The following is a 71,217-nucleotide window of genomic DNA, read 5'->3' on the forward strand; positions in this document are numbered from 1 at the left end:
AATGTACAAAGAATTTTCAAGAATATTGCTGCAACTCACTATCCTTCGACTTTCCTCTGAAATATGTGGTTAAAATGGGCCAAAGGATTCAAAAGCTGCTCAGGAGAGACAACAAAGAGACAAAGATGCACAAAGTCAGGATATGAATTTGTTTTCTGAAGCACTAACAATAAAAAAAGAGAAGGAACGATCTGGGCCAGCAGTTCAAACAATATGACATAAATATCATCTGAAAGTGGTATGCGAATGGCATCTGAACAGGCAAAAGACATTCATGCATGCCACTGAGACTACATTTGTAAAAGCCTTGTGTAGAGTACAGTCAAGCTAAAACAAACCACAAGGACCTAATTCATCATAACTATCACGGCAAGAGCCTCTTCCCCAGCACAGTGTGCTCTGACCACCCTACCTGCACTGGAACGACTTAAGGAGAACTCTACCATACCTTGGCAAGGACCTTCGTGGTATCCAAGTTTCCTTAAGAGTCACACCAAAATTGTGCCGTTGTTACTTCAGCCATGTAAGGAAAAAAGCTCCACACTTCTAGAAAGAAAACATAGCTCAGGAAGGTATCATTGAAAGGAGAAACTCTGCATTTGAATTTTGAAGAAACAATAACAAGCATTACAGCCTGAAAAGTGTGGGAACACAGAGAAGGGAGAGCAGTACACACCTCTGCCTAGGTCAGTCCATAGCTCTCTTCATAGATGTCCAAGAGAACTCAGTGCAGAGAAAGCTATTAGTAAAAAATATTATTACTTAATATTTATGTAGCACTTTCCAGCTGGCAATTTTTAAGCAAACAATACATTAAGTAATTTACCAAGAAAAATAAAAACATACACTGGCATTCTGTGTGATCAGTAGCTTAGGCTTTCAAAGGAAAACAAGTCTATTTTATCTTTATTAGAATTAAACTTTAAGGCCTGAATTTACTATACATTATTTACTGTTACATTTTAAATTGGCAGCGAGGTAATCAGTCAGGTCATTAGCTCCAAAATGCGTTTAACAGTGCATTTTGCTAAGTTCCCATATTAAGAAAACCACAGAAAAACCTGGAGATGTTAACATCTTTTTTATCATTGGTTAAGAACTAACAAGTTAGGGCACTGTAATTGTTGCTTTTTTCTTTTTTTTTTTAAATCCTCCTGAAAAATATCCTACCTGCCAGCTTTGCCACCCTGGACTGTTCTCATGCTGATGATGCCCAGTTAATGATTCTCCCTTATTTCAATTTGTCTTTTGAGATCTTTCTTAAATCATTTCGAGCTCCAACAGGGCTTCCTTTTTGTGGGTAGCAGCACATGTCAGCTTGGCACAGCTTTCCTTTTACACAAGTGCAAGATGTTTCCTTGTGTTAATACAGGAAGCTATCAAAGACATACTGTGGCTGGATATAAAAGCAGATTCCATAGCACTGGCCATCATTAGCATTTCTAGCCACCAACATTATGCTGATCTGCAAATAACTCTATTGGGACTATGATTTCAAAAATACAGTTCACATGCTCACTGTGACAGCAATTCCTGTATTTCAGATACGTGGTCTCTCTCTCTCTCATGGCCTGCAGGATGAGGGGGCAGCACACCAATTTTTCTTGCTGGTGAATTCAAACAAGAATCTGCTCTTTATGAGACACAATGCAAGCACAGGCAAATATGATGGCTGCATCCACTCAGTTCTGGGGGTTTTTTTAACACATAAAGTGGGTACACAAATTTAAGTGACATTCAAACTCCTGGCAAGTACCCAACCCACCGCACTGGTAACACAGATGTTGGGCATTTTTGAGTTGGGACATCATGGCAGTGAATCACTGAAAAAAAATCAGTGATTCATCCTGTCTTCTTTTCTCCCTTAGCAGTAGGGAGATGGATTTTCAGAGAGGGATAAACTTTCTATTCTCTGAGGTACTGAACATTGAGCAAGGTTGGATATAAGAAAAAGGTAGATGGTTAATCCAAGTAACTCTAGCAGCTCTTTAATATGACATCTTGCTTTTGTGACTTCTTTATTAATCTTAACTGTTAGAAATAAAAACAAGTTATATTGTGTGAGAGCATCTCATGATTACTATATGTGCTCCCACAAATACAGTGGATACTTTATTTTTCCTTGAAGTTTCCCTTGCAGTTTCATATTTCCTCTTGCAGTTTCATATTTCCTCTATGTTCCATTTGCATCTGGTGTTCTCAGATAACTTACACAGCCAGGAATTAAATAATATCTCAAAAATCAAAAGCAGAATTATGAGGCTCAATAGATCAGTAGTAAGTACAGTAAACACTTGACAAAAATACGGAGACAACTGGGGTCTGGAACCAGTCCCATTTTTAACACCTCTAAAGCGTCTGTCTAATTAGGTTCATTTTTTGACAAACAAGAGTGGGATTAGATCAGCATTACAGTTATAGCAGCCACATGACAGAACCTAGACAATTTTTGTCAATTTTTAGTCCTATACTGGCCTCTCATTTACAAAGCTCATGGGAGACTACACTACTTCCTCATGAGTATGAATCATCACGTTTACCCACATGTCAGAGTTAACCTACAGGGAAACTGCCATCTTTATAAATACTTCACAACATTTCAAAAATGGCATTCTGTCTGGGAGAAGGAGAGCAAGATCACAGCCCATTTATTCTCCCTCTTTTTTTCCTGGAGGGGAGAAGGGCAAAGTGAAATTCTGTATTTCAGATAACAGAGACACCATTCCTAACATATTGCAATGTCATATACTGAAAACATGGTCGGTAAACAACAACTGTAAGCCCCTACTTGTTCATATGACAAATATTTCACTGAAAAATGGAGCAACATCAAAAAGCTAGAAAACAAACGGTCATTCTCTGTCAACATTGCAGCTGGTATTCACGCAGGTTTAGATGAATCCACGAGACACTTCTTCAGAGCTTATCCCAGGTGTCAGTTCAGCAAGAAATCTGGCTCCCGATAACCAAAGAGTTTAAAATCACCTTCAAATCGTGCATAGAGGCGTCTTATGTCTCTCTTGCTAATTCCTGAAAAATACCGCTCTACTTTTGTTCTGTTGTACACTGTTATGCCTGGTGGAATGGTGGGGTATGATACCAGGTGGTCTATGCCGGCTGCTTTCAAGATATACGGAGCATCGTCCTCCAGGGTTTCATGGTGTCCAATCACGCTGTATGTGATTTCACAGGGAGCGCAGAGTTCCACATATGTTACCCAATGAATGATGTGGTCACCAAACTGAACATCCAACCATCGGTGATTGGGATCACCGAGGTAGCGCACAAAATCCTCAAACTGCAGCCCTTTGGTCTCTGTGCGGTTCTTTCTGTATTTACGAATGATGCCGGGAGCAATTTCATGCCGGTACCAAGGTTCAAAACGAGGATTGTGCACAAACTTGTCTTTAAATGCAGAAATAAGTCTTTCAAATGGATCTCTAACAATAAAAAACTTGAAGTATAAATTCAGTCTAAACAGAGGAAGAAAAAAAAGAAATAATTAAGGAACGTGTTTGGCTAAGTGTTTAAATTCTTTTTAGCATATACATACAAAACATACATAAACTGACCACACACAGGGCAATGTGAATCCTACACTACTGGGATAGTCTAGCAATATTATAATCAATAGGACTAGAAATACAATTTGTGTCTTCTTACTGGCAGTTTTTGTATACGGTACAAAGACGAAATAGTTTATCCTAGTTTTCACATTTTATTCAACTGGAGGAGATTAGCTTATCTCAGAACATAAACAGGAGATAAAAGATGCTGAAAGCTCCAAATCAAAGGTATTTTTAATGCCATGTGATTAAGCTCAAAAAGCAAAATACATAAAGACAAGGGGAAAAGTCCCTTGGTGCAGCTAAATGCATACAGAGGGCTGCATTTTTCACTGGCAGGCAATAAGACAAATTGCTGCTTAAGTAAAAAAAAAAATCTACCATTTTATTTACTGTTTTGTCATGCTTTCAGTAATGGCTGACAACATCACTGAAACATGAGACTACAGTTTTCAACAGAATTTCACATTATTATTGTGATACTGTAATATGTAATATTCTGTAGTCAGAGATTAAAATAAATTGAAAACAAAGTTTACCTCAGTAAATAGCCGAAAAAGGAGATTGAGAGCCCAGCCCTCACTGAAATAAGTGGATGGACTCTTTTCAGCCTCTACAAGCACTTAAATCAGTCTTCAGGTTCTCCTGACTTACTCCTAGCCAGGCAGGGCTAGAGGTTAGCAAACTAGATCAACAAATCCACACCATCTCCTCTCTGTACACTTAAATTCTCTGATAAATTCAGAATTCCCAACCAATCCCATGTTATGCATCTCCAGCACAGCTTCTGTCATAAGCTGAATGCAACAACCCAAATCATAATGGCATTCAACTTTAAATATCCTAACTATGGCTCATCCTGCAGATGAACAGTTACTTTTATGCAGGGCTATTCACAGGGAGGGAGAACACATCCACGTTCTCACGAACTTAGTGTCAATATCTTCTCTTGTACAGTATCAACACAAGCGACTCCAATTCCACAGGTACTGCTGTGATAAATGTATTTGTGCCACTGCATGCAACAAACCTTGCACTGAGCTCTACTGGCAGCTGACACATGTATAAGGGGCTGACTCTTCAAAATGGCTTAATACACACAAACCCCCTGTAAGCACATATTTACAAGTGTCCACTGCCATCTTATGTCCTGTTCTCTCCATGTTGCCACCCCTCACAGGGATTATATATGGCATAGGCTCCAGTAGAGATGAGAGCAGAGAGAGTTAAAAATCTAGCCAAAGTAATGTAGAAGGTTCTACTGCAGAGTATTTTTTCAGCTCTGAAAATAACTAGAAGCATCCAAACAGGAAGACAAAGTGGTTCAGCTGAACAGACAATACTCTCAGGCTAAGAAGCACTAACATTTCAAATCTAATTAGTTCAATCCTGGTAAGTCTGCCTGCAGTGACAATCTTGCCTGTAAGCAGTAATCATCCAAGGCATCATCCATCCTTATCATCCAAGGCATCAGGATGGACCTTCCAACTAAACCTTACCTTCTGAAAGCCAACTATCTAACAATTACGTATGCATTGAACTATGGAAACCCTATATGCAGAGGGAGTTGGTTGGCTCACCTATCTGTATCACAAATTACACTGGTGTTCTCTTTGAAAGCCAGGAGAAAAGTAGACACAGCAACATCTGTGAGGATAATGGAATAGTGCTATAATACAACTGGTGGAGCAGAAATCCTGCTGTCCTCAATTCCAGATGGAGACTTCAGCTGTACCCCTGACTGCTCGTACCACCACTGACTCCAAACTCTGCCCACACCCATTGGAAGCCACCACTTACCGTTTTTTAATTTCAGAGTCACTGAAAGAGGACAAACGTGGAAGGCCGTTCTTCTCATGATCATGTACAATATTTTCTGGGATCTCTTCTATGGAAGAAAATGCCCCTAGACAAACCAAATCAGAGAGCAAGTTATTCTTCCAAGGGAAGAAACAGTGAGTAAAAGCAAGCGCGTGTGCCTTTGGCTGACACATTTATGCCTTTCTCTTTTCTGTATTCTTACCATTTACATGTATGTGTAAAGCTGTTAAATTATGAGAGATTCTGACTGCAAAGCTAGAACCTGTTAGAATTCTTTAGGGTATGTGACATCAAGATCCAAGACCACATCTGCATTTCCCCATCCTGAACCTCCAAATAACTACTTATGTATTTGGATGTAAATTACTCCCCCTCAAGTATCAGTCCTGCCTGCTGAAACCACCCAAAGAGGAGAAAGTTGGGTCAACTGCAGTAGTAGCCTTCATCAGCAGATACTGGTACACTGGCAGCTTAAGGCAGAAGAGACAAGTGTTTATATAGAAACAATTTTCTATCATTATCTGACATGACTGAACTAGGAAGCTCAAGGTGAAAAGTTCCCTGCTGTTAAGACATGAGTTATCCTCCACTTGGTGTAGCCAATACATCCCTGACTGTCCTGAGGCATTCTTCGCATGTTATCTCCGACATGCTGATAAGAATAGGTACTTCTAATGCACTCACATAATTCCATATTTAGTGCTTTCTTTGTGTGTGGCTTTCATAGGTATTATGACATATGCATGCACATAGATATAGGCATATTTCTGCTCAATTTTTACCTCCCATCCATATATCAAAGATGAAACTAATCTTAAAGTTTTTAAACACATACTCCTTGCTACAAAGGTCTTGCTGAGGGACACAGTTCATTTGCCAACTTGTGACTGTTTCCTTCTCTCTGGGTGCACAAACTAGTTCATATAAGGTGCAGAAAACAAAAACTCAAGTGCAGAGCTGGCTGTTTGCAGGGCACTTCTAACAAGAAAGCTGGGTTTACAATGTTCAGGTTTTGCCTAGATCTTGGAAAATTATGCCACCTGCAAAACAACAGGAGGACATCAACTGACACAAATATCTGTAGCAAATTCACTGCCCTGGTCCACAGACAGGCAAGATGGTCTCATGTCAAACAAGGGTGTGTTAAATATGATCATGTTAAGTTTACATATACAGATAGTGGTACAGCACAAAACCCTGAGGAAATGTGTTATTTTTATTGGCATACCAGGCTACTAGAAGAAGATGGTAGGCTACATGTAGACAGGCAGTGTTCACCTTGTAAATAATTTTTCAAACACACTAGTCCCTTTACTCCTTTTCTTACAGTCTTTTATAACATACCTTTGTTGACCAAACTGTTGCCTTAAGCACCTCAGAATCTTCATAATTCTTACAATGGTTCACTGATAGAACATACACAAGATTTCAGCCGTACAGACTAACGGCAGCTGCCAAGTTTTAAGTAGCTTTCCTCATGGCTAAAAAACTCTAATTAAAGTCAGTGGCCTTTAGTAGAAATTTCTTATTATTGTTAATTAGGAATTATGACACCTTGTAATACTTTCAAATTTTATAAATTAGTGCCACCCCTACAAAGATAAGAAACCTGCCTACCACATGCATGTGGGTACTCCATCATGACTCAAATCCCTTTTGAGCCAAGTAATAACAATATTTATTTTCACAGAAAAAACAGGTCTATCTTATTTTAAAGGGATGTTTTGAAAGCACTAGAAGCAACTGTGATGAATGAAAGGCTGAAACTGAGTATCAGTGTACAGAAATGCAGAAAGAATCCATTTTTGTGTTGCTCCAATTAGACCAATTCTATTCTCTCTTCCTCCTCCTCAAAGAAACCCACACACCCACAGCAGAGTAGATACCATTTAAAACAATCAAGACTTTTTTCCACTGAGTGTTGCCCACTTTTGGCGTCTGACAAAACAGGATCTTGTGCTTGTCACACACAAATATTCGGTCCAAGACGAATTTGGAAACTGCAGTGTGAGAAAGATCTCTCAATGCAGTGTCTCTGCAGATGTTCCTGAGAAGCTCAAGTCTTTCCATATGAACCAGGGGCTGGCGGATCAGATTTCCAGAAAAAGCTTTTCCAGTTGGCTTTATGAAATGCAGAGGGGAAAGAAAAAACAAAAGCGAAAGAATTTAGTTTTCAGATCAAATTCTAAAAAGCCCCAAGTAGCACACCCTGATGACCCCCAGATTCACAATTAAAACAGTGCTATGTATTAACTAAAGGAGTAGCCCACAGTTCTTCCTGTCCTTCCTGTGCTGCTGCTGTTGGTTCTCTACTTGTTGGTTCATATCTTAACTCATTAGGTACTAGGATACAGTAGTAAGAGCTTTTCCATACAATAATTTAAGTCTGCTGCAGAGCAGGAGGGTCTTATCTGTGTGCATAAAACATGCTTTGACCAAATACTGGAACTCCAACAAAGCTTCAACAGCCCCAAGGAAAGCTTCTGAGGAGTTGGGGACAGGAATTTCAACATAAATTATGCTTTAAACTCTTGAGGAGTTGGGGCTGACCCATAGTGTGATTCTTGGGGATGTCCTGTGCAGGGCTAAGAGTTGGACTCGGTGAACCTTGTGGGTCCCTTCCAACTCAGAATATTCTGTGATTCTGTGACCCATGTGTATGGAAAAGAATTTAGGATAAAAGTTCTGTGTTGTTTTCTAGCACCTGTAGGCATTCAGTGTTTCCATTTATCCAAGTTGAAATAAAATTAAGTGGACAATGAGCATCAGTGCTTACTGTGGCAAATAAAATAAGTCGGCAGGATACCTCTCCCCAAAGATGAACGAACTGTTTCATATGTCTCATTTTTCTGAGACTAAGACAGGAACCACAACCACCTCTTGCTGCACAATTAATGGGGAGAGAGGAAAAAGAAGATTCTCTGATTAAGAGGTGATGGGAAATTTTAAATTTCTACTGACAAATTTTCACCTTTCCACTAACTGATTTACATAGTTGGCAATCCCCAATATCAATACAGACTAGAGGATGAACTGATTGAGGGCAACCTTGTTGAGAAGGACTTGGGGATACTGATGAATGAAAAATTGGATACGTGCTGGCACTGCATACTTGCAACGTGGAAAGCCAAACGCATCCCAAACCACATAAAAAAGCAGTGTGGCCATCAGGTCAAAGGAGATGATTCTCCTCCTCTGCTCTACTCTACTGCCACCTGGAGTACTGCATCCCGCCCTGGGGCCCCAACACAGGAAAGACATACACCTGTTAGAAGAGGCCCAGAGGAAGGCCATGAAGAAGGTCAGAGGGACAGAGCACCTCTCCTATGAAGACAGGCTGTGAGAACTGGGGTTGTTCAGCCTGGAGAAAAGAAGGCTCCAGGGAAACCTCACTGCAGCCTTTCAATGCTTACAAAGGGTTTATAAGAAAGATAAAGAGATACTTTTTTCCAGACCTTTAGTGACAGGACAAGGGATAATGGTTTACAACTAAAAGAAGATAGGTTTAGATTAGACATTTAGAAATTTTTTCCTACAAGGGGGAAGCATTGGAACAGGTTGCTCAGAGAACCTGTGGATGCCTCATCCGTGGAAGTGTTCAAGGCCAGGTTGGATGGGGCTTTGAGCAGCCTGGTCTAGTGAAAGGTGTCCCTGCCCATGGCAGGGGTGTTGGGACTATATGGTCTTCAAAGGTCCCTTCCAACCCAAACCATTCTGTGATTCTATAATTTTAGGCAGTGTCCAAGCTATAGATGAAAAAGAAATGATTTTGCTTTTTGTCCCAATATTCCTTAAGGAAAAAATAATCTCATTCTACTTTTTTTGTTTGTCACTCTTCTCCAAGAATGTAATCTGAACAGTTTGTCAGATTGTTTATCTTTCAAAACAATTCCTTCTGCATGCAACTAGAATTAATGCTGTTATTCTACATTTCATGCTGCCAGGAATTCAAGAGGGAATAGTTTTAGATCCAGGAACCTTATTATCCTCTTCCATACAAGTAAAGGAAGATATTAAAACTGACTACACAGATCTGCCAGCCTTCCACTGAACAAAGTGTTTTTTCCAAACTTAAATTTCATGGGTTTTACATATGAAAACAAAAAGTGTCACATTTATATAGCTAACCTACCTTCTGTGCTGCATCACAAAAATACTTTAAACATAAGATGACTTATGTCATTAAGGTACCAATGCAAAAAAAGTTGGATTTTGCCCACTGTGCAACTGGTCTCAAATTTACATTTGCATAAGGGATTTTCAGTTAGCAAGTACTACTTTATTGCTGGAGGCACAGAACTATGCATCTAAAGGATCAACTTGTATTGATTACTATTGTGTTCACAATCTACTTTGAAAAAATGCTGAAATGGAAAGCACGAAGAGCATAAAACATGAAAAAGAAATAGAGACTGACAAAAAGAAAACAGAGAGTTTTGGCAGAGGACTAAGAGAATAGACAAGATAAAGGCTTGCCCTCAACAACCACAAATCTGATGGTTATGGCAAGGCAGAATACGAGTAATCCAAAACTGGGCCATTATATTAAAAAAAAAATTACAAAAAATTAACAAAAATTACTCTCCTGACTTGATAAAGGAGTACTGTAACAATTTTCTCCTAGAAATGGAAACACGGTAAGTTGAATCATTCAGATGAAACAAAACAGCAGGTTACCAAAACAAACTAGCTTTGTGAAGTTAAAATGAATTGTCAGTTCTATCTAAATAGAACAGTCTGAAAATAATTCATGTCTAGGAATTCATTTTAACAACAGGAAGTCCTTACTTAATCTCTTATTTTCACCTACTCTTTAATACATGTAACCCTTATCTCAACAGTATGCACCTGGAATTCTTCAGGCCAATGTTTTTCCTCCGGCACATGTACCTCCTCCACTTTTGTCACAGCTGTCAGTATCAATGACTCTTGCCTGACACCGTAGCCTAAAGAAGGAAGACAGATAAGAGCATTAGAGAAGGTGAGGGGAAGGCAACTACTTCTGCTTTACTGCTAACACAAATGAACATTACTTTCTGTATTAAGCTTACAAAACGTTAGGATTTGTTTCTACATGGGAAGGTATTGGACAACACACAAGACAGACTATGAATATTTTAAAGGATGCACACTGTAGGAATTTTGGATGCAATTTCAGCTGAGTTTTACCAAACATGCCCATTATCTTTTACTTGGGATCTTTTTCTTGTTTGTTTTTTTTTTTTTTTAAACAAACTGTGCAGAGACATGGAAATCTTGAATTCAAATGTCGCAGTTGACAGACAATTTGGTACAATTATATGGACTTGTGTGTAGCTTTTTATTTTTCAATAAACTTCCCAGAGCATGTCCAAATAAAAAACTTAATCTATAAGGTTTCTCTCTCCCTTATTATTAGCAGATAGGTTTCTTCTGCTGTAAACTCCTAAACTTATCAGAAGAAAAGTGTCATTAAGGACCACCTTTTATTTCTGTGGTGCTCTAAGTAAATACCTCTAACCAGCAATAAAGATCCCCTCTTCCCTTATTACTGGAATGATGGCCTTCCTTAGACAGTACCCTTAATAACAAACTTAGCTGATACTCTTGTTCTCTTTTAGTGATTTTAGGGCAGCTAATATTTTGAGACCAAATTAAAGCATGTAAGGCAAGAACCCTTTTCATCTTTTGCATATGGTATGTTACAGAAGAACTGAAAAATAAGACAAGGCTGTAGCTTTAGTCTACACAGTGCAGAAAGATCAAAAATAATTTCAAGCAGATTTCTCTTATTACAAAGCAATAAATTATTTCTCCCTGAAAATTTATGTACATCCACATTGGACTACTTTTCCCTTCATACATCTTCTTCAATGAATAATGTTTCTTCGTCTGCATCCACAGGGGCTTACTGTTTTATGGTTGAGAAAATATGTGTACTCCCTGTGTTCTCTACTTAAGGGAGTACTCTACTCTGCCTACACTGGATTTTAACAAAGGGCACGCATGGAGAAACAAGTTAGAATTGAAAGCAATGTAAGCATGCAGCCAATCAGATACTGTAATTACTGTTGTGTGCAGACTTACTTCATGGTATTCTTTTGTAAAATAATTTGATTCAGTGGAAGAGCAGGTCAGGTATTTTTCATTATCATTGTGTAAAAGCATGCCTACAGATGCTACTAGCGATGGACAGAACATTCCTCTTTCTCATTAAGAAGTTCCTATTGCTCATGCTACCCAAGACATCGGTAAAAGGCTTAAGCAAAAGAACACTGATTCCTTGATCATCTGCCAGTTTTATTCTATCTACTAAAAAGATACATCCAAACAAGGAAAATTTCTGACAAGCCATAGTTTATTTAGTCTGGAAGAGTTTCTCCAGGATTTGCCATCCTGTTTGGACTTCCTCCAAAATTCTGTTGGTATATTCAGAGTACATCCCTTTATTAGTTCTATTACAAGCACTGGTATCTCCAATACATACACTTAACCACACTCATGCCTTTGCAGGGCAAGCTTGAGAGTTTATACATTTTCTGCTCAGAGAACTATTCAAAAAGAGAGGAAGATTCAGTATAGAGGAAAAAAAAAAGAAAAATGGGCAAGCCAAGGTAATAAAAAGCAAGTAAATGCAGAGGGTATAATCTAAAAATTTATTTTTTAAAAAATACATTTTAATCTTCTTGACAAATTCTGGAGGAAAGGACCACTCAACGAATAAGTGAACTGTGAAACAAGACTTGGTATAGAATGAAATACTGGAAGATACAACTACATAACATAAGGTCAGCTGATTTGCAGATGCGCTAGGGCTCAAAAACAGCTGGGTCCAAGGAAAGCTAAGTTAGCCTACAGTTCTCCTCTGTAAGACTTTCTGAACACATCTCCAAATAGAGGCATGCTGTTTATAAAGGTACACCTGATATATTTATCCAGTTACATAATATGTTATCAAGTTACTGAAACATGGCACCAGTGATGTCAGCGCTTCAAAAATTACACATTTTTTCACATATCTTAGGAAGATGCAGAAACACAAATCTCTTAAGGCTGTCATATCATCACCTTCACCCAAAACTCTCTGTAGAATGACTTTGTAACAGCAGCTGCTTAGCAGACTGAAAACTGTGCTGTGTGGTGTCATCAAATGGCTTAAATTCCTCATCAGCTTAATAACATCTGGGCTACTTAAGCTAAGCAAAAGCCCATAAGCTGTTTGCAAGTCAAACAGCAGAGGATAACACTGAATGCAAGAAGCAGGGCAGAGGTGGCTACACAGACTGCACTGCAAAGGAAATAAAACTTTCCACAAGTTTTACATAATACCTCAGTCACAAGACAAGCAGCCACGAAAGGACAGAAACTAATATCACGTGAAATGAACTCTTCAATACCTTGTGAGTCTCCTTTGAGTTTAAGCAGGTAATTGTGCTCTCTTGTTTTGCACAACATCTACCCCAGTAGATCGTGCTACTGAAACTAAAAGTACTTGAAAAAGCTGACCTAAAAGACAGTACTTGCAAACATGATCCCTTCTGTTCTTAAACACCAAAGAAAAGACATGATGTTAGTTTTCCAGAATTATACCAAGAAAAGCAGGAATTGAATATCAGCCCTGTCACTTCTAGAAACTTAGTTGTTCTGTTCTCAGTCCTACTGAAAAGTGGTAAACATGCTAAGAGCTACTTTTCACAGAAAAGAGTATTTGTGTGAAACACTACTCAGTTTTCTGTTTCACATTAACGTTGAACTTACCATCTGGGTCTTTAAAAGTCAACGTGATAAACTTGCTAGCAACCATGAACATGAATATCACCCAAAAGCATGCAGCTAGCAGCAGCCACTGGTGGTGCATGTTGTCAGGCATGAGCCATATAAAGTTGATGCTTCCTGTTTGAAAGAGGAAAGATTGACACATTAATTATTCTTGTCCCAGTTTAGAAAAATACTTCCCATAACCAAAATGCAAAAACTCCAATGTGCATGTGTGTCATAAAACATAGCAGTAGATTTCACTTTTTACTTTTTGCCTATTCAGCTGGGTTTTCAACTAGTGTTAAGGCTGAGGCAATGTAACCACCAGCTGCTATCAAAGGGAGGCTTCGCTCCTCCTTCACCCCTACATACACATTCCCAGCTCCCTCCTTGTGCTGGCAATAGCACTGTCTATCTCTCTGGGATGACAGATCAGCAAAACCCCTGATTTTTTTACAGCATAGTTTATTTTTCAATTTAAGTAAGCAAGACAGGTCATTGTAGGAAAGGCAGGGAGAATGAAGAAAGCTGCGCTCTCAGTGCTAGATGTAACATTAACACTGTACTTGGTTATCCCAAGTCACCTCAGGACATATAACACTAAGAACCATCCACGCAAATAATAAAAAGGGTTTCCTTGCAGCAGTGCCTCCTACCTGTAGCTGCATCCCTGCAGGTAAGCCTCACAGATAAGACTTCCCCAGGACAGCAGGAAGAGTTACCCAAACAATTGAGACTGCAGATTTAATGTGCAAAGAAACCACCCACAGGAACTGACAGAATCCAAGCAGAGTGAAGATGAGGATACTGCACAGTATTATGAATGCAGTGTCTACCCTGCCTCGCAGCTTTAAAATCTGCTGTACTGCTCTAAGCACTTCTATCCTGATTTTTCAAACTGTAACCCTAATAAATTATTTTTTTATTATTAGAAGTTAAGATTAAATATAAGGAAACCCATGACAAAAAAAGTCCCCAGCCATTAAGAGAAATGTATAATTTTAAGCTACATCTTTCACTGAATTTCCAGCTTCTGATGGGCAATACACACAGGGGCTGCCACTGAGTATCTGTGAAAGCTCCACTGCAAAAAAACTCCAACAACCCACCAAAAAAACCTAAGAGCAAACATCATCACTTACATACCAAAATCTGAGACTTCTCAGGTTTGAATATTTATCCTGCAAAAATACAGCACCATTGTCTCTATTGTTGCTGGAGAGACAGACACCTGAGGGCCTGAACTCAGGTGCTGGAAAGTTAAAATGTAAGTGAATGCTTCCTTTTGAGGACACATGCAACACAACATCAAAACACTTAACCAAAGGGGATCTAATACAAAAAATCTCATACAATGACATCCTCACAACAATCCTGTGAGATTTGTGTTTGTAGCCTCAGGAAGAACAAAAACCCAAAATCACGCATGCAACTATCAATAGGATCAAACTCACTCCTAAAGTAGCCACATGCAATTTCAAAGAGAGCCACTTCTGCATGGTTTGTGATCACAATTTCTATACAGCCATTTGAGTGAATTACCAGGGAATAAGCCATATGCCCTCATTCCCATTTAAGATGCTGAAAATGTGCTGATTAATACTTCTAAGGAAATTTATATTGAGTTTTTCAGTCATATACCAGTATTCCACCTTCTTTGTTCCCACAAAGCTTCAATAACAGAAGTAAGCCTGGTTTTGACGTTGTTTCAGCATGTCCATCTGCAACATCAGTACTACTGCTACAGGTGTCAATCACTTTTCCAACTAGCTTTTGCCTTCCAGCAATGCAAATGTTTCCAGGAAGGGTTCTCACTGTAGCAGACAGAAGTGAAATGTCTTCAGGGTATGTTGAAAGCCTGTGCAGGCAGACAAGCAGATCAAAACAGATTTAGGACCAGAAGGATGTATGCAAAATGGGTAAGAAGAAGAAAAGAACAGAATATCACAAATAAAAAAAAAAATCATAATTTTTAGCAAGGATGGCAGTGTTCAGGCCTAATTTTATTTTCTCAGCTTGGTTTTTGAAAGATCCTTTTTTTCCTCTTCTTTTATGGTTTCATTCTCCTATAAGCACCACATTTAGGTAAAAAGATGCATCAACTGTCTTAAAAAGATGCATCAATTGTCTTTTGGACAATTACAGGTGCTGTGACTTCCATGAAGACAACGTTTGTAATTGCCTGTTTTCTGATGCAATTCCCCAACTGCCAGTTGAGCGTGCATGAATTCCAGAGGACTGACCTGTTTCCAGCTAAGTAGTTCAAAAGTTATTCTCTATCTACCATTGCGCTTGTACAAAACTTGCCCTAAGATTCATGCTGACAACCACTAGGTCTCAAAGGTCCTCATTTTTCAGTCTGCCATGACATCCACCATCTCCCACTTTAAGCACTGATGTTTATCTTTCAGACGTAATGATCATTTGAAAAATTTTCTAACTCTCACAGATGAGGGAAATTTAGATCAGATATCAAGACACAAAAATGTAGTAATGACATTTTTGCTTTTTAGGTAGCTCTGCTAAGCCATGAGAACCATTCAACTCTCAAAAAACAACGGAACCTCAGTTCAGGGCAGCAGACTGACAGAAGCTTTAAGAGGACACTCTGCGGGAGGAAATTTCTTTCTAACCATCAGCTATGGGCTTTTCAGACATATAATGAAAGGTCTGGGCCAGACCTTTCTGTCCAACTCAGTATATTTGTTCTGCATTAAGAAGGGTAGAAACAGCCTCCAACATTCATAGCATCCCTGCTAGTCTGCCCACTTTTATAATGGTGATGGATGCATACCATTCAGTAAGGCCTATTGATCTATATCCCCTTATGTAATTTACGTATTGGATTTCTAAGAAATTGTGTTAAATGACATGGGAAAAGCAATTAGCATACACAGGACTGTGCTGCCAGGTCCTGTGCTGTAGGGATAGAACATTTCAGCCAAAATCACCCAGAAGCATCTCTGGACTCAGAGAGCAGAAAGGGAGTAGAATTGGAGTCACATCCATAACCACCACCACTATTACCCTTCAATATGTTCATGCTGAGAGGAAAATGTAAAGCAGCTTTGTCTACTTTTTTTTTATGCACACAGCAACTCTGCAACCATACTTATCAAAGTAATAGTCTTGTCAGAGGATCTCTCATAATGTAACTACAATGCCTGGCACTGTTACTCACTTCCAGCATCCTACACTACATCTGTATCAGCAGCTTACCACCGATCTCAAGAAGCAGGACTATTCAAAATTATATATAGGAGTACCTCAACCATTACACTCACTTAAATGCAATGATCAGTATTTTTTTTTTAAAATAATGTGTTTACGTCTCCCTTTCTCTACCTTCTTTAATATTTTTATTGTTTTCACATACGGTAATTGCACTTCCTGCTTTATTCTGATATTACTGTATTTCTGTCGCCTCTCCTGTTACTTATTTTCTAGTGAATACATGTACAAGCTACTGTTTTTTCTCTATAATAGTTTCCTTCTGCTTCCAAAAGTGTCTGTTACTTCTTGTTGTCTAAAACATTTTTTTCTTTACAAGTAGAAGAAGCAAAAAATATGTTGAAGGTGTAGTCCATTTGCTCACAATGAAATACACAGTGAGTTTTCCAGTTACTCCTTCTCCCGCTTATTACAATTCTACACTTTTTAGGAGCACAAGATCCCCAAAACTCCTCTCTCCATCCATTCCTCTGTCCTTCCCTCTCAGGGAAGGTAGCACAAACTGTCACATAACCCTCAGGTTAGCCAGATGCCAGGTTTTCCATTGAAAAAAATGGGACTGCAAACACAAACAAGAACCACAGATCAAGACACAGAGTTGCAGGCTTGACCCATGGCTCACGAGTAACCTGCTACCTCAAATAAACACTCATACTTTGCCAAAGACTGCTGTCTTCATGGGAATGATGGGATAAAGTGCAGAACATTTAACATTAAAACTCGGTGCACGGTCTCTGCTCTGCAGCTTGTGCTGCTTGGACTGGGGCTCCTTGGCAGGACAGTGCCTGGGGGAATCATGACTGGCAGCAGCATGCCAGTAGTCCCAAACTCCCAACTCATTGCCCATCTGCATGTGATTAATGATGTTATTTCAAATGGAACTGGTAATAAAGGCCAAACAACAGCTAGCTGGGATAACTAATCCATTTTCATCAATGTCTCCTATGTGTTATCTTAGAGGTGAGAGATCTGGCCAATTTATTACACTTTAAAAAAATATTGGATCAAAATCTGTCACACAGGCTCCTTTGGCAAGTTGTGTGGTGCAACTAAACAATGTTACATTATACCAGGCCCTTCTGGAAACTGGTAATTTCCTAAGGTTTTTCTCCTCCCAACGGCACGAACAGGCCCGTGGCTCTGCTCTTCCAGCTCCTGCTGGAGAGGGGAGCTCTCCCTGCGCACGCACAGGTCACCTGTCAGCGGGATGGGAACCAACTATGGGAGCAGCAGCGCCTGCACCGCTGCGTGACCCAGGGGTCGGGGCAGGCTCGGGAACGGGACCCTCCTCCACCCCAGCACGCCGTGCCCTGTCTGACAGACACCGGCTCCCACTCCAGTGGGCACCCCACGCTCTTCACAGCCGGGAACGGCAGCAGCTCCTCTTTCCCCAGCGTCGGGGCTTCCTGGGGGCTCCATTCATTCCGTAAACACAAGGGGTTCCCCCCCAGGAAGCCGGGACACGGCCGTGATCTTACAGGCAGGGGACGAAACGAGGCAATGCCCACCCCCAGCCCCGGCTCCGGGCGCAAGGACCTGGGCTGAAGAGGCGTGAACTTTTCCCGTTCCGGAGGAGGAAGCAAGGCGGGCTTCTTCTCACCCCCGGTAGGGATGGATAAGCCATGCCCGCAGCGCCCGCCGCCTTCCTCGCCGGATCCGGGGTGCCAGAGGAGCATCTCCCAGGGACTGCCGGCCGCCAGGCCTCCCCCGCCCGGGCCCCTGCCCGGCCCTCCCCGGCTTACCGGCCCTCCAGCGCCGCTCCCCGCAGCGCCGGGGTCCCGCCTCACTCGGCGGCACGGCCGGCCCGCTCGGGCGGCCCCGGCTGCCGACACATCCCCCCCGCCCGGCTGCGGGCGGCGGCGGCGCCTCCCCGGGCCCGCTCAGCCCCTGCTGCCGCCGCCCGGCCCTGCCACCACCGCCTTCATTTCCTCCCGAGGCCGCGGGCAGGCCCCAGCCCCGCCGCCGGGAAGGGGAGGAAGATGAAGGCCGCCACAGGAACGGCGCGGCTCGGCTCGGCTGCGAGAAGACGCAGCGCCGCACCCGGCCGCCCAGAGGCGGGAGGGGGAGGGATGGAGGACGGGCTGGGCGGCTCTGCCCTTCCCTCCCTTGCCCTCTCGTCCCCGCCTCGTCTCGGCCTGGCGGGAGTGGGGCGTGCGAGCCCGACTCGCGTAAATACACGTGTATACGTGTGCTTGGTTTGGTTTGGTTTTTTATTTACTGTTCAAAAAACCTTTAATAGGTCCCTAACCCTCGTGTTTAAAACAAAACAAAACAAAACAAAACATCCCCCCCCAACAACAACAACAACAACAAACCTGAAAATGACAGAATCACAGAATCATTTTTATTGGAAAAGACCTTTAATACCCCTCGTCCTGGCATGGCAGACGCAAGGCGGGTTTAGGCTCCAGGAGGAGAGGAAAGGTGCCGTAAAACATGGGAAGAACAGCAGTAGTGTGAAGGCAGGTGTCTGAGCCCTGCTGTACAGCCCAAAGCCCTGCCTGGGCTCCTTTCCCCCCAAAGACACGATGTAGTAGTGCACACACAGTTGCTGCACACAGCACTCTGATCACTGGACCGGAGAGATGCTCACCTGCAGGACTCTGATACCCGCAAATCCCATCAAAACCGAGTCCTGGTGATGAGTCTCTTTTTAACAACTATTTAAACAAGTCCTCTTGGGCACATTTTGCAGTCTTACAGTGCACTCTTCCCTTTTAGAGGAGGATTTAGAGCCTCTGATCCATGCATTTTCAGACTTGACTACCATGCTGCACTATGCTAAACCCCAACCAAGTCCAAGGATGATGTCGTTGGTATGGATGCCATGGCCAACCTATGGAGCAGAACTAATGCAGGCTAATGCAAATGTCTTAGCGGCCATGTGTTCAGTGCTATGTTGACGGCTGCTAGCCCTCAGTGAGGCAGCAAAAGCATAGCTTTCACTGGGAACCAATGGCCAAAAGCCAGTAATCAGAAAACCATTTCTCTACCTGACTCTATGTTTGTTTGTAACAGCATCTTGGGACACCACATTCTTGTGCCTCCCTTCCTCTACCTGTGAAGTAGAAATTGTGATAAGTGACAGTTACTTTGTTGGCAAAGCATATTGGAAATCTGTGGCTGTCACCAGTTTGAGTCTTGAACAGGCTAGAAAGTTGCTCCTTTCTTCAGGCTTCAAAGCGATGACTACAACCGTAGCCATGCAGATTTATTAATAAGCTGTCTCCAGCTGTGGAACTAATTCCTGCCAGATTATCAGGCTCAGCTCAAGAATTTTAACCTTTCAAGTATGTTGTTACTGACATGTGTAATAATTAATCCAGTACAAAAGAAACCAATTTTCCAAACTAAGCACAGTTAATAAGCTTTGTTGTCAGTAATTGGGCCTGAAAGTGTCTGATGAAGTTGAAGAATGTGTTGCATAGGCAACTGTACTGTTGGATTATGCAGTTGCTAGTTCAGGCCAACAGGATTCTTGCTACTAATAATGTTAAACTTTTAGGTTTAGTACTTTAAATAGGCAGCAAAATCAACAGTTGAGTGTGAGTTCTTTTTAATACTAGAGAACTTTTACATTGTCAGAGCAATCCAAAGGATAGTTGAGTTGGTGAAAAGTCACCCTTCCCCTCTCTGGGACATTCTAGAGTGACTTCTTGAGAGGTATGCCTCTGTAGCCAATGGAAGTGATCCATCCATTTTTTCTTTAAGAACATGGGCCTAAACCTAAAAAATTCATCTTAAAAACATGTTCAGTGTTTATGCCATTAGAAAAAGATTTGTATGTCCTAATAAAATATGTCTTGTATATCTTCATTCCAGGTTTGATGTTTCTTCTGGAAGAGTCTTACTTGCAAGAGATTAACATTTGCAACTTGGCCAGTCAGGGAGGACTGAGGTAGTACTGGACATCTGAGCTGCAGGAACACATTCAAGCATTATAAGAAGTTATCTGTCAGTGGCAGGCTGTCTTGACTGCTCTTGGTATGAGTTAATTCCAAATAGCATTTAAGCATAGCAAAAATGTTTAAATGAGCCCCTGTCGTGGACAAGATAAGTAATCATACTGCAGTTTGCATTTGAACACTCCAGCCTAATCACACTGAAAGAATCCTCATTTTCCTTGACCTTCCAAGCTTATCCTATTCAGCAGAAGCCTAGGCTTGCCAATACTGTTCAACTTACACTATGTTTATTTTTCACTCTTTGGTGTTATTTCAGGTTTTAATCCCATGCCAATTACTAGGATTAGTCTTGGTAGCCCTTTTAGTCATGCTTTGTTTCCTTAAGAGCTGACCTTAAGACAAGTCACTTGGTTCTGCATCAAGTACTCAGGAAGAACAAATCTTATTTAAATCAGCAGGAAGACACGCTTTTCCTAGTGCAGTGCCATTATTAGTGAATTCATCAATCTGCTTCATGACTGTATTTCTGAGGCATAACTGATCACTAAAGGAGATCTCTTGTGTACAAGTGTCTTGCTTTGCAGCTGGTCAGACATGGCACCTTTGGTATGTAATACATTTATTAAGATGTGATAGTCACCAGCAGATTCTTTTTCTGGAACATAAGGGAGCTTATTTAAATGTGGTTCTGGTTGATACAAATTAGAACATATAGAATACCTTGTGGCCTCTGTAGTCACTAAGAAACACATCAGAAATAAAAAAAAAATCAGGCCAAGGAATACAAGAATATACAGCCTCATACAGATGTAGGATTTCCTAGTATGGCCTAAATATAATACATAAAGTAGTATGTATTTCCTGGATTATTTTTTATATAAAGCAATTTCAACTAGCAATGACCTATAAAGTGCATGTCAAACAGAGCTGGTGCATAGAAATGACTGAGGTGTGTGGAGAGAGTGGGGGGCCTTAGGGCTGATATCTGTAGTAAAATCATACTGGCTGCAGTAGGGGCAAGATTAGATCCGTAAGCAGCAAATTAGTTGTGTTCATTTGAAGACTAAGTTCACTTCTTATTTCAGGGTAGAAACAAACTTTACCCCATGATAAGTGCCTTGGAATTGTTAAATCTTTTCATATCATTACACCATTTGTTGCCCTTTGAGAAGGACACAAAAAGTATTGACTGAGGTAAGTAGGTCATTAGCTGAACCATCTAATTTATCTTGCATTCTTCAGACACTATCTCTGAGCTGATAGTTTGAAAAGCAAAAACAGCTTTGCGGGGTTTGTTAATAGCAATGAACCAAACGTGCTGCTAGGACTGGGCTAGAGGAGCTAAGAACTACATTTAATTATCAAATCAATGTCAATTAAAATTGAACTCAATGATTCAAAATTAATTATATAGGTCACAAAATGAGTGCAGCCAAAAAGCAAATTATCATGTCAATGTATCGAGGTAAGTCAATTCTTTAAATAAAAATCAGAAATAACAATAGAGTTTTAAGTCCCAGTTATGGGTGTTTTCCAAAGTAGAGAAATTAAGAAAATTGACTTAAGCAATTAGTGTTCAAAACAAGTTACTATACTTCAAAGTAACCTGCTACCCTCTTTTAACCCTCTCCTTTCCCATGGCCTGAATCAGACAGCTGGATTTACCAATTTTCATTTCTCTCTATAGCTGGCAGAGTCAAACTGGCAAGCAGCTGAGTCTTAAGTTCACCTGCTGCATTCACCAAGGTACAATTTCCAGGTGACAAAGTTGCTGTGATACTGCAGGTGCAGTGCTCACTGTTGCATCTGTGACTTAGACTCCAATGAGGGCAAGCTGCATGTACTCATGCACTGTTCTGTGCCTCAACAGGAGTTGCAAGATTGGCATTGCACAGACAGAGAGTGCCAGAACTGCTCTGGGCACAGATAAAGAAGCAAACCAGGTTTTTAAGGGTTTTTTTTTTTGTCACTGTTTCTCAAAAGAGAGTATTGGGTGGAGACAGCAGTGCTACTCTAAGCCAATACTTTTCTTTGCCGGTGTTTGAGATCACATTCTCAAATGTTGAAAAAACACATGAGGATAACATGGTAAGACGCAACTCCTGACTGACCTGATACCAGTGGTGCTACATTATCAAGAGTTGGGAGAGCTATTGTCTTCTATTTGATTATCACCACCTTAGAAAACTGACCAGTTTTGGGGTAAGCAGAAATACCTGAAGGAAGCTGAGGGGTGACTTGGGTCAGGGGAGTGTAAGGATAAAAAAAAGAGGTGGAGGCAGGTACAGAACCCAGGTCCCATTTGCTAATGAATGCATGTAGGATCAGAGTATTTCACATTAAGTGGAACAGCTTTCACAGAGATATTGAGTGCTTAAAATAATTTATAACTTGCTGGTTGGAGCTGGCTCTTAGGAGATGGCAGTTGTGGTATCTATCAGGAGAATTTTGAACATTTGTTTCCCATATACCAGTAGCTCTATAATTAACTAGGAACAGCACCACTCTCGTGAAGGCAAGAAAAAAATGTTTGTGCTACAGCTACTAGGAGATGCAAGTCTAGAAGGGTTATCCTAAAATGACAGGCATTGCTCTACAATCCAAACTGAGGAAGGCAAGTCAGAGAGGGCTGGGACTTCATGTCCTCCTGGCCAAGGCAGTGCAAAGGCAGACTGTGCTCTGGCATCAGGGAGTCACTCCCCAGGGAGGGCACATGTCCTCCTCCATGGTGCAGCCTCTGTGCCATGCTCCAGACTATGATCCTCTGGGAGCATGCTCCTCAACCAAGAATAATTTTGGAGCTATTTACGTCTGACTGTTTTCAGTGGAAATTAAGGGTCTGTCATTTTACAGAATCTGGAGCTTAGTCCATAGTTTCCTTGATTCTTTATTTAAAAATAAAAAGAGAAACACAACGTGAAAATACCTTGTGGTTTTAGGGGGTTATTTTGCTGCCTTCCTGAATGAGAGTTAATGATGTTACCATGTGTCCTGTAATTCACCATACATGTTTGCATGACACAATACTAAAAAAAAGAAAAGAGAGAAGGAAGTTCCCCAGTCAACATGTAGACAAAAATAGGGATAGGAGGAAGAATTAAGTGAGAGAAGTTGGATTGTTTAGAAGAACACGGCCTTTGGAGTTGCAATACTGAGGTCAACAGAATTCTTCAGTCACTGAAACTTATGTTGAAGTTTCTTGCCCTTGAAAAAAAGACATCAGGCCCACAAGACCTAGCCTTGCCTTGATTATCTCTGGTAAATTTTATTTCCTTCAGCTTAATGTTTCCCAAGATATTAGTCCACAGTCAGTCTGGGGCTGCAACAATAAAATCTTGTTCTCACTAAGATGAGAACACATGGGGGATTGTCTATTTGAAAATTCCTATTTCTAAAATTAGTGTATTTTAACCAGCTTTGGCAACCACCACCAAGAAGAGCCCTGAAAATATGAGGGGCTGGGTAAATAGAAAGTTTTATTGACACAGCTTTCAGCCTTACTACAAGGAAAAGGCTTGAGAGTATAAGATTATTTCAACATGTAATGTGAAGCTTTGACATCCCCCAAAGTATAACTGATGGTTAGCAACCAGCTTCTCCATTTATTCAGCTCACTGGAAGAGCAGTTGATGTTTTGGAACTGTGTGACCATCAGCCATTCATCAAACCTTATGTCAGCACTGGCCATGATAGCTCAACCATGAGAAGCATTATGGCTTATCTCCAGGAGTTTCTTCATCTAAAAAGAGGGAGAATGATTTTACATCTTCTTGCTATGTATTCAACTTAAATGAAAGATTAACAAGATGAAATCTGTGTTCATAGACAATCTCTGGAGAGTATTATAATATACTCAGCTACAAAGTACACAGTTAAATGAATAAGTCACTGTTGCTATTGCAATAGGTATTTGATAAATGGCAATACTGAAGGTGCCAGCTTTATACTTCAAACAAAGTAATTGTTGTTTAATGTTTAATGCTCTATATCCATCACTGTAGCATTCAAGAAAGTATCATGATGTGTTTTTTTCAGGTGATGTTGCTCTAAATTGCAAAATCTACAACTGAGCTCAAAATGATGAAATGAAATAAAAAATGAGCAAGCCAAGGCAAAATGTGTTTTTCAAATGTGAACTAAATATGATCTCAAAAAGCAGATTTTTTTGGTGGTTCAGGATACCATCTCGTACCAGAGATCCTACTGACAGGACTCTTTTCTCAGTTCCTTTATAAATATTGTGGGTATTCCAGATCAACTGTATTAAGCATTCCTCCCCTTGCCACCTAACATCATAAATTCTTATTGCATACAATCTTTTTTGACCATTCAGAGCCAAACCTTTCCTTTTCTTAGGCTGTCAGTTCTTGTTACAGAGCACTAGGTCCTCTGTTCATCTTCAGGCTCAGCTCACAAGAGTCTCTGAGAATCACTATTTCTTTTTTTAGCAAAAGGGACACCCCAACCCTGCATTTGGAAGCATTGCACCATTTAGGCATGTTTCCACAGCAACACTGTCTATTTTAAGTTGTATCACCAGAAAAGAAGGAGGCTGCCATCCATCCACCCACTTACCATCTCCCTCTAGACATTCTGTCCTTTTGTATTTTACATCATTTAACTAGTGGGCTTTCCCTGGTTTGGAAAAAAAAAACAAACAAACCCAACACCAGAGCAGTTAGCATGTACTTTGTTGTGACGTCATTCTGAACAAATCCTTCATGAACACTCAACCACAGGTATTGACTGAGTTATCTCATGGGTTGCCTAAGCAGAAGAACATACTGCTTCCTTGTCCAGCTGGAGCAACACTGAATAAAATTAAGCCAAGTCAGAGTTCTAGGTTGAAGATCTTTTCAAATGTCTTGACATGTACTAATTATACTGAACTTTCAGCTCAATGTAGCCCAATACAGCCCATTGCCACAGTACTACTTCCACACAGCACAACCTGGTAGGGGCAAATTGCTTCATTTCAAAGGATTTTACACTTCTCTGTCTCAATGCTGCAGACATAAAATCATGTTTCTCCAAGAAATTAGCCAAGAAACTATCCAAAAGAGTACAAATGTTGAGATTCCTTCTGTAGTTTCCTAACTTCCCCATTAGCATCCATTCTCCATTTTGATGCCCTTGGTTAACTTCTTGTCTTTGAACTCCTACTCTATGAGACACGCTTTTACTGATCCCCTTCAAATATCTACTTGTTGGCGTACTCAACTTTAAGACTGTGGCTTTATATCTGTAAAGTACAACACACTAAACTCGGCCTTGTATTCAGCATAGGTAGGCACTGTCATGTTTAACAGAAGATGAGTAGTGGGAGATCTCTGCAGGCTTTGTGGCAGGTTTGCCTAATAAACACCCTCTGGTTTCTTCAGCTTTCCTCATCTTTCGAAACAGGTCATGGGTGAGGTATAAAAAGCCCTCAGAGCAGGATAAGGCTTTGTACCAAGCACTGCTGAGCTGCAGAGGGGGAGATGCACGAGAAAGCAGAAGGAGCCAGCTGGAATGCCATTTTACAGGCGCTGTCCTTGCTGTCTGTGATAACTGCTGATTTCATTGCAGAGATCATTTACAAAAAGGAAGAGAGCCCTTCACCCTTTTTGTCCACTGATGCCAAATTTTCTTGTTATTAATTTATCAATCACAGCATGTTTTATACTAAAATTATGGGTGTCATAATATTGCTGCTGCTAAATATACGCCAAGCCTCCTTACCATAAAAAACCCTCACTGACCCCCCACTAAAGCTTAATTTTTAAGTCATTTGTGAATCACTGTGGGCACTGAAACTCACCCTATTTCTCTCTCTTTACGTGGGGAGCCCAGGACCTTAAAGCAGAAATTTTATTTGTGCAGTAAAAGTATGGCTCATTAATGTGGCTTGGTGTTGATATATCCATTGGGAGAGCTGCACCTTAGCTAACACCTTTGAAATGAAATGTACAGCAGCAGAGAAAATTCTGATTTAAGGAGGCTGAATGTGTTCATAATACGACATGCTCATCTATTTGAAATTTTGTTTTTAAACACTTTTCCCATTCTTCTCTCATACCACACAGACTGTGATAAAATACTACTTTCAGTTTGGTGATAGGTTGTACTGTTTTTTTTTAATGGAACTTGACTGAGTTAATTTTTATCTCAGCATAAACCTCATGTGATGCAAATCCACAGGCTTCACTGCACCAACATATAGGCAAAATTTGCTGAAGGAAGACACAGAGTACACATAGGGTACTCCCTGGGAAGGGGTGAATTAAAGCAGCAGATTGTTTATTGTGCATGAGAACGAAGAAGGAAAGGTTCAGGTAGCATCCAGTATTTTATGTCAGGGAGAGGTAGATTTTACCCATCTGACATGATCACATGCCTCTTTCCCTATGCTATTACAAAAAAATCCCACTACTGAACTCAGATATGTTTAAATACTTTGAAAGGGGCTACTATATAAGTGGCTGTGTGGGAAAGAAGTGGGAATTTAAGCAGGTAATGAGTTGCCTGAGAAAGAAAGCAACAGACTGTGCCTTTCTTACCAGACAGGGAAACCAGAGAACCACATCCCATTACAGTGAATAATCAGTGGCAATCTTAATCTGGTAATAATTTCATAGTATTCTCTAGAAAAAGGTAGGAAATATTTAGAATTTAAAAGTATTGGTATCTCATATGCTAATAGTAAAAAAATAGTAGCAAACAGTGAATCTATAATGACTTTAAGATCCTGCATTTCTGCCTCATGGGAGTGAATTGGATGCAAAATCCGTGATAAGCACGGCAAGAGAAACACTGTTGGTGAACAATAATTTTCAGTTTGGTTAAAGTGTCAAAAGACAGAAAGAAGACAGTTAATATGAAAATGTACAGTCCTTCAGAGTATATTCTCTCACTGTCTACCTCTGATGTGTTCAGCTCACACTCAGCTCTGCTTTCACATTTCGGTGACTACATTGGCTTAAATGAAATTACACCAAACACGAACCTGCTTCTTGCTGCCATGAAAAATAAATTGCCATCCTCCTTTCACTCTAGGATTTCATGGGCTCGGACAGAAAGCAGGGTCATTGCAGAATGGACCTATGGGCTTCTTGGAACCCTGAATCTCCTTGTTACTGAAAGCCTGGGAGGATTTGCTGTGAGAAACAATCATCACAAAACTCGCTGCAATCTGCTTAGCTCCCACAGAGGATAAAAATTATACAGTCAGAGGGAATAGTCTTTTCTAATACTATCCTGTCTTGAAACTCCCATTTCCAGTTAAAACAGTGAAAAGCTGACAGCTGAGTGTCTGCTATAGGAATATCTGATCTCTCCAGAGGGCTGTGATGAGGCGAAGACCTCTGTCTCTCCCAGGAGAAGGAACAAAGGGTGAACTAATGATGCTGGGGTCACTCAGCTCCTCCTACACCTCTTTATGTGCTCAGGACACACAGCTGTGCAGCTGACGAAGTCACATGAAGTCTGGCTCCCCTTTTCTTTGTGAGAAAGCAGGTGCATCTCCTCTCTGACTGCTCTGAAATGTTTCCACCCGGAACAGTCCTGCCGTCATCCTTTTAGTGTGCAGCACAGCCATTGAGGGGCATTATGAGATGAGGTGGGCTGCTGTGACAATAATACCTTCTGCAGCTTTTTATGTCTTACATCCCACATTGGAGCCATTGCCTCCCAAGCATCTCTAGCACAGAGAATCATAGAATGATTAGGGTCTTGGAAGGGACCTTAAAGATCATCAAATTTCAGTATGTTAGAAGCTGGAAAACTGACTATGTATTTGCTTTAGCACATCCAAAGTCTATGAAAATAGTGTCTGGGAGGACTCCACCTTCTCAGACTGTGACCTGTTTAGAAAGCATTACCCTGAGAACTCTCCCAGAGAAAACCAGGAAGTTTTCCATAGTCAAACCCAAGGATTAAATCGGGAAGAACAGAGAATCACTTTCTGTTGTGAGCAGATCTATGTCTTGTCTACAACCACATCCACTATGAAATTAATTAAGAGGTGGATGGCTTTCCTTATTTCACGCGAAGGTAAACATAGTAAGATGAAAGTTCACATCCCTTCTAATTAGAGTGAAAACGTTATTTTCCAAACTGTCACGAGGAGAAATACTTTTTAAACACTCAGCAAGCCCTACTACAAACCCGAATTTTTTGCTTAAAATGAAAATCCCAGCAGCTCCGTCGCTTGACCACGCATAGCGTCTTCTTTTCTTCCCTCCCTCCTTCCTCTGTGTCACCTCTTCCAGAAAAGCAGCTCTGACGGAGAGTTCCAGAGGGCAGAGGACGGGATGTCTAATGCTGGACCTTTCGCGGGCGGGCCGGTCCAGAGGGGCGGCAGGGGGTGACAGCGCCGTGTCCGGCAGAGGGAGCGACAGTGGCAGCGGTGCTTGGGACCGCCCCGGCGCCCATTGGCTCGGCGGCTCCATATGGGGCTCGGCGCGGCTCCATAAAGGCAGCCCGTCCGCCCGTCCGTCCGTCTGTCCCCGCCCGGCCATGCCCTCGCCACCGCCCGCCCTGCCCTTGCTCCTGGCTGCCTGCTGCCTCTGCGCCCTCCCGCGGGGCTCAGGTATGTCCAGGCACCGGGAGGCGGGGGCGGAGAGGGGGAACACGGCAGAACCCCGAAACATTGAAAGGGTCGTCTCCCCTTCAGGGGCGCCGTCGGGGCTGGGCTCCGCGGCATCCTAACGCTGCCGTGTCCCTGCAGGGTTCCCGCAGCCTTTCTCGCGCTACTGGGACGGTGTGGAGCTGCCCCAAAAACAGGTACGTCTGTCGCTGCCGTCTGACAGCGATGCGCGGTGGACAGGTAGGGCAGAGACGGTCCAACCTGGGACGGGCTGACCGGGAGAGGTGGGAAACGAGACTCGCCCGTGGCAGGGAAATGAGGAAGGAAATGGGCAACGGACTGGGAATACCTTATGAAATCCCTGAGGGAGGAGGGAGGCTGGCGCCCTTTGCTGCCCGCAGGGGTAGGTGGGACAGGTGTGGGCAGGGGTGTGATGTGCATCAGGGTGCAGAATAGGATACCTGGGTAACCAAAAGCCGGGAAGGCTAATAACCAGCCAGTCCCGACTCCCCCAGTGAAAACACAGATCCTAAGGTATGATAGACACACTGCTAATGTCTAATCTTTACTTTTTAAAGCAACTGGCACTGTGTTTCAGTCAGTGGATGGAAATGTCCAATGAACCCCAGGTAAATTGACTCTGGTAATGTGTTTGATCTCTCTTCCAGACATAGTAATTGTCCTTTATAACCCAGAGCACTGATGTCTGCTGGTGGCAGAGCCTCTGCCAGAGAGCCAGTGGCTCTGGAGAGCAGGGAGAGTTTGCTGGTGTATGTGCTCTCCTCCCTGTGGAGCTAACACAGACCTAGAGAAAGAAAAAAAAAAGTGCTTTTCTTGCCATCCCAGTAGTACCTAACACTGAAGCAAGAAGCGCCAGACAGTGCTGCAGGAGTTATAGGTCCTGTCTGGTCCCCTGGGTGCTTGGTGGGTTGATGGGTTTTCTCTGGGGTTCTCAGAGGAGAGGGGAGTGAGAAGAAATTTTCACAGCTCATTTCTGCTCTAGTGTCTCTGGCTCAGAACTTGCAAACACTTCGGAAAAAAAAAAAATCAGTATCTGAAAGCTCAGCCCCACTGCATTTGATATCGAGCCCAAGGGTCATTTTCAAAGAGGAGAGAAAAATATTTGCAGGAACAGGAAGTATCTGGAAATTTTAAACATTTTGTGCTGGTTTTTTCTTTCTGAAATCTTTCAGTTTTTTAAACCAAAACCTGAGGAAAACAGTTCCCAGAGTCCATTGTTCAGGTGTCTTACACTTCACTTCCTTTGGAGCTGTAGTTATTTCTCATCTAATGTGATTGCATGCATAAGCAAACCACTCTCCTGTGGCAATGAGTATGGGACAGTGTATTTCAGTATACAGTTAAAGATTATAGAATTGATCTGCTGAAATGCTTGTAGATGAAAATGAGCATAGATTAAAAATGCCAAACCCCAAAACTATTCCTAGAACAATTAGCATAAAAAATGTATTTTAAATATAAGAGATTGATTTAGGTCTCTTTATAGCACAAAACTGTATTGACAATAGTAGTATTGTGTGTATTCTCCTCATACAAAATACTAGTTTTTCAGGTCATAATAGCATCAGTAGATCTTTCCCTGCTCTGAATGGTTTTAGTGAATCTAAATTGTGCTGGGATCAGAATCAAGCCTGGAGGAGACTGAGGGGAGACCTCGTTGCAGTCTACAGTTTCCTCGTGAGGGGAAGAAGGAGGGTAGACAGTGATCTCTTCTCTGTGGTGACCAGTGACAGAGCCCGAGGGAATAGCCTGAAGTTGTGTCAGGGGAGGTTTAGGTTGGGTATTAGAAAAAGGTTCTTCACCCAGAGGGTAGTTGGGTACTGAAACAGGCTTCCCAGAGAAGTGGTCACAGCACCAAGCCTGACAGAGTTCAAGAAGCATTTGGACAATTCTCTCAGGCACGTGATGTGATTCTTGAGGTGTCCTGTGCGGGGCCAGGAGTTGGACTTGATGATCCTTGTGGGTCCCTTCCAACTTGGCAGATTCTGTGATTCTGTGAAAACTTGTACACCACATCCTTCCAGTAAATGTATTAAAGTACTCTTTGGTTTTTTTTCAGATCTCCAGCTCTGTTTTGGATCTCTGTTATTCCATATTCAACAGCATGCATAAAAATGAGGTAGGCTGTAATTGCTTTTGTTTCAAAGCACCCGCTCCTTAAAATTAAAAAGCAAGCCCTCCAAACCCAACTTTTTGATGTTTCTCTCCAAATAAATGTTTTAAGAGATGTAGGAGAGTATATAAAAGATTATTTCTTCTTGTTAGTAGTTTGTATGTAATTCTGAACTACATTAAACTATATATGAAATTGCTGGTTTTCACCAATTCAGAGCTCAAGAACCACAACATTCTCTTACAGCCAGTCAGTATTTAAACCTGACTTTCACTTTTTAATAATACAGGGTTAACTATGCTACAAATATACATAAAATTTGATCAATAGAATAACTTAAATCATGCTGAACATGGAGGTGTATGATTTGCTTTACCAATTTTAATAGTGTATTTGAGCTTGAGGTTTTTTTTGTGTTTCTGACTCAGATTAAAAAGATTAAATTGAGGAGTTATTGAGTATAGCTTTTTTGCTGGTGCAGTCATATTAGGTCCCAGCTCAATGTCATCTCTGCTTTATATCACTTTTTTATTATCACCACTCTATTAAGAACTTTTTCCATAAAATTCACTCAGCCCTGGATATGTTAAAAAGGCAAATTTACTTGTGGAGTTTGAGTTCTCTGTTGTCTCAAAATGGGAGTAGATTGTCCAAGACAAAAATAGAAAGTATTTTGACATGTGTTTCAGTATCTCTTCTTGCCAGTGTCTTTAGCTTATTGTAATTCCAAGCATACTTTCCTAAAGCAACCATAAAACTCTATCATATTGAACTTGATTGTATAAAAAATTCTAATATTTCAGTCATAAATGTCTAATAAATGTTTTTGAGTTTGATATTGACTCCTATGCTTCCACAGCTTAGCTAATGAGGGAACATACAGAATCATCTAGTAACTTTGAACAGAGTCCTTTTTACCTTTCAAAAAATTCACCCTCTGTTATGTGCCCTCAAGATTGGGAGCTGAATCTCATAAAATATCCTTTCAAAAATATGTCTAATATCAGCTATATATCTGCAATATGATTTTTAGGTATGGTCTAATTAAAGTGGAAGATTGAATATAAATGTGAAATATGGAAAAAGAACTATGTAAAGTTTTACCCAGCTGATCAAATCTATTACATGAAGTTGTACTTTCTTAGCCCACAAGGAATCTTGTGTCTATGTAAGACTCAAATATGAGTCTATATGTAGTGCACCCAATGAAACAGTTATGAAATCCTACTGATTTCAGCTGAACTTCAACTTTCACCATCACACTGTATTTATGTGAATTAAAAAAAAAATTAGTCAGAGTTATAGATTATGTACAGAATGTAGGTGGTGTTTCAAGAGAAGGAATGAGGCCTAAGCACTATGAAAGGCAAAGTCAATGGCAATTTGGGACTTGAACTCCACCTGGGGAACTTAAAATATTTTGTGAGACTAAGACTATTTAACATCAATGTCTAATGACACTTAGAAAGAAAGCAAAAAGAGCTATCTAAACCTAGCTACATCACAATCACCTCACTGAACATTTGCCTAAAGTCAAACCAAGACACTGTTTAGAAGCTCAGTTTTTACCATGTTTCTTCCACATAGTAACCTCTCACTGTTATAAATTAGCTAGGATAGTTGACACTGCAGGTTAAGTCATGAGTCAGTCTCTATCTTTGCTTGGTTTGTAATAATCATATCAGAACAACGGTAGCATTCACACTGTCTCTTTGATGTACTCTCCTTCTTTGTATCCTTAAAGCACCTTGATTGAGCAAACATTTTTTTCTTCCGTAGTGTTTTATAGCCCTGTAAGTTGATGTCAGTTGCTCTATAAATTGTCTTGAGGCTTGAACCAAAGAAATCTTCTTCTCGTACCGTGACTCAATGATCCTTGTGGGTCCCTTCCAACTCAGCATATTCTGTGATTCTGTGAAATGTGATTCCCTCCTTCTTGCTCGTACATTTTGTCTTTTAAAATTCTTCCTCTCCAGTTTCCCATCTGCATGTTTTCCTGTTTTCACCCCCTGTCTTCACGTCCTTGCTCATTTTATGTGCTTGTTTTTCAAGCCCACCCCAAGTAACTAAACCCAACTGTTCCTATGGCACACAAAGCCATCCCATTCCTGGCTGGCTGTGAGCATGCAGCCTGGCAGCCATGTCGTGGGCAGGATGGCTCCCAAACCAGGCTGCAAGTTCAGGGCTGTGTTAGATGAGGAGCTTAGTCTGCTCACATAAAGTCATGGGCAAAGTTTCTATTCCTTGATGTAAGGCTGAGTAGAAAAATGAGCAATTTTCTGAAGAATAAAGATTTTAGAGGAAGGCTTAAAACCAGCAATCATTCTTGGGTTAAAACCAAGGGCAGTCTGAAAGGTGAGGAGCAGCCACATTTTAACAAGGTAAGAGCTATCAGTACAATTCAAGCCTGAGGAGTAGAGCTGCTGCATTTGCTCCAGGGTGAGCTCTGCTTCCCCTACCAGAGCATGGCTGTGCTTTGCTGTACAGTGAGGGAAGCATATTGAATGATGGTAATGAATGCAGTAACATTGATTAAGGCAAGGCTTGAAATCAATCTTTAGAAAGATCCATTTGCTGCTGTTCCAATATCTGTGATAAGTGTAAAGTTATCTCTCTTCTCATGTGGAGTTCACCAGCCTCATCAGTAATAGAGGATCTGTACCAAACCAAAGAAAAGCTGGCATGTTGATTAACTTACACTATCTGCTTGCAGGAATCACAGATCGCTTCTGCAAAGTTTACAAAGAAGGTATGTAAATGTGAAGACAAGCAAGTAGCAGTGGGCAGGGAAGTATGTCCTTTTCCTTGTTTCTTTTGCTGCTTTTTTAAAGTCAGCTTGGGGTTTTTTTCAGTGGTTGGGAAGTGATCTGTGCAGACCCTGCTTATACCTACCCTATGTGTAAAGATTTCTTTTATACCTTTTCTAAACCCTGTGAATCTTTAATTTTGGTAATTTAGTATATTTACACTAGACAGAATGGATAAGATCTTGACAATGCCCTTTGGGCATTAATTTTGAATCAGCATTCCAGATGAATGGGCATTGGGGACTATCAACATCTTGTTTGCATGCTGCTGAAAAAGGCATGAATTATCAATATTCTGATAGAATGGTACCAAAATTTGTCCACAGATCTATTGAACCGAGTTAAAGTACTTTGTTATTATGTTTTATTTTACAGGACAGTCATGGGACTCTGGGACGGCCTTTTTTCCTTTTCAGGGTATCTGAATCTCTTACCTTCTAAAGATTCTGAATCACAGACGATATATGTCCATATAACAGGAAAGCTGTTTCTCTTCACCAATTCTTGCTGCAGTTGTTTTGAGTAGAGGCCAAATATCCCTTGCTTGAAAGCTGAGGGAGCCATTTGCTTAAAAAGCTCTGATTTGACTAAAAAAAAACCAAGATAATGAGAACTTGGGTAGTAATGGATTACACACATTTTTTTTGTTTGAAGATATGCTGCTGCAAGTGTTTTATCTTGAGCCAGATCATCCATGTGGCTTGTATCTCCAAGACTGTCAAGGTGCACTGATGGTAAATGCATTAGATAAAATGTGCCTGAGCTGACTGTCCACTTGGCCTGAAAGGTCCGGCCAGTAAGTGATGTGACACTGCATAACAGAATGAAAAGCCAAAGCAAAATTATCATAATTTCTCTCATGTCTTTCACCCATTGGCTTGCTGAGCTATGACATGGTCTAATGCCAAATGAGCTGGTTTGCACACACTCTGATTAACAAAAAACTAACTTCTAGGAATATTTTCAACATATTTAAAAAAATTAAAAATATTATCAGGTAGGTCATATCAGGTAACCAGAGTCCCAATTAACTGTCATTTGCATTTTAGCTTACTTCAAGTGTGTCCAGCCAGGTTCTCTCTGTGCTGGTATTTGTATATTCTTTCTTAGGCATGTGCAATTCCCCAAGGGATTGAGACCAAAACCCTGAATGAGAATGATTAAAGCCAGAATTTTAGCTGTTTGGACAGAGGCTGAATGAATATTTCTGAAATTCAAACATACAACCCACCCTGCACTGATCCCCTGATATTTGATATAGGAAATCTTACTGCAGTCTTCTTATACAGTACGCTGTCTGCATGATGGTGATTTATTTTGGTGTGCTTATAAATCTGGTATCTAGTACTTCTGCACAGTTATCTAATTAATATATTTTTCAGCCTCGAAATGGAAGAACGATCAAAGGCAGTGGTAAGTGGACATCCAAAATTGACAAGAATTTGTTCTGATTTTTTCAATAATGACGATCCTCGTGACAGAGGGAGTTACTGAGAAGCATTACAAACCTAGTACAAACCTAGATACACATGTGAATGTTTCATATGGTCACTAGGAGATGTCTTGACAGAAATGTGATTCTAAGGCTCAGAGCCTTAGAGTGTATGCTCTTGACAAAGGGATTGTTTTCTTGTCTCTTTAAGGTTGAGTAAGAAGGAATTTTCATCCTCTGCAAAATGATAGAAATGGTACAGAAACTGTAAAGTTTAAAGACAGAGGGTGTAGATGGTACTTGAAACACAAAAGCTAGACTTTTTTTGTTCAAAGCCACCTTCAGTCACCGAATCCTACATGAGATCTCCCTAACACTGAATCTGTACATGCAGGTGGTAGTCCTCACATCATAATTAGGACCTTTTTGAGGGTAAACATTCTCTATGAAGAGCAGGGCTGGGGATGTAAGGGAGGAAGAAAATGAGATCTAATAATATCACCTAGCACTTACATATCCATCTTTGAAAGTGTCTACTTAAGGTCTAAGTGAGCTTTACTGGGAAATGGACAATATAGTCAATATACCCATGTACCCTTCTTCAGTCTATTTTCTTCCAATACTTTATCTCACAATAAAAGATCGCCATTTTTGTTTGCAATCTAAGAATTATTTCCAGCTGTTGACTGAAAGGGGTTTGATTGTTTTTTCCTTTTTTTTTTTTTTTTTTTTTTGTTTTGGTTTGGTTTGGTTTTTTTTGGGGGGGGAGTTGTTGTTTTTTGGGGGGATGTGTTTGGGTTTTTTTTTAATGATAAAACCTGCAAAAACCCCCCACAAGTAAAGAATACCCTTGCTGTATATTCAGGATGAAACTATTTTGGAAAGAAAGGAACCAAAGATTTAAGAGAGTGTTGTAGAGCAACATTGCTACTTGCTTGCTCTGGTCTTAGGCACTTCCCTGGGCAATCTGTTGCTTCTCATAGATGAAAGGAACATGAGGAACTCCATGGATCTCTGGTTTGAGCTGATGCAGCTGTTCTTGTTGTTAGGTCCATATGTGTGTGGGAAATGTTTCATAGCTCAGTAGCATGTTGGTGTAGAAGCCACTACTCTATACTCATGCCCTAGCCTAACATACAGCAGTAAATTTTATCCATAGTTCAGCCCCCTGAGCCAACCTGGTTGCAAGATGCATTCCATGCTTCCATACTCTAAAAGGTCAGCAGAGTTAGGACATGGAAAAGAGAAGAACTGTGTGAGGAGGGAGGATTAATGTTTGAGTACAAATAACAGATTTGGGCACTTAACTAGATGTACAGAAGTGAAACTAAGTCATATTCATCTCAACATAAAACATGACATTGTTTTAATTTGTTTCAGAATACCATGGAATATGAAGTTCATGAGTTGATTTACCAGCTTGATGACTTGGTTTACGTAAAGAAAGGAGACTTCCCATTGCACTGGTTGTCTATTATGTGACTCAGTTGAATTTGCTGTTCCATGTAATAAATTTGCAATCATTAATTCTTGTTGTCCCTTTCTTACTGAAGCCTGTCCTAGACTTCATTGGGCTATAGTGTAGCATTGCCTGGTGCCAGCTGTAATCAAAGGAAAGCAGTCATCTCAATATCGACAATTTTCAAAACCAACAGTGCATTTTATAACATCTTCTTTAATAGGGTCATAAACTATAAGCTTGTCCTTTTGACTAGATAATGTATTTCCCCAGAATTTCAGAGTATGCATCCTGAACAACACGGTATTAAAATCATCATGGACATTTTAATGATTTATTTCTTATTTTGAATAACTAAGGGCTTGAGTGTGATTATTGATGAATCCAATGCACTTTAAAAGAAGGGGAATAAGTACTGCTGCTACACACAGACATTTTTTGATGAAATGATGTATTTTTTTTCAGCCTTGCCTTATTGGCTGTCATAAAGCACAAATGAGGCACTTTTGAGAGATATTCTGAACATCTGCTCTTTTTCTCTGAAATCATACATTTAAACCTGTGGTGTAGCCAATTGTGCTTGCACTGCATAGAGTGTTTTGGTAGGTGGATACATTTACCGGCACAAAACTTCAAGTACTAAGCAGTTACTTCCTTAGGAAGAAAAGAAGTAAAAGCCAGAATCTGGGGATACGAACAAGGCTGCAATTCCTGAACACAGCATTGGCTTCCTCAAGCCCTTTGTTATCCTTCTGCCTCCTCTTTGGCTACTCAGTCATACCATGGCATAATACCCTCTCAATTACACTGGCACAGCCACATGTGAACTGGATTGGGAGACACCTTTGTCTTTAAAAACAAACCCTGAGAAACCCGTATTTTGTTGTTTTGTGGGGGTTTTTGTGGGGTTTTTAACTGGATAGGTTCCCAATTTGGGCTGTATTAACACAAGTTTGGCTGGTAGGTAGAGGGAAGTGATGAGTTACTTGGCAATTGTTAGGCCACATCTAGGGTGGATTGTTCAGTTTTGGGCCCCACAATACAGGAAGGGCATGGACAAACTGGAGGGAGCTCATGGAGGGCCTCCAAGGTGATGAGGACTGTATCCCTTACCCCTGAGGAGGGGTGAGGTTCAGCCTGCAGGAGGGATGCCTTCAGGGGTGTCTAATAGACTTTCCAATGCCTATGAGGGTCATCAAGGAGACAGCTGGGCTGCTCACAGAGTGGAGTGGGAGGACAAGTAGCAACGAGCGTAAGTTGAAGCAAGAGAGGTCGAAGTGTCCAGGCAATGCAAACAGTTGTCCAGAAAGGTTGTGCAGTCTCCAGTCCTTGAAGATTTTCAAGACCAGAATAGACAAAACCTGGTCTGAATTTCTGCTTGGGATCAGACTAGAGACCTCCTGAGGTCCCTGCCAGCTTCAGTTATTCTGTGACATGAGTACAATTTTATGCCTCTAACAGGGTCAAGACCTGGCTGTGTTATACCTCCTGTGCCTCCACCTGGGCGGAGGGTGCTGGTGGGGTGGGGTTCCCAGAGAGGCTGGTTAGTTAAAGCCTATTTGTGCTTTCATAGCACCCTATTGCTGTTGTTCAGTGTGTTGTCAATTCCTGTTGGAAATTATTAGCCCTTGGAAAGACTACCAAAGGGATGCTTGCTCCTCGGGCTTCTCAGGTATTTGGAGCCAGCTAGGGTATCCCTCTGGAAGAAAAAACTAAGCCAAATACAAGTGGTGGAGGTGCACTGTGGTAATGCAAATAAATATGAGATAATGATACAAAAGCACAGCAATGGCATTCCTAGCTTATTTCATCTCAGAGGCCAAAGCTGAAGAGTATAACATTTTACACAGTTCTGCATAAATATTTGTATTGGTTTTGTCTGGGATAGAGTTTTCTTCATAGCAGTTTTTATGGTGCTATGTTTTGAATCTGTGACCAAAGCACTGCTGATAACAGAGGGATGTTTTAGCTATTGCCTAGCAGTGCTTGCACAACCTCGAGACCTGTTTCCCACCCCACCAGCCATGAGGCTGGGGATGCACAAGGACTTGGGAGGTGACACAGCTGGGAAAGCTGACCCCAACTGCCAAAGGGATATCCCAGACCATATGGTGTTGTGCTCTGCAATAGACGTTGGGGGAAGGAGAAAGGGACACACACACACACACATGTTCAGATGGTGTTTGTCTTCCCAAGTCACAGTTAGGAGTGATGGAGCCCAGCTTTCCTGGAGATGGCCATCACTGCTGATGTGAAGAAATGAATGAATTCCATGTTCTGCTTTGCTTTACCTATTGAACTGTCTTTATCTCAGCCCATGACTTTTCTCATTTTTACCCTTTGAATTCTCTCCCCTATCCCGCTGGGGGAATCAATCAAGACAACTGAAGTTAAACGACAGCAGTACTGTACCATAGGCAACTCATGCTGTGCTCTCGCAATCAGCAGTAGCTTTCTCCACCCACAAGAGGTTTCAGAAATAACATCTATTGGGGCATTAAAACTGGTTAATAAGACTGATAATAATGGGTGGCAATTTGTGGGTGAGAACCTATCTTATCCTCCTCAGTCATATTCCTGTAGTAACTGTGACTCCTCTGTAAAAAGCACAGAAGAGCTTTTGTTCACTGCTCAGTGCAAATCTTTGCTCCCTGGAGCAATATAAATGTCACGTGTGAAACAGGAGAGATTAAAAATATTGAAATGTAAAGGTCATCCCTGGCCTGAAACTCTTTATGGGCATCCCACTGCAAAACCCACAGCAGAAATTGAGGAGTGCAGACACAGGTGACAACAACCAATAGAAGCACAGAAATATTTCTGAAAAAAAAAAAAAGAGGTGAAAGCTCAGTTCCCATTGTCAGCCAGAGAAGAGACAAATCAAGAGTGACATGACAAGGTATACAAAGTAATGAGTGAGTTTAGAAGAGTAAATTGGGTGCTTATCCATTCTCTGGTAATAAAAAGCACCAAGGAGAGACACTCAATTACACTGAGAGGCAACACATTCCAGCTGTACAGGGGAATTTTTTTTTCCAACAATCAACTCTTGAAACCAGTTGCTGCAGCTTAGAGCATGTGTTTACAGCTCTGTCGGCTCCTAGGAAGGCAGGCATGTTCAGGAGTGCACACCTTCATGCCGCCTAACTTGACTTGAATATCACTTCATGCTGGCCCAGGACCTTAAAAGCCTGGCCTGGTGGATCTGGGCTCTGCGAGGCATTGCTCAGCAGAGCGCACAGCAAGGGACCTGGAAATGCAGTCACCTGTGGGGGAGCGAGTGCTGCCCGGCCTCACGACATGCCACTCACCAAAGAGCCAGAGCACGAAGCACAAGAGGAAAGCCTTCTTGGTGTTTTATGTCACTCTGTCTGGTCCTTTCATGATCTTCTGCCTTGGACAGCCTCACTCCCTTCTCAGCTCCCACAGGGAAGACTCACTTACTAAATCTTCAGGTGATGGCAAGCGGGGAGGGATGGCAAGCGCTGGAGGACAAAGTCAGCATTCAGAATGGTGTTGGGAAAGACTGATATGGAAAAAAATACGTAGAGCTCACTGAGTATGAAAGGAAGTTATTACACATACTGAAGAAAAAGCAGTTGCAGCTTTGCAGCAAAGGGAATGGGTAACTGTAGACAGTCAAATATCATGATATTGAGGAGAGCACAGAAATACAATGTGGAATGAATAAGAAGCTGTAGGAATTATCACATGGGAGGTGCTGCACTGCTGACTATAGGTAAGACTTCATGTACAGAGCAATACAGGAGAAGAAAGAAGGAAACCAACAGCAGAGAGGAAAGGCAGAGGTCAAGGAAAGCTGGCACTGAATAAAGGGAGGTTGCTTTGCAAGAAGGAAAGTGTGAGGAGGGGAATGATAAAATGCTTCATTTTAAGCTCACCACTCCCAGCAGCAGCAATCCATGCCCATGGATGGATACTGCTGGGAGAGCTGAGCTTAAAATGAAAACAGGTTCATATTAAATCTGACAACTGGGAGAATGAAGTGCTGACTGATAGGCAGAGTTATCTTTTCTTGGTCATAAAAATTTTCCTGGGGAACTGACACCTCACTTGAACTCTAAGTTACAAAAGTCCCAGCTCTGAAATAGCTGCAAGCAGCATTTTCTCTCTTCAGTGTTATATCATGGTGCAGTGTTTATTCCTGTGTTTCATTTGATGAAAGATTAGTACCATTGTATTGTTGAGCACAGAATAATAGAATCATTTGGGTTGGAAAAGATCTTGAAGATCATCAAGTCCAACTGTTAATCTAGCACCACCATGTTCACCACTAAATCACATCCCAAAGTGCCACATCTACATGTCTTATAAATACCTCCTGGGATGGTGACTCAACCACTCGCTTGGGCAGCCTGCTCCCATATGTGACAACCCTTTTGATGAAGAATTTTTTTCCTAATGTCTAGCATACTTCAGATAGAAATTGCTCTAGCTGCTTCTGGAGAAGTGGAAGTTTCAACCTTGAAGAGCCCAGCCCTTACACTTTACATACTTTTAATTTATGATAACACCTGTCACACTAACAGCTGTGAGAAGTGACCCAGAGGTGGTCCTGGGAAGCTTAGTGTCTTTGCTTCTGAAATGCTTGTGTAAAACAAGAGAAAAAATCCCAGCATGGAAAAGGAAGTACACAGATTACAGGATCAATGGAAAAGATCATTTGTGATCTGTGAACTCAGGCTGCACACAAACTGAAGTCCTTTAAAAACACATTGAGAGGATTCAAATAATTGGCAATGAGGGCTGACCAATGGCCAGTGAGGTAACTGCCATGTATGCATGACAGGCAACTCTGTCTAGGAACTAAAACCACATCAGCTGACTGCTTGTCTCCACAACTCTCAGCAAGTAATGTGACAGAAGTAGCTGCAGAAATTGAAAAACCCACTGGAGATTAAAAACCATAGCCAGTTGTGCAGAAGATATGTAACTGCCTGACAGGTTGGCCAAAAGCTGCCAGCATCCCATTTGAGTTTCTCTAATGCATGTTAGCCTGTCAAATGAAGTCCAGCTACAAGATGGATATGCTAATTATTCTAAACATAGCAATGAAATGTTTGTTTATTTGCTGGAATCTTAGAGTCAAGCCGTGATCCCAAAATATCTACTGGATGCTTATGTGGAGATCCCTCCAAAGACTTATCTTACTTACCTGTTCCAGACAACTCACACATTGCAATTACCACCCCTCTACCTTATTAAACAGAGTAAAAACATATCTTTGACTGGGCTGGACTGCATAAACTGTCTTAATCCATACAACTATCACTCCGACAGATTTCTGCTCTGAACAACTAGAAGGAGCTGCTAAGTCTCCTTCTCCAGTCATTTTTGGATCTACTTTTCCCACAGTGTATAAACAAAAATATGACTGATCTTACAACTGGTTATGATTCACCACCTAAATTTTGAAATTTCTTTGGGGCAAAGAACCTTGTACACCAAACACCATCTATCTATTAGCCTGCAACCTGCTGCAAGATCAATACAGGAAGTCTGAATGTGAACGTAGAGCAAACTTGAAAGAAAAATAATTTGCATATCTTTACCACAAAGCTTCGGCACCCAGGGGTTTCTACACAGCAGTTCAGATAGTACCTGCTGGATTACTGCATGGGGGAGATGCATACACATAAATACAGGCTTCTGGATATAGGTCTTCAAACATCAACCATAAAAATACCTAAACATGGATTAAAACTTCCAACAGAAAAGGCAAAAATACAGAATGCACATGAGCGGACCTCAGAGCACAGACAGGCAATCATGTGTGACCCACTGTAAAAGAAGCAAAATCCAGCAGCCTCATTCAGTGTAGCACAAAAGTCATACTTCCTCTCAGGATCCCGGAGTGAATTGACATGCTGCAGCCACCCACCCTGTGGGGCAGCATGACCTCTCCAGGGACTACACCAGAGACTCTGCTACGTGAACAAACACCAAAACCAGCCTTTGATTATAACTTGGTAGTCTCATACCACATCTTTTCCCTCATTTTCACAGCTCTGCATAGTTCCACAGCCTGTGTATAATCTCAAATATAACTCAAATTCACTATTTTGTGACTTGCAATAGAGCACGCACTTCCAAGAGAACAAGGGTGTTTAGGAATTGCAATATTGGGACCAGTCAGCAGAGGGAAACGCCAAGATCAAATTTGGGATGGTCAAAGCAGAGGCACTCCCAGCCCTACCCCACTGCACTGTGCACTGGGCTTGACCCACTCCCAGCTCAGGTGATGGATGAGTTCAGCATCCCTTGCACTCACTATGACAAGACTCTCTGAGGCCATAACTTGGGATGCTTCCTCTCCTTACAAAGAAAGTGAAGGTGACAGAAGATAGCAAGCTTATAAACACACAGATTTCAGCTCAAAGTGAACTACAAGCACTCTGCCCAACTGAGACATCTATCAACAGCACCAAGTCCTCTAGACAGGTAAAAGAACAAGAGCTTTTCCAGGCATCATTCCACCTCCATGCTTCCATCTGCCCACAGCTTCATTGAATTGTGGAGCAGCATGTACACGCATTTTCTAATGGGTGTTATTGAAAACATCTATTTTCCTTGACAGACAGTTATGCCATGCCATAACTGAGTCAGGAAAGTAATGCTACATCAAGATAAACGTGTTTTGCAGTATCAGTAACAAGAGAGGTGCCAGAGGAGCTATGTTTTGAATTTTTTTTTGCTTTAATTTGCACTAAGTTACATGCCAGCCTCAGCTACTGGTGACTGAGCTAAATTGAAACCTGTAGCATGAGATATAAGAGAACTAGTCATGTGCAGAAATACCATGCAATTAATATCTTGTTTTAAAAGAAAATGAGCACTTTGGTGGTCAACAGGACAAGCAAAATTATTTCTATTAGATTGTACTTTAAGGAGTATTTTGTATTAAATGAAAGACAGTTTTTATTACAATTTCATTAGTATAATTTCATGCTTTGCATTTATTTCAGTCAGGGCATATGTTAGAGCTCTTTCTTTTACAGAGCTACCTATTTCCAGGTTACTGGTAGGAATCAGCTCGTGGTTTCAGCTCTCCTTCATATCTGCCTAGAACTGCAGATATGAAGTTAATAGATGAGGACAGGTGGATAAGCAAGAAAATGGTGTCCTGACATAAATACTGTTTTCTTAGGAGAAAGGCCAAAAACTAAAGGGAGTAAGGCAGCTGAGTAGGGAATGTGTAAAATGGGAAACAGGATTTCTGAGCTCTAGTTCTGGCTCTCTTCATATGTAACAGTACCCTTACATTTTAGTGAGTCACCTAAGGGTATGATTTCCATACTTATCAAGTGCTTTATTGAACAGGGGCTTACATGTGGGTATGAAGCTAAGCATACACGCTACTAAGATGGCACCCTTCTACCTTCCTCCTTTGAGAAAAAAGGGTATGATTACTTAGTCTCAAAGTTTTGCTGTGCGTTTCTGTTCACAAATACTTCAAAATCATCCAGAGTACCTATTAGTCAACCTGGATACAGCCCCAACTTTCCAAGGAAGTCAAATGCTGATGATCTCGATATTTGTCTGATTTTGTTCCCAATCCCTATGTTTAGAATAAATAATGACATTAATTACCATAATAGATTAGTAATATTTGTTCACAGAGTTTACCTTATAATCAACTAAGAGAATTTATGGTCAAATAAAACTTGTTTTCTGCTTACCTTAATGTATCATTATTTATCAGTGCAATCAGTGCTACTCCAGTAAATGTTTAAGTACTCCTCAGTGTACGTTTTGTAAAACTGGTTCAAAATCGAGTTCTGCATTTTTCCCTTTCAGACTGGCAACACCTCTAAAAAAAAGTAAAAAATAACCCCCAAAACTTTTCTCGCTGTTCAATCCCCACGTATCTTTGTATCTATACTTTCTCTGCTGATGTGTTGTAAGGCAGCAGTGAAGTGCCCTAACTCCGTTTCCTCTTCAGCAGCAAAACATTTGATGCCTAGTGAGTTGCATTCACTTTTTAAAAGTGCTGTGGAAGGAAGAACATGTCTAGAAAATATCAGTGATTCTGTTGTGTCAGTGTGACATCAGGTATAAATGCACAGCAAGAAAGGCCAGAAAATATCCTGACATTCCTCTTGCTTGACAAACTTTATAGCATAAATGAAAGAATATCACTCAGTAATTCCTGCCACAAAGGGAATAATTCTTTGCTTTATTCTATTGTGAAATGCTACCTCACACCATAAATTTTATATTCACTTCTTGCTGATATTTATGCTCATCTTGCCTTCATGGTCTATATCTCTCATTCTATTTTTACAGTATTTTCATCTCCACTGTCATGTTTCAGTTTCACACCCCTTGAGAACTATTTCTCCCAACAACAGCTTCTACTTTACCCTTTCCTCCTCTGGTTGCCCTAGCACAGAGCATCCTGGTACAGAGGAAGGAGGCAATGCATATGCTCTGAGGAGGAACATGCCATGAAGCAGACACTAGAGTAAATTCCCTTTGAGAGGAACTGTAGCTATTAATACTCTCAAAGTAAGTTAAATGCTCCTGGATAGGGAAAAGTCATTTTACTTTTCTAAAAAGCTGCAAAAACGACTATTCCTATATGGGCTATTCACTTAAGAGTTGGACTTGATGATCCTTGTGGTCCCTTCCAACTCAGAACATACTGTAAAATTTAAAAAAGTATATGGATTTATAGAGGAAAAAAGATGGATTTGGGGGGGAGGAGGGGTAAGGGGAAGTACACCCCTTCTTAAGTTCTTGATAACTTTCATACTCATTTGTACTATGGACAAAAACTGAATTTGTAATCTGTGTTGAGAGAAGACATGGCTTCACCAGTTTCTATATCCTTTGCCATAATAGAGACTTAGTGTCATGATGGAGCATTCTAAAAAGAGTCAGATGTTCATTATAGTTTTATGAGCAATAAGGCTTTAAAACAGAGGGTTACTAACTTCTAAACCAGAGTTAAACAACCTCTGAGGCTCTGAACAAATTCCACTATGAATCTGTGATGGAAGAAAAGTTCACACAAACAGCAGTGTGTGTCTTGACTCCTCTGCTTGCTTCACAACTGTTACCTGTAACATTTTCAAAATTAAGCATGTATTTTACTTTGTGAAAAAAAGTTAAAAAGCTATTTGGGTGCTATGCTAGGCTTTTTTTTTTTTTAATCTTTTCTGTTCCTCCATCTCTGAGAAAAGAGAAAAGAAGACCAGTGTTGCATTCTAGAAACTTTATCACAAGCTTTAAAAATGTCTTAATATTAGCAGGAAAAATACTTGATGAAGAAGCAAATTCATACAAATTAGTGCTACTGAGTCCCATCATCCATAAGTGCACAAACGAGACCAAGAAAAGCAAGTGTCAGTGGCTACCATCTCATTCCTGAGAAGGAGCAGCATTTCTGCCAGTTTTCTTGGAAAGGAGCTGGGGAAGGATATTTGACAGGACCCCGCCTTGAGCAATGGTCACACGGGCACAGAGCTTATCCAGCTCATTATCAGTTCTCACAGCCACCATAATGTGCCTGGGCATGATCCTTGTTTTCTTGTTGTCACATGCAGCAGCCCCTGCAGCCTCCAGGACCTCTGCTGTCAAGTACTCAATTACTGCAGTCAGGTAGATGGCAGCACCAGAACTAATCCTTTTAGTGTAATTCCCTCCTCGGAGGAGTCTATGGACACGACCCACAGGAAACAGCAGACCTGCCTTCACCGATTTGCTTCTCCTTGATGCAGTTCCAGGTTTGTCAGCCACTGCTTTTTTCTTTCCCTGTCCAGACATGCTGATGGGTGAAGAGGTCTTCAAAATACTTGGGTTCTTGGGCTACAGCTAATGGATAGCAAGAGGAGACAACAGAAGGTCAGTTACCTTTCTCTTCTTCCACATCAAGAAGAAAGCTCATTCTTTTCTTGAGGAAGGAGCAGACCACAGTTCATCAATGGCAGAGCTAAAATTATAATTACTACTACCCTTTTACAGCCTGCCTTTTAGGGGAAAGACCTCATTGCCAAACCTGTCAAGAAAGGCTTATTGAAGTAGATATGAAGAGCTCAAAAGAACAGAGGCTTTACCCTGCTGCTTAGAATGTATTTGGAATTGAGGCACAAAGTGTCTTCTTCAGTAAGATTTTTTTAAACAGTTACCTCAAAACTAACTTGAGGCCAAGCCTGCCTCTTCTTCCAAAAGTAATCTGTATGCTAACTTCTGCTACTATCAAGTTACATCTTCCTTTCATTTTAAATCTAACAATTGAAAAATTCCTGCAGCCCTCAGCATCTTATACCTCAAACACTCAAAGGTAATTTAGTACTCTGTATGAAAATAAGTCCTCAAGTGGTATTCTCCGGCAGCTATGAGAGTACTGCTGGAGGTGTTCTGAACCAGGAAGAGGACAAATTAACTTGGGCAGCACAATGCAGACTGAAGAATAGAAATTACCAGCTGCATCCTCAAGACAAATGAAATTCAGCCCATGAATGAAACTCTTACAACGGGAGGGGAAAAAATACTCATTTAAATAACATGTCTAGTCTGAGTAAATAGGGCAGTTAGCTTCCACCACAGCTGTTTGCAATACACAAGAACATCACTAGATTATTATGTGGGATTTTTTTGGGTAGTTTTTATAGCAAAGTTTAAATATTTCAGAAAAATCAGAAGAAACTTTGAGTGGAAGGGAAAAAACACAAACCAAAAGCCAGCCCCTAAGCAGCTCTGGCAAACCAAGCCACAACTCCTTAGGCCTATTACCAGACAATTTTCCTACTTGGGTTACTCACAGTACAGACATATTGTGCTATAAAAGCAACTAACTCACAAAGTAGCATGAAGTCCACAAGAACCCCCAATATTTCACAGTGCATTATGAATGAAAAGTATACCCTATTACCTTCAAAAATTCTTATTTTGGCCTAGTCTGTGCCTTGCTGCAGCCTGCACTCAAGCACAAACAAGTCACATAAGATCACTCCCTCTGCCCCTGGAACAAAACCTTTTATATGAACCACTTTTTCTCCTCATCAGTGGGTCACCTGGATAATGATTGAATCATTTGCACATGTGCTTCATCTTTCTTCGCCTACTCCCTGATTTGGGAGAAAAGGAAGAAATACATTACAGCTGCTTGGAAGCAAATTCTCTGGAGTGAGGAGGAAGGCGGCAGGTTTCTCCCAAGGGCCAAGCCACAGCTATGTTTCAGTCTCACTGTGACACTTCCAGCTCTCACCCATTCTGGCTGGAGTATTTCTGTCTGTACACCACGTGTAAAAATAGTCCTCTCCTTCCTGCTGAAGCTTGATAAAAAGAGTACATAGGGAAAATGGGCTTTATAAATACAATGTATTTTTAGTTGGGTGGAAGGAGGAAACCATGTATTGCTTTATGTGTGTCCTGGGCATAGTTATGCTTGGTTCACATTGTGTCTGAGCCCCACCAAGTGATTGGATGTGACTGCTCCTAAGATTTAGGCTTCTGCCCCCTCTCCTAGTAACTCACTGTCCCAAATGGGGCTCAGGGTTTACTGTGGGAACAGGGGAGTCCTGGTGCCAAGGGTGCTTGGCTAGTTCCTCTCATTTCACCTGGGCAAAAATCTCACCTAATGCAAAGGAATATTTGCACCTTTTAAAAAATAAGTGCTCACTTTCTGCTCATGCTTTTTTGGTGTTTGTTTTCTGGCATTCAAAATAGGTTACAACCAGCGACAAACAAAAGCCATGGGTGTGAACAGTGTTTTAGTCACAGAAGATAACTATTTAAACCAGCAGGTACTCCTGAAAGCCCAGCTCTGGCAAAACATTTGGACAGCAAAACTGGCATTTCAGAAGCAAAACTTCAGTTCTGCGTGCCAGGTACTAACTGTGGGCAAGAACTTCACAGCATCTGTATTTGTGGCTGCATGTGCTGCACTCATCCACTTTTCCCACAAGGATGAGCATTTAGTCCAAGCTGAGTGAGGTTGAGTTTTCCACCACCTCAGGGCACTAAACAAGCAGTAAGGGGCACCCTCTGAGCATCCAAATACTCACTATAAGGACTGATATCCTCTCAAACCACAATTATTTCTTCTAATTCAGAGACATAAAAGTTGGCTGTGCCTTCCCTTCAGTAACCCAGACTTAGCATGGGTAAATGCCCCAGCAGACTTCAGGATATCTGAATGTTAATGGGATGCCTGTGATGTTATAGAGTGCTGCAGTGGGGCTTCTGAATTTTCATTTCAGGCCTTTGTCAGACTCGTTTCTCCACATGTCCAGAGCAAACACACTCTTAGAGTGTGTCTGCTGGCAGATTATGTGAAGTTCTTTTCCAAGAACTCAGAGCTAGGCTCTCCCTTTCTGGGTGAGCATGTTGTCCATTGGGCTAGAGCATAAAAGGAGGGGGAGGGAGGTGGGAGCAGGTCTCTTCCCTGCTCTCCTCTTCTGCATGTTTTTGAGAAGCTCAAAAGGTCTGCTCAATTCTTTGAAAGGGCAGAAGTGTCCATTTGTGTGGAATGGAGTGTTGATTCCAAGTAGATTGGGGTCACCACACTCAGTGCACTCTTCAGTGTTTTCTGAGTGATACTTTGTATGGACTCAAAATAAAAGTAACTATCTAGAGACAAATTCCTTGTAATGCTAATTAGCTATGACTCAATCCTAACAATATTTGAAGTACTTCTAATTATGCCTTTTAAGAATAGATAAGATAGGCTTGATTGCATATTTTATTATTTTATTTTATTTTATTTTATTTTATTTTATTTTATTTTATTTTATTTTATTTTATTTTATTTTATTTTATTTTTTAACAGACCAGGGAAAGAAAAATAAGAGAAAAGTCAATGGAAAAATAAACCAGGGTACGAAAAGCAAACAGATAAAAAGAGGCTCAATGAAGTGGAAAGAGAAGAATCACAGAATGGGTAAGGTTGGAAGGGACCACAGTGGATCAGCTGGTCCAACCTCCCTGCTCAAGCAGGGTTGTCCCAGAGCACATTGCACAGGATTGCATCCAGACAGTTCTGGAATATCTCCAGTAAAGGAGACTCCAGAACCTTTCTGGACAACCTATTACAGTGCAGTCACCTGCACAGTAAAGTTCTCTCTCATGTTCAGGTGGAACTTCCATGTTCCAGTTTCTGCTCATTGCCTCTCATCCTATTGCTTAGCACCACTGAGAAGAGCCTGGCTGCATCCTCTTGACACCCTCCCTTGAGATACTAAGAGACATTGATGAGGTCCCCTCTCAGTCATCTCTTCTCAAGGCTGAACAAGCCCAGCTCAGTCTTTCCTCTTATGAGAAATGCTCCAGTTCCCTCATCATCTTTGTAGCCCTCCTGGGCCTGCTCCAGGAGCTCCATGTCTCTCTTGTACTGAGGAGCCCAGAACTGGACACGGCACTCCAGATGTGGCCTCACAGGGCTGCGTAGAGAGGCAGAATCACCCCCTCGACCTGCTGGCAATGCTCTTCCTAAGGCACCCCAGGATCCCACTGGCCTTCTTGGCCCCAAGGGCACACTGCTGGCTCATGGACAGTGTGATAAACTGAGAAAATAATTCGAGTTGATTAAGAGGAAACAGTGAAGGGTCAATATGACCTGGAGAGAAAAGAAAAACAAGTCGTAAAACTTAATTGGGCCCCTATAAAGAGATAAAACAAGTTACCTCCCTTTTACCTTGTGTAGGATTTATAGTGAGACAATTTTGTTTAGTTAGATAGATAATAGGACCTTTCTTGAAATTTATAACTTTGTAGCAAGCAAACATCTGCAGAGTGTCTGATTTGACAATATATTATGGGTGCTAGATAATAGGACCTTTCTTGAAAGTTATAACTTTGTAGCAAAAACATCTGTTGAATGTCTGACTCAACAATGTGTAATGTTTATGCTTATGTATAATGAATATTCATGAAGTAGCTGGAAATAAATGTAGGACAACTATCTTCTTTGGGTGTGACAGGCGTTGGGAGTTGTTGAACCCCTTCCCTGATCACCCAGCGCTGAATTTGCTTTTATCATATAATAAAATTCTGATTGGAAATTGCCCGATTGGGTTTCTATTTCTCACAAACTTGGTGACTTCGCCCGACGTGATACCCTTTGTGTTCTGGGAGATACTTAGCGCCTGAGATAGGAGCGCGCCCGCTGCTTTTCAGCGGCCTATTCACAGGCCTAATATTTCAACAAGGACCAAGGGTAACACATGTATATGATAAAAGCAAGGAATTAAAAAGCTCCTGGAGTGCTGCAGCAAAAAGCCCATAATTCTTGTGCACGAAGACCCGAGTGAGAACAACGGACTGTGAGTATCACTTCGGGGGGCGGATAAAGAGGTCGGAGTGAATGATGAATGAGACGCAGCGTAGCTGCGGAGCGATAGTGGAGTCCTTCTAACCTCGTTTCCGTTTTTCCGCGAGGAATGCGGCAGGTGAAGGGACGAAGCGGTTGAATTGATGAGTGGACCTCTGGGGTCGGTGGGAGTTTTTCAGAAGGGACCACTGAGTCGGTGAAAAATCTTAGAGGGGATCCCAGAGGATCGGTGGAAAGGTAGGAAAACTTTAGAAGGGACCTCGGGAATATGGGGCAGGGAATTAGTAAATTAAGTTGCCCCAGGAAGGAAAGGAGCAGGCAGGCATTGCCGGATATACCCTTAGACAGTCCGCTAGGGGTAAGGATTTTAAACTGGGAAAAGAGGGAGAGTACTAAAAATAAAGAAAAACCAAAAATGATTCAGTACTGCATGATTGGGTGGACTAAAGAAAAATAAGGAAACGGTACCTATCTGGTTAGTTAGCAGCTGCGGGAAAGTTTTGTGTCCCGGGATAGGGGGCACGGATTCCTGAAAATTTTGACTTGGGCCCTCGGAACAGTCTAGAGAGTCAATTTTCAGGGGAGGCGAACGGGGGTTCGCCAGTTACCCAGGTCAGAGCGGGTCAGCCTAGGGCTGTGTGGTTTGGAGGGGACGCCCTCCGGTGCTCTGACGCTGTGGGAGAGCCAGTGGGGCTCTGGAGTCGGTATGACTCGGTAAATAGCCGAGAGGTTGCGAAACAGCCTTGTAACCTAAAGGTAGCAAGTTTGAAACCCAGTGTGTGACTGTGGTTTGCTTTTGTTTTGCAAGCATGGGTGGTGTGGATTCAAAATTTAAGATCCCTAAAGAATCCCCCCTGAGTTTGGTTTTAAAACATTGAAAGACGTTAGCTGGTTCTGAGACATCTTTAAAGAAGGAAGAGCTGTGTAGGCTGTCTCTAAATGCTTGGCCGTTGTTTGGACAAATGAGAGGAGTAGCATGGCCGGAATTTAGTCCGTTTGAACCGAACACAGTGTTTCAATTAATCTCGCTTTTACATGTAGAACAGAGGTGGCGGGAAATTCGATACGCAGAGTTGTTTTTGTTCCTATTAACACGCCCTGGATTGGGGGTGGAAGGTTAAGAGAAATGGAAGCTCAGAAAGGGCAGAAAAATCGGAAATAGAGTTAGAAAAAGAGGGAAAAAGAAAGATCGAGTCAAAGCTGCTCCTATCCCGCAAATCCTATTTAAGAACACCAGAGAGGATGATTTAGATATGTTGATATCACCTGACAGGAGAGAGAGTAGCCCGGGAGTTCCACAAATCGGACTCCCTGCTGCAGCAGCGGTGGGGGGAGTTGGAGCTGCCGGGGTGGTGGTTGCTCCTCCTGGACCGGCTCTGGCTGAGCAGGAAGGAGCCATTGAAGGACCCCCTGGTGCGGATCTGGCTGCACCGGGAGGGATTAGGCAAATTAAAGCCTCTGGAGAAATTAGCTCGGGTCCAGCGGGAGTGAGTCCTAACGGCGGAGGGGTTCAGACAGAAAAGCACACAAATCAATATGATTGGCAAAAATGTCCGCTTTATTAGAGGAAAAGCAGCTTATATGCTGCTTGTGATGCAGAGACATGTGATTCTTTTTCAGGTTACATTGGATACATAAGGTAAACACACTGAGCTGTACATTACTAATTGGACCACACCAGGTGTCCATAAAACTTGTTTTCCTGCCAGCATAACTCCTCCTTCACCCTGGCACAGGACCTGCAGTCATATTAGTGGCGCAGTATTTTTTTTACTGTTTGCACCCAGCCATGCCAAGGTGAAGGTCGCAGAAATGCAATGGAAACTGTTCACACAGTTTCTGTCCTCCGACAAATCCCCCGTTGAAGTTTGAACAGTTTAAATTGCATTTCTGTAACATTCCTTATTGTATCCATAACATCTCAATAAGCGCAAACATACAACAACACCACCATCACCAATAAACTCAACAACCTATTGACCCTAAGATGTGTGCTCTCAAAGTGTGCCTAAAAGTGCTTCTTTAAATGTAGGGTTTATTCTTAAAACTTCCACTCTGTTCAGAACATCCTTGGAAATGGAACTCCATTAAACTCTGGGCCATATGTCTTCTGTTATTCTTTTTCACCCCTTGGCCCTTGAATAACACAATGACATGATCGTATATTAACACTGGATCTTCCGTTTCTATTGCACTCTTTGCATACCATTCTATTGCAGCCCGGAGAGTTTGTTCAGGATTTCTTGCCATTTTATGGAAAGGTATCGGTGTATTTGTTTATCCAAAAGTGTTTGTGTAAGTGAATATTCACACATATACATGCATACATTTTCATTCATTCACTCTCACACGGTGGCCACCATCATTCAAACACACTTCACACACACATACTTTTGAATCTCATTTTACTGTCTCATGAGTTACGAAACCATACTAATTCTCTAGTACCTTATGGTGTTAAAGCTTCTCCACCAAACAGGTGAACTTTCCTCCACCAATACCCAGTGAATAATCTAAGATCTTAACCTTCTATAATTATATGCTTAAACATACTAAAAAATTGTGCTCCAACAAAACTAAAAATACTGTGCCTTAACAACACTAAAATGTGCTCATAATGCTGACAAATTGTGCTCCTGTAATACTTACTTTAAAGTTCGTACACTCTCTTAAATCCTTAATTTCATGTGCTTAAAAAAAAATATACAAAAATATACTAAAAAGGTGTATATGACTAAGAAAAACTATGCTTATAATACCAAAAAGAATTGTTCTCCAAAAACTGTGTTCTAACAATATTGAGGAAACTGTTACCCACAACAGCTCCTGATGTTACCATTGTTACCTGCAGAAAACAGCATCAACCTTGTTCTTTCTTTCCAAGGTTTCATTCATCATGCAGGCAGCTACCAACACCTGTGTACAAAAAAAAAAACTTAACATATGAAACAACTTTTGCAAATGAACTGAGGGGGTTGCCACCTGTTCTCTCCCCATTTCTGTCTTGCAAAAGTGTTTTACAAATTCTTAAATCACTGACCCCTATACCAAATACATAGCATTGTCTGGCAACTTGGTAGTAGTTTTCAAACTGGACAAGCAATCCACCCTTTTAAAGTTTTTCTAGTTTGGATATGATATAGAATTTCACCCCAAAAATTGTTATTGCACAATCACATATAATCTTGGGAAGACTCGTAAGCCAAAAGGTTTCTGTCATATGCTGATTCCAAATAAATCTTGCTACCCACTGTAACACTACTGAGATGAAACACAAATACAAGCACTGCAAAATAGTTAATGTCTGATGTAGAGTTCCCAAACCACACCAGTCTGCCTGATCTTCACAAACATCACTGATGTGACATGAGCAGCACAGAAACAGAGCGTTGTATACAGCGACAACCCTTAGGCCTCAGGATGTTAAAAGTCCTATAGTTTTCCATTGTCTTCCTTTCCCCTTAGTGACACGTCTGCCCTATCTCAGTCAAGAAATCATCTTCTAAATCCGCATCTAAACAGACATTCCTCTGCTCCACAGTTTGCACAGGCAACACGGAGACAAAAGGTGTTTTTCGCAGAGTGTGATCTTTTGGCAGCTCTGGATGAGATGTGGGGAGAGAATCCTCCTCTTTCCTAGATACCAGTGACAAGCAGTCTGCAGTGGAGCTGCTTTCCAAACAGCTGAATGTTTGTGTACATTCAGTGGTAGACCTATTTCTGTTTTCTCACTTTTTTCTCTTTGGCAAAGGCTGTTTGGTTCAAGTTGGCTGCCAGAATGTAGGAGTGCTTTTGATTCCTGAGTATGTTCTACCTCAGTGCTGGCTTCCTGCAGTTCATCTTTGTCCACTTCTTCATGCATCAGGCACAGATTTGTATTAAACTCACATTGAACTTCACAAGCTACAATATTAGTAGGTTTCTTTGGATTCTGAGATACACTAATGTCTTTAAAATCCTTTCCACTGCTGTCTTCAGTTACACTTTGGACTTTGGCTTCTGGATTGTCAGGTAAACTTTCAATCTGTCCGGGTGTAATTTCCAATATATTTTTTTTTTTTCTAAGTTGATTGCACTACTGGTTAATTGGTTAATTATTTCTGCATCACTGTATGTTTGAATTCATAATGATTCAGTGAAGACAAGTCTTCATCCTTGGATTCATATTCTTTGTGAGATATGAATGAAAGCACCTCTGGCATAACCTCTGCCAAACTATCTGTGTTTGTTTCCATACAGATTATCTCTTTTTCAGACATCTCTACTGGTGCTGCAGATTGGCTGTAACTTGCACTGGCAGCAACAGCTAAAGGGTGACATCAATATGGTGTCTCCTGTGAGGAAAAATTCTGTCTCTGTTGTTATGTCTTCTGCAGATATTTGTCCATAATCCGTTTCTTGCATAGTTTTCAAATTACTCTCCCCAGACCTGAGGAGACAGTCTGTAACAGTTGATTCTGCTCCATGTCCAGCCAGTGTCTGAAACTCATAGCTGCTTACTAGAGAGCAGTTCTTATTTGCTAAGTCACTGAGAAAGAAACCTTCATCACAACGTGTTGGTATTTTCTGTAGTGGCAAAAGCTGCCCATGGTTTCCAAATTGGATGTGTTTTACTGCAGATGTCTGTGTTGAGGTCATATTATGAGCAAGTCCCATAGAAGATTCAGCAGTAGATGCACTGACAGATGCACTTCCCCTGCCTGAATCTGTCACACTTAATTGTGCCATCAAGTTATTATAGTCATTGTCAAGCTCATCTTTTGAAAAAGTTCGCATTTAAGTCTATGACAGTGAAAAAATACTGTTTGATCATTCTGTTTAATACTCAGCCTTAAGCTACATGTGCAGTTCAGAAGGATATAGAAGGCCAGATTCCAGCTTGCAGCCGGTTCCTTAGATGTGATCTACATCATCTGCTTGCATTTTTAGTTCTTTTATCTATGAAATTTCGGTAAGAGAACAAAATTCACAACATAAGCAGCACAAAGGAAAACAAATAACTAGTTGTAAGAACATGTAACTCCATAATTGTGGAACAACAGCACAGAACAGGTAAAAACCACACCTGTTATATTAAAACCCTAAATCACTCACAGGTTTTAATTAATTTCCCGAATGTAAAGCTAACTAAATCTAGCTTTGAGATCGTTATATTGGGAGGCAAACTAGAAAAATTTTACTAAATTCAACCTGACTCTAGTAACTCAGCTTTATTGCAATCTCTACTGATTTCCTGACAGATTATCATGTGGTCTCCAGACATTTCTGCTTTATAAATCAAATGGGCATAAAAAGTTCTAATTCACACATCAATAGTTTTGGAAAAGTGTAATTTAGCAATCTGCTCTTTTATCGGTATAAAGTAAACACACGCATTTTGCATCTTGTTAGGTTATTTTAAAAATAATCTGAAATTCATGTAGTATAACTGTTGACATAACATCAGTGCCAAGAGAGATAAGTCAAACTTCACAGCATAGTGTGTGCCTGAGTAGTGTTTTTAGAAAAGCAATGAGGTTGTATGCTATATCAGCAGTTATAAATCATTTAAAAACGTATAATATGTTTTGTTTGACCAAACTGCTCTGTACATACTGTATGAATCCACAACAGAAGATATATATTAAAATCTGAAAAAAAAAATGTACTTGCTGCTATGTTATAAATAGAATATTAACAATTGCTTAAACAGCACATGAAATGCAACTCAAAGTTGCAACTCTGTCATAAACACAGAAGAAAAAAAGAAAGGAAAAAATAATGAATTCACTAAGCTTGACCAAGGAAAAGAAATAATATCAGACAGGAATGTAAACTAAACATCCAAATGTTAAAATCAGCTGAGTAAACCTTTTTAAATACAATTCTAAAGATGTAATTTCCACTGTCACAATAACTTCTCAGTTTATAACAGGAAGATAGATGTTTTACCTAAGAATTAAGGAAATCGTCAGCCTGCTAGCTTTCCATTTATCTTATTTGCAGATTTGTAGTTTTTGGTGTATAAGTTCTACTCTCTCCCTAGTCCTGAGAAACTGCTGGAGGTGGTTTGAGTCCCACCCGGTTGCTAAGCAACAAATGATCTCTATTGTGTGAACCTTATGTCTCCTGCTAAGACTGAACACGAAATTTGGGCAGAAGGTCTTTACAGGGGTAAAATGTAACTAAAAACAAGGCAATTCACTAAAGCTTTTATATAAAGATTCATTCTCTGGGAAACTCTTAAAATTTCTTGCATGCTAACTTTTAGTAAAACACAATCTTTTAGTTTTAAGTTATCTACAAGTGAGTAGAAGGACTAAAGAGAGAGATTCTGCTTTCTGTTCTCAATTACTGACATGCCTGGATTCTGCGGGGCAACTCCCCCGCAAGCCAGTCACCGCCGAGCTGCTGTTCCCCGGGCTGCTCCGTGCGCCGTGCAGCTCCCGGGGATGCCCGCAGAAGTCTGGCTGGCTCTGCAGAAGTAGCTGTCGGCGTTGCCTCTGTCGCTGAGGTGCCTCTGCCGCCGAGGTGCCCCTGCCGCCTTTTGCCGTGGCTGCCAGCGCCGCCTCCCCCACGGCCGAGCCGGCGCAGCGGCAGCGCCAGCGCGCAGCTCCCAGCCCTGGCGCGCGGCCCCAGCACCCGCACGCCGGACTCTGGCAGCTGTTTGAGTAATCCTAAAGGGAATTTTTATGCTGTTATGTGTACCCGAGACACTCTAACGGGAGGAAATTCTCCCGGACTCTCACCTCTGGGTTTTAAGTTACTAACAAACGTATGGTCGCTTCTCCACACATGCACTAGCACGGTACCGTTAGTAATACAGTGAGCTCACAACAACATTGGACACACAACACAATTAACACGAGAGTTAACAAAAATACGGGAAGGCAGTTCTCTAGCCTGCCTCTCCTGTCAACGAGAAGTGGCACTTTTTCGGTGTTGCTCGTTGTGCTAATATAGCATCTTCTAATGCAAGGTTCAATAGCTGCTACTTTCTTTCATATGTACTATACCTGGAAACGGTGTGGTTTTTGTTTTTTTTTTTTTTGTTTTTTTTTTTTTTTTTTTCCGAAAACAGCGTCTGTTGCCATGGCAGCGATTCAGTGGCTTTCTTCCGGGTTTCGTGGTGGCTTCAGGCGCCAGCGGTGCAGCGCCATCTAGGGACGCGGAGGCTCCCAGCAGTGTCGGTCCAGTTGACACATGCGCAGCAGCAGGCACAGAGAGGAGTGACAGTGTCGACCGCGCAGCCGCAAGAGAGAGCGGTGCTGCTGGCACGGCTCCGGCTTCATTCCCCGCAGCTAGTGATGTTCCTGCAGCCCCTACACGTCCTGCTGCTACATGCACGGTGCTAAACGGAGGTGATCCCGCTGCTGTTAAGGGTCCTAGCATTCGCAACTTCGCAGCCGCGAGCACGGGGATCTCCCCTACAGCAGACCGAACGGGGCGGGGACCCACCGTAGTCCCGGCATCTCCCGACAGAGCCGTCCGAACCTTCATGAGTTCCCGTCGCTCAGAACTTAACTCTCGTAGCGACTGAACTGCCAGACGCCAAAGCAGAGTACACTTTCCAGGGGTTCCTGACCCCGTAGAGATCTCGTCCCAAAACAATTCCTTTATAGCGTCCCTTGTGGACACCTGAAAGGCGGTTCGAGCAGCGGGAAGTAGAGTCCTCGCTCTCACCCATGCCATCAACCCCTTAGGGGCGGTTCCATCAGAAACAGGCTCTCCTAGAGAGAATATATATCGGAGGAGCGTTTCCGCGGCCTCATCCTCTTTGGATGCCGCGGGCCCCATGCTCTCTCCCTCGGTCGACTCACCGGGCCAGGGTGAGATTCCTCTGTACCATGCGCATGGCTTTGTTCCGTGATGCCGGGGACAGCATCACCTCCCACGACCGCTTCCCTCAGCTCCTTCCGTTCACCTTACGTCCCTGCAGAACTCGACGAAGTAGGAGTCCCTGTTCGGGCGCCAGATAACGGCGGAGGGGTTCAGACAGAAAAGCACACAAATCAATATGATTGGCAAAAATGTCCGCTTTATTAGAGGAAAAGCAGCTTATATGCTGCTTGTGATGCAGAGACATGTGATTCTTTTTCAGGTTACATTGGATACATAAGGTAAACACACTGAGCTGTACATTACTAATTGGACCACACCAGGTGTCCATAAAACTTGTTTTCCTGCCAGCATAACTCCTCCTTCACCCTGGCACAGGACCTGCAGTCATATTAGTGGCGCAGTATTTTTTTTACTGTTTGCACCCAGCCATGCCAAGGTGAAGGTCGCAGAAATGCAATGGAAACTGTTCACACAGTTTCTGTCCTCCGACAGAGTCCTGTCGATTTAGTTGGAGTACGCACAGAGGTGCAGGTGAAATCAACTTTTGTTGAAGCCGCTTTCAGCGCGGCAGAGCAGAGGGAGGCTTACGCGGACGCTGCGGGGCTGGCTAGCCCAGAAATAACATCTAGTTTGATTGCAACGGGAGTAACAGCAAGAGAAACTCCCGGCCCCACAGGGGCAAATGGCTGCGGGGTCTGCCCTGTCTGTTCCAGCGAGCAGGAAGCAGTCTGTAGCTCTGCAGCAGCTGGCAGCTTTGCCAGAGTAGATAAAGTTGCCATAACAACGGCAGAAGTGAGCTCAAAAGTAGAGAAACTAGTAACAGCTAAGGTTGATAGTTGTATCAGTAGCAGTGAAGAGAAGGCGTCGGCCCCAAGGGGGGGGCGACGGCCCCAAATGTAGAGGTGTTTCTGAGAACGAGTAGCCCAGCACCACTGATGGGTGCTCAGGCAGTTGATTCTGTTGGTGGCGCTACTGATATGAGAGCTGTAAGAAAGTGCAAGAGAGTGTAAGAGAGTGCAAGACAGACCCCAAAGTTTGCTGCGGGCTGTACTGTTGTAGAGGAAACGACAAGAGAAATAAGTTGGGTCAAAATGTATGAAACCAGGCAAAAGCAAAAGCCCACAGACTTTTTGAGCAGATTGAAAGATGCTGTTAGAAAATATATTGATATTGATTTAGAATCAGACTTGGGAAAGAAACAGCTGGTATACCTGTTTGTGGGGCAGTCCACAAACGATATAAAGAAGAAATTATTAGAGATAGCTTGAGCAGTATATCAGAACAGAAAGCAGAAAGTTAGTACGGTGGGCGGTGAGGCGATTATAAGAACAGCCGTTACTGCGGCAACAGAACTCCCGGCTCAGAGAGCAGGGGAGGCTTCCGGAATGGCCGTTACCATGGCGACAGAACTGGCTGGCGCCGTGAAGAAAAAAGTGTTACCTGTGTGTGATACAGTGGGAATGTATGTGACAGGAAAAGATCTGGGGACAGAGAGAGCGAAATTAGAGCAGAAAGCAATCCCGAGGTTTAAAACTGTGGCGAGCACAATAAAGCGAAGACAGGAAAAGCTAGTCCTAGTTGTTGCTCTGACTAGTGAAGAAGTTTTAGTTCCTGCTATTGTGGTCCAGGCAGAGACAGCAGATGCGAGTGCCGGGACAGCGTTAACCACGCGCACAGAAAGGATAAATCCAACGGTGGGACAGGCAAAATCTAAGTTTAGTACAGGAGCTGCTGCCACCTTCGCAGACACAGCGGGGGCCGTAGCAGGGGCAAAGGCAAATTATTTCCTGGCTGTGGCCAACACGAGCGGAGCAACTCATAACACCTTAACAGCTGCGAGCAAGAGATCGGCTGGGGGGCAGAGGCTGCAAGAGAACAAAAAGTGGTGTCAGTAGCTAGAGTCCCAGTCCAGTCTAACTCGGGACCCTCCGCTCCCCCATCAGACCGAAAGGGGAGGGAAGACAAAAGCAGTGTAAATTCCCGGCGAACACAAAAACTAAAACCCACCGGTGCAATATATATCATAAGGTAATAAGGTGATGCTTTGAAAACTGTGAGAACTATCTAAGAGAAAAGAAACTATTTACTAACCCTTGCATCCCCTGTCTTTTAAAACTGCCGCAGGCTCATAACTTGTGAAAGAATATTTTCTACCCTAATTCGGAAAGGAGTTTTGTCTTAAATGTAAACTAACAATGTGTCAGGAGTTAAATGTTCACAGGCAGTTTGTTCCAGCAAACAACCCTGGAAGCTGTACCACTAAAATTCAAACTGAGAAGCCATGAGAACAACTTTTATGCAGGAGTAGACACAAGTCTCAACTGCAAATGCAAACACGCGACCAGAGTGAAGGGACTTGTTGCTCCATCACCCCTGAAAGAGTGGACTGTGTCGTCAGCGCCTGGGGACCTACGACTTAAACTCCAAAAAAGGACCTTTATGAATCCATCACCTGAATGGAGAAAACATATCGAAGGCTGGAATGAGTTATCCCCAGAACAAAGAGACTTAAAGACCCGAGAAGTATTTCCTGAAAGTTTCTGTATAAAACCTAGCCTGAGATCTTGGTTTCAATTAGTCCCAGGACAAATTCTTAGGAGACAGCGTTTTGTTTCCTGGAAAGAAGGAGCCATCCCCTGGCAGAGTGGAGGGGCAGGTGCATATTTTACTAATCGTTTAGTTAACCTAATCCTGGTGTTAGCTTGTAACCTTGAAAAAGAAGATCCCTTAACTCCTGGACCACCACCACCAGATCGCATACGCTGTATAAAACATCCGTGAGCTCAGCATGATGGTTGGGTAGAGTGTCAGTGTAGGCACTGTCACCGTAAATGGTCCTGTGTGGCCTTTAACCGACATATACATTGCCCTGTGTGTCGTGACACACGGGGAGGTCAACCCCAATTGGAGTCAGTACAGATAAATAAGCTGTTCTGTGGGTGGGAACTGTTATTACCAGTAAATTGGGAAATATTTGAAACTGACTGGTATGCAGCATTAAGATACAGTGCGAAGAAATTCTCTGAAGAAACAGCCCAAATTGACTGCCCGCTGGATGACTTTAACTTTATAGACCCCATGTAAAGAATGTCACAATGGCTAACAATTTATATATTGACTAATTAGTGGGAATAATAATTTTGTTGACAGAATCCGTTGTTGTGAGATAAAGTGAACCTTTACCTGGAAACGGAAAAACTGGGCCTTAATTAAATTAGAAAATCTAAAAGGGGCAAGACCAGGTTAACCTCTGAACCTGCCACTGACAGCCAGCCACGGGATGCAACCCCGTTTGGGCATGGGCCGTGGAGGCTTAAGTTATGCTGGACCCTTTTGGATACTCTGCTGCTTTTGGGCTCATGCCCTGTCTGACGAGTGTGCAAAATGCTACCAAATTACACGATACAAAGGTCGTATGATTCAAAGCTTAAGCTACCACTCATTTGTCAACAAAGTCTGCTATGACTCTAGAGAAATGAATACTTGCAACACGGATTCTCGGCAAATATGGGTGGCAAAAATTTAGGAAAAGGGGGAACCAGGCTGGGACTTAGCTGTCCTAAGGGAGAGGAATGGATTTGTTTCACTCAAGAAGGCCATTGGGACATTTCTGACGGTGATGGAATGCAGGAACTAATCTATATATTGATCTAGTGGAACATATTATTCAAACCCTGAATTTACCTAAGTGCTGGATTTGTAGTGGACCTTTGATGACAGAAGAGTGGCCCTAGAAAGGTACTGGTCTCACCCCATGGGAAATTTTTAAAATGGAATCACTCCCAGAGAGCATCAGAATCTAGGCCCCAAGGTTGGATTCTAGTTTCTGACGAAATTGGGCAAGAATGCATTGAACGAAGAGGTAGGGAAACATATAAAACTAAAGTAGGAGAGTCCCCATGCCTATCAGTGAAAATAATAAATACCACAGGAGAATACTGGTGGCCAAAGAAACCGTTAGGATATTGGACTAACAATAAGACTGCAGATTGTACTTGGCATGATGAAACTCAAAGCTGGTGGTGTAATGACACAGATGTGAAAAACCCTTTTGAGAGTATAAAAGAATTAAAAATATATTGGGACCGAGCAAGTAGTACTGATTTAGAATGGGCAGCTCCGGAAGGATTATTTTGGATATGTGGAAAGCGAGCATATACACAGCTCCCTAAAGACTGGAGAGGAGTCTGTACACTAGGTATAATCCAACCAGGGTTCTTCTTGCTGCCCCCTGAAAAAGGTATGAGTTTAGGTGTACCTTTGTATGATGATTATGGAACCATACGCCGAGAAAAAAGGGAAGACATTGGGGGAACGCAGAAGTGGTACGATGATGAATGGCCTCCTGAACGAATCATTGCTACTTACGGACCAGCTACTTGGGCCCAAGATGGGTCCTGGGGTTATCGAACCCCATATACATGCTAAATAGAATTATCCGCCTCCAGGCAGTCATGGAAATAGTAGCCAATAAGACAGTTCAAACTCTGGATCTAATCACAAGTCAGCAATCAAAAACCCGAGCAGCTGTGTACCTTAGATTATCTGTTAGCCGAGGAAGGGGGGGTGTGTGGTAAATTTAACACTTCGAATTGTTGCTTACAAATTGATGATAATAGGCAGTTATGGATATTGCAGAGGATATCAGAAAACTGACTCATGTACCTGTACAAAAATAGAACTCCATGCTTGACAGCAAATGGTGAGATAACTTGTTAAGAACAGCTTGGTGGAAGAAAGTAGGATTCTTTCTATTATGCACGTTGACCAGTATAATATTTTTACCATGTTTAATCCCTTGTTTCATTAGATTGATAGTTTCTGTAGTACAAGGAATGCGAATATCAACAATGCCGATAGATCCAAAGACGGCTCAAAGTGCCAAGGTACTGTTGGTCACCAGAACTCCACCTTCTCGGGACGAAGAAAATGTCAAATTAATATTGTCCAGATTAAAACAAAAAAACTCGAATTAATAATTTTATAGAAAGAGGGGAAGGATTGTGATAAACTGAGAAAATAATTCGAGTTGATTAAGAGGAAACAGTGAAGGGTCAATATGACCTGGAGAGAAAAGAAAAACAAGTCGTAAAACTTAATTGGGCCCCTATAAAGAGATAAAACAAGTTACCTCCCTTTTACCTTGTGTAGGATTTATAGTGAGACAATTTTGTTTAGTTAGATAGATAATAGGACCTTTCTTGAAATTTATAACTTTGTAGCAAGCAAACATCTGCAGAGTGTCTGATTTGACAATATATTATGGGTGCTAGATAATAGGACCTTTCTTGAAAGTTATAACTTTGTAGCAAAAACATCTGTTGAATGTCTGACTCAACAATGTGTAATGTTTATGCTTATGTATAATGAATATTCATGAAGTAGCTGGAAATAAATGTAGGACAACTATCTTCTTTGGGTGTGACAGGCGTTGGGAGTTGTTGAACCCCTTCCCTGATCACCCAGCGCTGAATTTGCTTTTATCATATAATAAAATTCTGATTGGAAATTGCCCGATTGGGTTTCTATTTCTCACAGACAGCTTTTGTCCCCAAGGATCTCCAGGTCCTTTTCCACAGAGCTGCTTTACAGCAGGTCGGCTTCCAGTCTGTGCATGGGCTTATTCCTCCCCAGGTGCAGGACCCAGCACTTGCCTTTGCTGTATTTCAGAAGGCTCCTCTCTGCCCATCCCTCCAGCCCGTCAAGGTCCTTCTGAATGGCAGCACAGCACTCTGTGGGGTGGCACATGGGGATGGCTGCTCACAAGTCCGGGAGCAAGGGGGTTCCCACCATGGCTGCCAGAGGGACTGGAACCCATCAGCCGCGGGATGCCTCATGAGGCACCCACTCCTTTGTGCCTGCAGAGGGACAGGGAGCTTCGAAGTCCTGCACAGGGGGAGGCCGGGCAGTCGGGGAAGGAGAGTTTTTAAATACAGCTGCTCTTCACAGTGAGCATGCCAGGGCTCCACTCACGGGAAATGAGGTGTGATCCCAATTAGGATCAGGACCTGGACTTTTCTGTGCTCAAAGGGAACTTATAAAAAAGAGGGAGAGAGATGTTTACACGGGCTGATAGTGATACAACGGTGGGGAACTGTTTTAAACTAGGAGAGCTTTAGTTTAGATGTCAGGAAGAAATTCTTTGCTGTGAGGGTGGTGAGACGCTGGAACAGGTTGCTCAAAGAAGTTGGGGATGCCCCATCCCTGAAAGTGTTCAAGGCCAGGTTGGATGGGGCTACGAGCAACCTGTTCTAGTGGAAAGTGTCCCTGCCTACAGCAGGGGAATTTGTGATCTTTTAAGATCCCTTCCAACCCAAACCACTCTGCGACGCTTTTAAATCCCCAATGACTCCACCCAGCCCCACGCCGCCGGGACCAGCCTTATTAGGCGGTCCGGGCAGCGGCAGCGGCGCTGAGCCCGCCCCGCCGGGGAGCGCCGCCTCCTCCGGCCGCGCCGCCTCCTCCGGCCGCGCCGCGCACGCCGGGACCGGCCCTGCCCGGCCTTGGCCCCGCTGCCCCTCACCGGGCCCGGCCCCGCCGGCAGGATGCAGGTGAGCAGCCGGGGTGCCCCCGCAGGCCCGGGTGCGGCCGGTGCTGCGGGGGGAGCCCGGCCCGGCGAAGGGCTGGGGCCGCGCAATGGCCTCGGGCCTCGCCAGCAGCCACGGGCCGCCCTCACCGGTCGAGTGTCTCGGGGTGGGGCACCTCGGTTTCGTCCCCTTTCTAGGGGCGGAGGTGGCGGTCATGGGGCGGTCTTGCTCGGAAGCTCCATGGCTGGTTTTGTGGTGATTTGTTGTTTTTTGCTAGTGCGGTATCTAATTCGCTACTGTAGTGAGCGGGGGCGCGTTTCAGACAGTGCATCGGTATGTTGGTGAACGATAGCAGGTGCAGAGAAATGCCGTGTTGAGGGAAAACTGATCACGGTCAGAGACAGGAGAAGAAAAATAGTCTAGTGTTTTGGGTTTTTTTGCGCTACTTTGTTTTCTTCCTTTTATTCCCCCCCCCCCCCCCCCCCTTACCCCTCTCCTCTTCCCCACGGCCTGTAGTCCAAAAGTACTGGGGTTTGGTCTGAGCAGAGATGTGGTTATATAGTTGTGAACAGATCTATTGTAAACTATACCCATACAAGTCACAGCAAAGAAGTAGGTGTGTTCAGTTTTCAAAGTGGTTAGGCCAAGACAGTAAGGAACCACAATCAGCCTGTGGATGCTTATCACTGAGAATTCATATATTTTAAAAAAAATTAAATTGCTGGCTACCTTGGAGAATCTTCTGTTGAGCAGCTCAACAATACTCAGGTCCATATTGGCCTTGTTTTGCAGGATTATTTCAGCTATTTCACAGTGGAGTCTTTCTTTAATTTTCAGGAGTAGCATGGCCATAGATTTAGATCTGATTCCCTAGCAATGGACTTGGCCGGCAGAGACTGTGCTTGCTTCTCTCTAAGCACTTAGGTAGTCACACTGACTTGAATCTACCAAGGAGACTTCCCATATACTGAGAATTAGGTCTGGTCCCTGTGTATCTTGTCACTAGTGCTTCCCAATGCAATGACCATTGAGTTGGTGGCCTGTTCTGCTGAGGCTAAGTGAACTTCTGAGGCCAGTGTACTTCTCTGTCACTCAGCTGATTTCCTCCCCTTTCATTTCAGTTTGTGAGAGATGGAACAATGGTTACAATGCTTCAAACTTTGGTACCCTTCCAAGACCTCCTCTATGTGCTGTGAGCAGAATGGTATAAAATAAAGTCACTCTTTGAGGTGACTGGTCTGGAGCTCAGCTGGTTTGGGGCTGCAAAAAAGCCTCAGCATCAGGAGGATGTGCACTGTAACTTTCTGGTACCATCCATTCAGTTATCAGTTTTGCAACGTGTTGTGTCTCTCGAAGAGCCTGCCTGTGTTAAGTTTTGAAAGTGACAAAGTTCTCCTTGAACAGATGGCATTCATTTGTTGTTCTGTTCTAGGACCCAAATAAAGACACGGAGTGGAATGACATCCTGCGCAAGAAAGGTATCCTTCCTCCAAAGGAAAACGTGGAGGAACAGGAGCGTGCAAAGGAAGAGGAGCAGTTTGCCATCCTTCAGAAGTCTCTAGGTGAGTGACCAGCCAACTCAGGCACCAGCAGCAGTAGGACAAGCCTTGGAATGGCTCGTGGGGGAAGCTTGTGCAAAGAAATGGCTGTTAGCAATGTGTCATTTTCCAAGTCTGTAGGGTTACTACAGCTTCATCCATCCAGGGTGATCATCTGTAATGGTATCAAACAAATACATTCCTGAAAACATGGGTTCTTCTAGCACAGGAAAGCTTTGTACTTGATGTCAACTCTGTGTTTTTATGAAAGTCAATGTTTGAAAGCTGAAATAAGAACAGTGCACAGGTAGTCTGCCAGGTGAATATGCAAGTAAAACCATCTCATGATGTTTCCTGTTCTATGCTTCCTCCATTGTTCAGGCCAGTGAACAACAGATGGGGGGGGTTGGTGCATCTTTGCTGCAGCTGCCAAACTTGAAAGCTCATGCAGGTACTTGTGTGCTAGTCTAGGCAGCCTTCAGCTCAGAGGCCTTTACATCATTGTCTTTCCATCCGTATGCCTAAAGTGTAACATTTTCTAAAAATCCAGTAGCAATAACAACGACAGGCTGAGAGAGTTGGGGCTGTTCAGACTGGAGAAGAGAAGGCTTCAGGGAGAAGTTATGACACCTTCTAGTACCCAAAGGAGCCTGACAAGAGAGGTGGAGAGGGACTTTTTAGAATCGCAGAATAGAACCATAGAATATCCTATGTTAGAAGGGACCCACGTGGATCATTGAACTCTAGCTCCTAAGGGTAGCTCCCATTGTACAAGAACATGCAGTGATAGGACAAGGGGGAATGACTGTAAGATGAAGGAGAGTAGGTTTAGAATAGATATTAGGAAGAAATTCTTTACTGTGAGAGTGGTGAGACACCAGAACAGGTTGCCCAGAGAAGCTGTGGATGCCCCATCCCTGGAAGTGTTTGAGGCCAGCTTGGATGAGGGTTTGAGCAACCTGGTCTAGTGAAAGGTGTCCCTGCCCATGGCGGGGGTGTTGGAACTAGATGATCTTTAAGTCCCTTCCAATCCAAACCGTTCTATGATACCTCATATTTCTAATTAATCTATCCTTAAAATAAATAAAATAAATAAAATAAATAAATTCTGTTGGACTGATAAGAGCTGATGAGTATTAATCCTGGAATGAGGTTTTGGTGATTTGATGTTTCTTCTATTCTAGTGAAAACTTATGAGGACATGACTCTGGAAGAGCTAGAAGAGAATGAAGATGAATTTAATGAGGAAGATGAGAAAGCTATTGAAATGTACAGGTCAGAGCAGCAAGCAGAATTTGGCTTTAATGATAATTGGAGGGTCTTTCTTTTATATGCTTTGAGATATTGTTGAAGAGATAAAGGATGTTTTTAGGCCTGATAATGGAAAAAGGGGGCTGAGTTTCTGGTCTCTTGTAGAGCTTCTAAGTGTCTTTAATAGGATAACAGCATTTGAATTCACTGTCCTTTATCTACAACCTAGTTTTGCAGAGATAATGTGCACCTGCTGAGTGCATGGCTGGGGATTCTGAAAGCTTTGAAAATCACTTCCAAGATTTCCTAATTTTTGTGTGAATGAGATTAAGGTACTGCAGATTTGAATTACAGTGTTGGTTTCCTTCTATCTCTTAACCTCTGTCATGGTTTTTGCCATTTATTTGGGTAGTGTATTATCTGCAGAAGAAATTCTGGCGAGGCCAGAAATGAGGGGAAAAAAGCGTTTCATGAAACTTAGTTGTACTTCTTTTATGTTGGTGGTCTTAAGTTACGGTGCAAATACAAGAACGTCTACTATGTCATTTTGCTTTTGTTGCTCTGGGATTTGAAGAAGTTGGTAATGTGCCTCTGAAGTCTAGGTTTCAAACCAGCTCCTTCAAGTGTTGTTCTGTCAAAAAATCCATCTATTCACAAGATGTCTTTTCCATTCCTTGCTGTTCAGGCAGCAAAGGTTAGCAGAAATGAAAGCAGCTCAAATGAAGAATAAATTTGGGGAAGTTTTGGAGATTTCAGGAAAAGATTATGTTCAAGAGGTTACAAAAGCTGGAAAAGATATATGGGTAGTCCTGCACCTCTACAAACAAGGGTAAGAATTTGTTTTTAACCATTAAAACTTTTACTGTCAGTAGCTGAATATACTTTAAGATACATGTGTAATTACTGTGGAATTAAGGAACTGATTCTGATGTTCTAAGGAATAAAAAAAAAAAAATCAGTAATTTCAGTACTATTGACTCAAGACTGCTTAACTTATCCACTTCATGGTAACATCATTATAGAGCTTTTTTATACATCTATATAAGACAGCATGATGTGGACCAACCAGGTGCTATAGAGGTAGCTACTGCCACTGAAATCCCCAAGCTTTGGAAATCATTTTAGATGAAGTGCAAGGGGCTGTGAATGAGAAGGATCACTGTGTATTTAGCCTGGTTTCTAGTGGCATAAAAATGGAGTGAACAAGGTTTTTAGTCCTGCTATCATGATGAAAAAACTTGTAAAAAAGGCCTGTTAAGTTGCTAGAGCTTTCTGGAAAGGGTTATAAATACTTGCTGTTGTTCATTGTCTCTAACTGATTCACAGGTCATTTGATTAATTTCTTCCAGGAGCTCCTTTTCTTTTTATTTTGCCCTTGCTCATGCAATTTCTAAATAGCTTAAATTCATAAACAGTTTTCTCTGTATCATAGACGGGAAAGTTGCAGTACTAATATAGTAAAACAAAAAAACCACAACCCACCAAAATCTACAGTGATGCTGACCTCCTTTGAATGCTGGAATACCAGACAACAAAAGTATTCAGAAGTTGCTTCTGGTATATTTATCTTTCCAGGAATGCTACTCATCATGCTGATATTTCTGACCTTTCTTCTGTAACAGTTTACTGTTTGTCTTTTTATTTTTTTCCTTATGTTTTTTTGTTGCTGTTCTTCACAGAATTCCACTCTGTGCCTTAATAAACCAACATATGAGTGGGCTTGCAAAAAAGTTCAGAGATGTGAAATTCATCAAGGCTATCTCTACCACCTGCATTCCCAATTACCCCGATAAGAACCTGCCTACAATATTTGTCTACCTGGAGGGAGACATAAAAGCTCAGTTCATTGGGCCCTTAGTGTTTGGTGGCATGAACCTGACAAGGGATGGTGAGTGTCTGCATCTCCAGTCTTCCAAAGGAAAAGCAAAACTGCTTTACTGGGAATGAGAGAAGTGAGGCTTAGGAGGAGAAGGGAGGTACTAAAAATCATATTAGATTTTGGTTTTCACCCTTATGGCTCAACCACATGTGATTAAGGCTATAACTTATGGCTCAACCACATGTGATTAAGGCTATCTTGTAAAACTAGTGAGTTGCTGATAAGCCAGCATATAGATATTTATCTTGCATGTGTGCAAGTATTCATGCCCTGTGTTGGGTGAAATAAATTTTGCTGAATATATTAAAGGGTAAACAGTACCCATAGATGTTCTTTGGGGCTGTTGTACATGAACTGGCCTTGCCTGCAGTGACGTGATAATCTGCACTTGCTAACTGGTGTTTACCTATTGCATTGTAGGGCTTCTTGTTTCATTTTTAAGACAATGGCATGTTGTTCCTGATTGAGCCAGCTTAATTCAGTCATCACAGAAAGCTGCACACTGAAATTCTGCACTTTATTTTATTTCTTCCTTCCTTCTCCCCTGAGCCCCGGTAACTTCCACTGGAGATTAAGGAAAGTGTGAGCTTGTATTCATTATTCTGCAATATCTGAAGGAAATAAGATTTGATGATAGGGTTGTTAGCAGGAGTAGGAGAAAGGTTTTGACTGAATGTGTTATATTGACTTTCTGCCACTTCTGGGAAGCAATCCAGTCCAGTTTGGGCCTACTGCTGATGGCGAAGTCTCTCTTTACTGTCTTGTTAAGGAACTAATAATCAGTGTGTGATGTAGAGGCAAAGGGGTGAATTCTGTTTGCAGGATACATCCCTGAAAAATACCTATAATTCACACGTGTAATTGAATTTCCACATTTTTTTTGCCCCTCACTAAATTTATTCCCAGCCTCTTCTGATTGTGATGAACTCAGTATAGGATGAAAAAAGCTGTAATGTATGAGCAGTATTCCTTCACTGGCAATAGATGTGCAAACGTCTTTTGTGATTAGAAGGTAGAATTCACTTTCACTGGGATAGTTGCCTCTAAAGCTGCTGCTGTGTATCTATCACCTCTTTTGCACTGCTGGTTAAAGGGAGCAGAGTGGCACTGGGGATGCCACTGGTGGGCTCCAGAGCAGTACCTTCAGACCTGTCCCAGCACTAGGGACTGTGGAAGGAGGGCTCGGCTGGAGCAGGTGTGGGTGGCAGGACTGGAGCTGGGAAGAAGGGGAGGAATAGAGCAGGGCC

General features: G+C 42.0%; 3 protein-coding genes across 6 annotated transcripts in view; 2 read left to right on the forward strand and 1 right to left on the reverse strand.

Moving 5' to 3' along the window:
* Window positions 1–853: 853 nt before the first annotated feature.
* CHST10 (carbohydrate sulfotransferase 10) lies at window positions 854–18,316 on the reverse strand. Of its 3 annotated transcripts, XM_064646303.1 has the most exons (7): window positions 18,098–18,222; window positions 14,766–14,982; window positions 13,125–13,259; window positions 10,236–10,333; window positions 7,274–7,508; window positions 5,367–5,472; window positions 854–3,473 (listed from the first exon to the last, which is right to left on the reverse strand). In XM_064646303.1, the coding sequence occupies exons 3-7, from the start codon at window positions 13,234–13,236 to the stop codon at window positions 2,936–2,938; spliced, it is 1,089 nt and encodes a 362-aa protein (XP_064502373.1). In that variant the 5' UTR covers window positions 13,237–13,259; window positions 14,766–14,982; window positions 18,098–18,222; the 3' UTR covers window positions 854–2,935. The 3 variants fall into 3 exon arrangements, with proteins under 3 accessions (XP_064502373.1, XP_064502375.1, XP_064502374.1); XM_064646305.1 differs by lacking the exon at window positions 14,766–14,982 and having other exon boundaries at window positions 18,098–18,316; XM_064646304.1 differs by lacking the exon at window positions 18,098–18,222 and having other exon boundaries at window positions 14,766–17,056.
* Window positions 18,317–28,403: 10,087 nt separating this feature from the next.
* NMS (neuromedin S) lies at window positions 28,404–36,726 on the forward strand. 2 transcript variants are annotated; one of them, XM_064646321.1, is made up of 8 exons: window positions 28,477–28,829; window positions 28,968–29,023; window positions 29,405–29,455; window positions 30,907–30,966; window positions 33,674–33,709; window positions 34,143–34,184; window positions 35,150–35,180; window positions 36,580–36,726. In XM_064646321.1, the coding sequence occupies exons 1-8, from the start codon at window positions 28,559–28,561 to the stop codon at window positions 36,594–36,596; spliced, it is 564 nt and encodes a 187-aa protein (XP_064502391.1). In that variant the 5' UTR covers window positions 28,477–28,558; the 3' UTR covers window positions 36,597–36,726. The 2 variants fall into 2 exon arrangements, with proteins under 2 accessions (XP_064502392.1, XP_064502391.1); XM_064646322.1 differs by lacking the exon at window positions 29,405–29,455 and having other exon boundaries at window positions 28,404–28,829.
* Window positions 36,727–65,189: 28,463 nt separating this feature from the next.
* Window positions 65,190–71,217, forward strand: part of PDCL3 (phosducin like 3) — a 6,554-nt gene continuing 526 nt past the window's right edge. Inside the window, exons 1-5 of the mRNA XM_064646272.1 lie at window positions 65,190–65,326; window positions 66,735–66,864; window positions 68,025–68,115; window positions 68,777–68,920; window positions 69,771–69,979. Of these exons, the coding sequence (XP_064502342.1) occupies window positions 65,321–65,326; window positions 66,735–66,864; window positions 68,025–68,115; window positions 68,777–68,920; window positions 69,771–69,979 (580 nt within the window). The 5' untranslated portion in view covers window positions 65,190–65,320. The remainder of the gene's footprint in view (window positions 65,327–66,734; window positions 66,865–68,024; window positions 68,116–68,776; window positions 68,921–69,770; window positions 69,980–71,217) is intronic.

Source organism: Pseudopipra pipra, chromosome 2, assembly GCF_036250125.1.
Source record: "Pseudopipra pipra isolate bDixPip1 chromosome 2, bDixPip1.hap1, whole genome shotgun sequence".
In the NCBI taxonomy this organism is placed as follows: domain Eukaryota; kingdom Metazoa; phylum Chordata; class Aves; order Passeriformes; family Pipridae; genus Pseudopipra; species Pseudopipra pipra.

What these genes read in the sequence shown, in the direction of transcription:
- CHST10 (XM_064646305.1), bottom strand. Translation starts at nt 13,236, where the DNA reads ATGCCTGACAACATGCACCACCAGTGGCTGCTGCTAGCTGCATGCTTT. An exon ending in GACTTTTAAAGACCCAGATG is followed by an intron (nt 10,334 to 13,124) that starts GTAAGTTCAACG and finishes TTCCTTCTTTAG; the next exon opens with GCTACGGTGTCAGGCAAGAG. An exon ending in AGTCTTGATTGTTTTAAATG is followed by an intron (nt 5,473 to 7,273) that starts GTATCTACTCTG and finishes TGGTTTGTCTAG; the next exon opens with GGGCATTTTCTTCCATAGAA.
- NMS (XM_064646321.1), top strand. Translation starts at nt 28,559, where the DNA reads ATGCTGGACCTTTCGCGGGCGGGCCGGTCCAGAGGGGCGGCAGGGGGT. An exon ending in CGCCCTCCCGCGGGGCTCAG is followed by an intron (nt 28,830 to 28,967) that starts GTATGTCCAGGC and finishes GTGTCCCTGCAG; the next exon opens with GGTTCCCGCAGCCTTTCTCG. An exon ending in AAATGTCCAATGAACCCCAG is followed by an intron (nt 29,456 to 30,906) that starts GTAAATTGACTC and finishes GTTTTTTTTCAG; the next exon opens with ATCTCCAGCTCTGTTTTGGA.